The sequence below is a fragment of the Necator americanus genome, chromosome IV, assembly GCF_031761385.1.
Source record: "Necator americanus strain Aroian chromosome IV, whole genome shotgun sequence".
NCBI lineage: Eukaryota > Metazoa > Nematoda > Chromadorea > Rhabditida > Ancylostomatidae > Necator > Necator americanus.
In genome coordinates this window covers 18,364,474-18,425,421 of record NC_087374.1, presented here as the reverse complement: position 1 = coordinate 18,425,421, position 60,948 = coordinate 18,364,474, and the positions used below count along the sequence as shown (strand labels likewise).

General features: G+C 41.5%; 4 protein-coding genes across 7 annotated transcripts; 1 reads left to right on the top strand and 3 right to left on the bottom strand.

Moving 5' to 3' along the window:
- Window positions 1-5,010: 5,010 nt before the first annotated feature.
- On the top strand, window positions 5,011-19,610 carry RB195_001795 (uncharacterized protein; the record flags this gene model as incomplete). Of its 2 annotated transcripts, XM_064198742.1 has the most annotated exons (17): window positions 5,011-5,157; window positions 5,533-5,547; window positions 11,730-11,828; window positions 11,944-12,054; window positions 13,106-13,225; window positions 13,299-13,367; window positions 13,421-13,507; window positions 13,570-13,659; window positions 13,768-13,845; window positions 13,908-14,005; window positions 17,314-17,416; window positions 17,633-17,731; window positions 17,796-18,032; window positions 18,781-18,936; window positions 19,099-19,245; window positions 19,303-19,428; window positions 19,488-19,610. In XM_064198742.1, 17 exons carry the CDS (start codon window positions 5,011-5,013, stop codon window positions 19,608-19,610), a joined length of 1,905 nt encoding a protein of 634 aa, XP_064054622.1. The 2 variants fall into 2 exon arrangements, with proteins under 2 accessions (XP_064054622.1, XP_064054623.1); XM_064198741.1 differs by lacking the exons at window positions 5,011-5,157; window positions 5,533-5,547 and having other exon boundaries at window positions 11,733-11,828.
- Window positions 19,611-23,145: 3,535 nt separating this feature from the next.
- On the bottom strand, window positions 23,146-23,608 carry RB195_001794 (uncharacterized protein; the record flags this gene model as incomplete). Its single annotated transcript, XM_064198740.1, has 3 exons — window positions 23,146-23,211; window positions 23,270-23,404; window positions 23,465-23,608. The coding sequence occupies 3 exons, from the start codon at window positions 23,606-23,608 to the stop codon at window positions 23,146-23,148; spliced, it is 345 nt and encodes a 114-aa protein (XP_064054621.1).
- Window positions 23,609-24,373: 765 nt separating this feature from the next.
- Window positions 24,374-28,093, bottom strand: RB195_001793 (uncharacterized protein; the record flags this gene model as incomplete). 2 transcript variants are annotated; one of them, XM_064198739.1, is made up of 4 exons in its annotated part: window positions 24,374-24,477; window positions 25,474-25,601; window positions 27,557-27,610; window positions 28,047-28,093. In XM_064198739.1, 4 exons carry the CDS (start codon window positions 28,091-28,093, stop codon window positions 24,374-24,376), a joined length of 333 nt encoding a protein of 110 aa, XP_064054619.1. The 2 variants fall into 2 exon arrangements, with proteins under 2 accessions (XP_064054619.1, XP_064054620.1); XM_064198738.1 differs by lacking the exon at window positions 24,374-24,477 and having other exon boundaries at window positions 25,364-25,601.
- Window positions 28,094-35,082: 6,989 nt separating this feature from the next.
- Window positions 35,083-56,616, bottom strand: RB195_001792 (uncharacterized protein; the record flags this gene model as incomplete). Of its 2 annotated transcripts, XM_064198737.1 has the most annotated exons (19): window positions 35,083-35,158; window positions 35,268-35,347; window positions 35,677-35,737; window positions 35,796-36,019; window positions 36,798-36,871; window positions 36,932-36,974; window positions 37,071-37,187; window positions 37,678-37,821; window positions 38,304-38,363; window positions 39,092-39,217; window positions 40,439-40,546; window positions 40,653-40,772; window positions 41,470-41,599; window positions 43,592-43,765; window positions 43,869-43,946; window positions 44,010-44,135; window positions 49,188-49,336; window positions 49,794-49,907; window positions 51,294-51,329. In XM_064198737.1, 19 exons carry the CDS (start codon window positions 51,327-51,329, stop codon window positions 35,083-35,085), a joined length of 2,040 nt encoding a protein of 679 aa, XP_064054618.1. The 2 variants fall into 2 exon arrangements, with proteins under 2 accessions (XP_064054618.1, XP_064054617.1); XM_064198736.1 differs by lacking the exons at window positions 35,083-35,158; window positions 35,268-35,347; window positions 35,677-35,737; ... (10 more) ...; window positions 44,010-44,135; window positions 51,294-51,329 and adding exons at window positions 43,242-43,485; window positions 51,881-52,105; window positions 52,401-52,500; window positions 55,223-55,381; window positions 56,561-56,616.
- Between the last annotated feature and the right edge of the window lie 4,332 nt (window positions 56,617-60,948).

Sequence of the window (60,948 nt, the reverse complement as noted above, 5' to 3'; positions counted from 1 at the left end):
AGGAGACCAAGAAATGTGTTAAATCACCAAAAAAGCGTTTCAATGGGGTTGGTAACACCAATATTATTATTAAAAATATCAATTATTGATTATTGATATCAATTATTGATATCAATTATTGGATGACAGGTCTTTTGCTAAAATTTGTACTCGGAAACAAATTGTCTTGAAAAGAAGATAAAAGACTTGAGAGATAACGTTTAAAAATGTCTGCATGCTTTTCTGGAAAATTCTCATTTTCTTCTGCAGCATTTCAGAAGAGCGAAGGCATTGCGATGTAATATCAAGGTCTCAAAAATTTTCCAAACTTCTCTTCTGTCTTCTTCCTTCTCTTACTTCCTAAGAGAAGCAAAATTTCTTACTACTATTACTATGAACACAATTTGCATAACCTTTTGCGCAAGGTCATCTCCACTTGCACATCCACTAGCCGTTGTCCTCATTTTTTTGCGACTAATATCGTCGACGATGCTGTGGCGACACGACGTCGCTCTCTTCTTCTCTCATCTCGGCGATCTTTCGCTTATCATAACTGCAGTGTTTGCGTACGATTTTGTACCGACGCACTCGTACCTCCACCACCGGCAAGCGGCGGTCGTCTGCGAGTCGGGTGCTGCTGTTTTCGGACACTCAGTAGCCTGTGCTTCAGCGCTTCGCAAGTCCTGGACACAGCTGAACGAACCCTCTTCTACCTGTTCGTTTATGGTGCATTCGGCTGATATGACTGTCATCTTGCCCGACGAATCAAACTCTAGGAGAATTTCCGTGAACAGGGTGTTTGGTGAGGGCCTCTTCTCTATTCAACAAGATTTTCCCATTGTCCCGTCCTTACAGCGATGAACACCCACAAATTGCGTTGCGATTAAATGCACTAGGAAATTCAGCACCAGGGAATACCAGTTCTCCTTTGAAAGAGGAGTGGTTGGTTATTCGATGTCAACAAGCCAAAGCGACGAGTACTTGGTCGAGTGTGTTTTCTTGAGCACTTTTTTCATTACATGAGAAATTTTCTGCTGTTTTTGCGACGTGTCTGGTTAGTGGGAACCTCTTATTGCATCAGCAACTAACCAACAAAGGACTTAAATTCGCTCATCTGGACATCCCGCCCACCTGCGTCTCCCTGTGTCTCCCCTTGTCCGTCTAACCTGCAAAAGGTTGCGTTCATGTTCCGCTACTAGCCGTTATGTTTTCCAGTAGTGCTTCTGCTTTCTCTCTTGAATTCCCTGTGTGCTACCGTATTTTTCTTTCTCTATTTCTCAAACCAACCGGTAACGTCGATAGCATAATTAGTTGCGACTAGTAACTGGAAACGTGGCCCTTTGTACATTTATTTATTTACAAGACTCAAAAGACTGCCAAGAAAAAAAGAAAAAAGTGTATAGGCAGCACAAAGAGAGATGGAAAAATGACTGTGATAATTTTGTTCCAAGATAATGAGAGCGTTTCTAGCGTTTGTCGCTGCAGGTCGAGGCTGAGGAGCCTCTAAATTCTATGTTGGTCAACTTCTTCATGTACTCGTTGTTTTTGTTGTTGTTGTCTGGCTTAGTAGGGTCTTGAAGTAGTTAGGCGGAGTTTGAAGTATTTGGAAGTTGCCATGCTCATGGAAATCGGATATTTTATTTTCATTTTAACATTAACTTTTAGAAAAAGGTATTCGTCGGAACAGACTTCTTCACAAGGAATTACGACGTTTAGTGCCTTTTTGAAGGGATAAAATGGAGCGTTCCTCATTCTATTCCGCCCGGAGCGATCCATCATGGGAACTATTCACTTTGTCGCTCGTTTTCATCACTCGCTTTCTGGAAGTATTCATGGGCGAGTGGAAAAATGCACTTTACAAACATGCGGGAAAAAAATACGCCTCAAAGCGTGGAAAAAGTCATTCGCTTGCAAGTTTAGGCTTCACACATTGCACTTTTGGAGATCCGCCTCCTCGTCTATTTTATACGCACGCAATCGTTTCCAAGTGTCTCGAAGCAAGGAATCTCCACAAGCCGTTCCGCATGCGGTCCGCTCCTTGAACTGCGCTTTTTATGGCTGCCTTGCTCTCTTATGTTATGCCTTAACGACGTTTTCAGTCTTCTTCTCCCTTTGTGGAAAACGCGACTAACTTTTCCAGCGCTTTTTTCCAAGAAACAAAACAAGTGTAAGTCTGCAATAAATCAATTATTTTGTGCTATCTGCTTTTTGTGTTTCCGCCGCGTCCACGTGTTATCTCTGCCGAGTCGCTGCAACAATGCAGCAAGCCTTGTACTGCTGAAAGTTTTTCTCTTTCTCTCTCAACTCTCGTTTCTTTTATTGCTTGGAGTAGGTCCTGGATTTGATGTTCTCCACTCTTCCAAAAACTCAAAATTTTCAATCTCTAAAATTCATGTGTATCGGCGTTAGCGGTTAATGCTCCCTAGCATCTGTAGGATATTTTTTCGGCAACTCCTACCCCACATCCTACTAAGTTTGTACTTTACCGTCATCTGAAAGAAACTGATTGCTATGGAATTGTAACCTTAGATTTTTTCTACGAAGGACGAACTACACAGTATAGCTTAGAATAACATGCATGTTACTTTTTAAATTCATTTCTTTCCTGTCTCCGTTGTCCACTTTCCATTTCTTAGGGTTACCGTCGCCCTAACATCGTAAATCAACCAGTCATTCCGAATATTTCAATTAATTTTCCGTTATGCTCGTGTCACAGAGAAGTGGGTCGTGAAAAGTTTTTCTGGAACAGAGACAAACTGATAATTTTCACGAGTGCATAGCTATGTATTCAATGAGGAGCGTTTTATTTGTTTGTTGAGGCAAGGGAGTTATCGATTGCATTTAAGATCTCTTATAGAAGGAGTTTGTGGTTACTTCATGCTCCTACACATTTTTGATGATAATCACTGAGAAAGAATTTTTTCGGGACCCTCTAATTCCCTTGGAAGGCGTAGTTTTTGCAACATTTTGCACTTTTCAGCGTTGAAACGAGGTGAAAGAGTTTGGGCTCTTGCTTCCAGGGTTTTTTTTTAATGAGATTAGAAAAATATCTGGTGGTGCCAGAAGTGATATAAAAACAATTTCAGACCGAAAAGTGTGATTCCTGGATGTTTTGGGGGATTTCCTGGCAGTTGTTCCATTTCATTTCTTTTACTTCGTTTTCTCTTTCTTCTGTCATCCATACCCCCAGTTCCGATTTCATCAACGAATATTCATTAGATACCGTAGCTTAGGTCAGTTTCACACCCATTGAACGTTAATTTCTCGTAGCTTATCTGGCTCAGGGGTCAGCGCAACACTCTATTCGCACCTCGTTGGCCCTGTCACTCAAATTCGTCAAGCACTGGCCCCCATGGGCTTCAGCGTGTCCTTTGCAGAATGGCGGCCGCCCTGTATTCTTCGCTGATCTCTTATGAGAAGAGCTCGAAGGAAATGTTGAGCGAAGTCAGAGCGTGTGTGTGTGAAAGGGCTGGAACCGAACTCTCAACGCTGTTCGTCACTTACACATACGCTGTTGTGGTTTTTGAACCGTTTTTGCGCAATGCCGGCCACAATAGATTACCGTAATCACGCTGATCATGGTGCCGTCTTGTAACAGTAAACCAAAAAGTCAACACGGCAGTTTTTGAGGGCCGTTTCTCCTATCATGCGTCCTGAAAGTGTCGTTAATCGTCTTATGGTCGTTTTTTTCGTTGTGTGACACGACTCATACGAGCCATAACGCGATGATAGCATCAGCGGTAACGGGCGGAGTCGAACGGAACACTGAGTGCTCGATCCTCACTGGCATGTTATTCCAACGAAAAGAGCATTAAGTTCGCAAGAGTTCCTGGGATGTAATGAATGCGTTGATTCGTCAATTCGCAACTTTCTGGAACTTGTCGAAGAATTCTATTCGGTTAGATTCCGCTGCTGAGGGCATGCTCTTCTCGCTCTGCAGTTTCTTCCGAGAATCACGAAGAAATAGTTTCGTCCTATGATTCCTATATTTTTTCGACTGCAATGCGTTTGCTTTTCCTGATTCCGAAGCGAAAAAAGTGCTTCAATGGGTTTGACGCACTACTCACCAGGAAATAGGTGTGGTGTTCAACGATTTCAGAAGAGGTTGTTGACAAAGGCGTCAGGTTACCCTTTGCGACGCCAATAATTCACAAATATGAAGTCTTTGGACTCTTTCTCGTATGGATTAATATTAATGGTTCAAAAGGAGCATATCATGGGTAATAGGGATTTTAGAGTTGAGTATAAATAGGTGAATGTTGCAGAAAAATCAGGAAACCTCTTTTTTTTTTGCTCTCGCGAACCTGTGGTCGTGTCGTGTCCAACCGAGAACAAAGGCATGCAAATGGAGGAGGAATGATTGTTATAAAACGTTCACTTATTGATTATTTATGATTTTGGGAAAACAACATCAGTGATCTTTCTTGGTGTTTGGATTAAACTAAGAGAAGAAGGAGAACTGCTCCTTTTATGACTCAACGGAGAGTGTCTAGTGCATCGAATAAGAACACACTAAAGAACTACAATTATTGCAATTCCTCCAAAAAAAAAATGTATTTGAAAATACTCAAATATTCCCACTAAATGAGTAAAATTCGGGGAAGGAACAGCAAATTGTTGGGACTGCTTGGTCGGATCTCCCCCGAGGACAGCCTGCTCTGCACAGTGTCTCGCGACAAATTTTGCGCGCGCAATTTCAAATACGCGACAAAATCGATCACCTCCGCCCACCTGGAGACGCGGCAAATTAATGAGATTCCAAAAATGCCACTCATTCCGTCCCTCTGAAGTGAGCCGACAACAACGAGCTGCTCGGGCGATCAACGTCTCTACGGGGAAGCGTCAGGGCCGCAGGTACCGCCTGCGGGTCGTTTCCCTGCGTCCAAGACACTCAGCAGGTGGCCGCCCCGTAATTACCATATTTTCCACTACGTTCTTCGCTACGCAGCGTGCGCGCACCGTGGTGGTCCATGCCCGCCCCGTGCTGCGAGACCCCTCCAAGCTCCGGCTCCGCCCCTCTACCCGCTACGCATGTGCCCCACCCCATGCGCTCGTAACAACCAGCAATTACTGTTTGCTCTTCTGGCTATTGATCCTGGTTATTCGGGTGAAGACGCTGGTTGTCCTCGAGATGCTCGGCTCAACGTTGCTCCCAATTCTAATTCGCCTCCTTTTCCAGTGATAATTTTCACTCCTTAACAGATATACGGCCGTTTTTGTAAGCTATACCTTTATTATAAAATATATAAGAAACATCACAATAATTGTGTATTTTCACATTTTTAAGAAGCTGATCTAAGAGCTGATTTCTTCCTTTTTTTCGAAGATTTAGGAGGAAAGTAATCTTCCCCATATTTTGTGACCATGTTTCCTGAACTTTCCATTAATAATTTGGCTGGTTTCCATTTCCGTGAATTATTGGCTGTGTGATCAAGGAAGACGCTGACTTTTTGTTGGGTTTGTGCTGCAAATCTTCTATTATTTTTTGCTTTGCAGTTATTATCGGCTAACTTTCACTGAGCTGGTTTCACGGTCCTCCTCCGTTGACTGAAGGTGAAACTAAGTAAGGTGAGTTTTTCCATGGCAACCTTAATTTTATTCCCCTCTCTTTATTCCAATCATTAGCAATTATTATTTTATTATTATTAGCAAATTTTTAGTGCCATAGTTGTTATGCTGTGCAGCTAAACTTCTAATATCTCATATTTATAATTGTCACAGTGTCCACGGGACATGCTCACAGAGTTTCGTGAAGAGTTTGTGACACCATCGTGTCTTAGTTATCGCTAACAGCGCCAGATAATCACCAATCGTCATATGATGAGCACGATAATCACCAAACTATCATTCTTCGATATCGTGTTTCGATTATGACCGTTAAACAAGTTTTTCGACTCTCTTTTTATTTTGAAATGGTGATCTCCTATTTATTGGGTTTTTGCTCGAACGGGTTCCCTGATCCAGCTGAGTAGCTCTATTCATAAGTCTTTATTACATCGGCTAGTTGATTTAAATGACCCCCTTAGGTTCAGAGTTGAAATTGGCAAGATGCCAAAAATTCTGCCTGTAGTTGATAGTTGTATGCCTTCGCTTTCTAAAAATTTGTGTCACCCCCAGTTTTTTTCCCTGCAAAAAGGGGGAGAAAGTGATCTTTTGATTTCATTCTGTATGGTGAGCTGCCAGGAAACTGCTTCGTTCTTTTTTTGGTTTGAACTTCTTTGATTTTCGTGCATCAGCGTGCTTTTTTCCTTGATTGTGAATCCTCAGTGTGAGTTTTTTGGCATTGGACAGAAAGATTTTTTCGTGGAAATCTTGGATACTAGGTATGTTGTGCTAAATTTGTGGGATTAGTGTCTCCGATTGCAAGGATCATCGGCTGAAGGGTCACTTAACCTCCGCACGAGAGTCCTTACAGCGCTGGTCAATGATTGTTTCATAATAAGGTTATTTAGTGTCTATCATAGCTTACAGCTTGTTTTTCCAAACTCATTCGAAATAATCATAAGTGTTTTTCTAAGTGCAAATCTACAACCTCTCCGAGCAAGTTGAGGGCTCTTTTTTCTGGAAATCAGGATAATCACAGTGGATTTGCACATTGTGGTAGAGTAATCATTGAGAACATCTATTCGTATCCGATAGAATCGTGCAAATAAAGTTGCACTAAACGACATTATCCCCGTCTTATCGGACGCTCAGCACAATTTAAAATTGAATTACTGGTGGACTTTCTTCGCTCAGCGAAGGTCTTCCCTTTACTCCACAAAGGTTCTTCTTCAGTGCCCTTTGTGGCGCAATAATGGGATTTACCGCTCACGAAGTGATGTTTTTGCAAGGCTTTTATGCGCTGAAAGCACTTCTTGTGCCGTTGGCAAAGTGCCATTGCTTGTCACCCACTACACTAGATAATTTACGGCTTACGGTATACCTGGGGCTGTGGGCACTTATGAGGGCTGCACGAGGTCATCGCAGACCTGAATTATGTTGCCTTGCAAGTGATGAACACTAAGTGATTAATTTCACGGTTAAAAGACCACAAATTTGGGCGCACTTAGTGGCGGGCCTTTGTCTACGATGGGATCAGCCCGCATTTGCGAGCCATAGCTCAGAAATTACTGCAATTATACCGTAACACTCACTCCGAATCGCCATCGATACTCCATTTATTTGACGTTCGGCGACCTTTAAATCGCTACGGAATCTGTGTGGTAGTGGTTGAGTTTATATGGCGCATTTATGACTCGGGGAAATGAACAGTCGGCGGGGCTGACGGATCCGACAAGGGAGGGAGAGGGCAACGGATACTCCAAAGTCAGAAATGGAGAGCATAGAAATTTTGTGAGATCCAGGAATAGCCGACGCTACCATCCCTAACTTTCCTTCTTGTAATACGTGTAAAATTTTCTTTTTTAAAAGTATGATAATAAAACAAGCAAAATAATAATAAATAAACCCCCGAAATATGTGAAGAGAAAAACTTCGAGTTTTGTATCACAAGACCAGAGCAAATTTGTAACACGCTTGGTTTACACTTAACTATTTCGATCTTCTTTGGAAAATGGGCAGTTTTTTGTTAATGTTGAATTCCTAAAGTTTTTTTCTGAGTGTTTCCTTTTCTTCCGTCTTTAGTATCTATACTACATCGGTTGGAGTATGGAGTGTACAAAAACTGCTTATTTCATTCTAACAATGGCGTGAAAGCGTCAGGACAGCCGCAGAGTGAGCTAAATTTCTTTTAGCCCTGCGCTAAGAGAGAAAAGGAAAAACAGGATACAAGTTGTGTTTAAAAAAATTTGAAATTTTCATGGGACAGCTGTTTTCCTGACAGTGCTAGGAGAATGAAAAAGTACCAAAACTTCCCCGATATTTGTCACTTCTAGTTCCTTTGTTCCGCCGTCGGCGTTTCCCTTTCTCGCTTCCGCCAATTAGCTTCAAAGCGTGACGCCGTAAATATCTATTACAACCGAAATTGTTGTAAATAATGCGCGTTCGGATGCTGCTGCTAGTATTTGATTCTTTCCGACGATAGGTATCTAATTCCACTTTTTCGTCAACATTTCATGTGTTGTTTCCTGTAAAGGACAACTGTTCCTTGTACTCTCACGGAGATTTCTCGCAGAGAACGAATGCTGATATTGCTGAACTGGAGCTGTGTGGTAGCTGTGTTTCTGCAAATTTATCGAGGCCAGAATGTCTGGAAACTGATTGAAATTCACATACACATGACCTCCGTAGGCTGTCGTCGACGAACGAACTGGTTCCGTGCGTAGTACTTTAATCCGGCTAATCACTAGGCGCGGAGCAATGTGAAAGTGTCGATTTTGTGGCGCAGAGCCCGCTGGGTTTCTCCTACTGATATTTACTACAAAGTCAAGTGATAGCAGTCATGAGACTGAGCTGTAGCTCGCGTTTGAATGCAGCTTCCACGGTTATTGTCCCCCCGCCCCGTGTTCCCACGATGGCATCCTTCGTTTTCCACAGCAGTTATTGGTGCCTTAGTTGTGGGATTTGCGGCTCCAAATGGTTGTTCGTTCCTTCTCCCAGGCAGCACTCGTTTTCAAATTTTTGTTCGAATAAAAAGAATGGGAGTTCCCTCTGATCACGAAATACGAATCGTATTTCGTGATAACCTGATCATAGACCAAGCTCTAGCCGAGTACATGTTTTTTTCGTGTGGAAATCTTTTTGTTTCTTTCGTGTAAATGTTTAATGCTCGCTCAATATGATGACCACTTTTTCAATTTCTTAAGTCTATTTGTTTTTTTCATGTAAATTTAAATCTCAGATCTGTTTCTTTTGCCGTGTAACCACAACTAGATCCTCTTTACCCAGTCCTAGACAATTCTCATCAAAAAATATTTTTTACAACCCTGACGTCCTTTATTTGGATAGCAATAGATTTTTTTTTACAAAGCTGAGTGAATTTAGTTGCTAATCAAAGGAATAAATGGAAAGGACGTTGTGTATTGCTGTTGTCCGGTTCTATCCGGACTGATCTCATCATATTCTTCTGCAAAACTTTCATAAACCTATTTTTAAAGCAAAGTTTGTTTATTCGTTCTTAATACTCATGTCTGTTCTTTTCAAATTTATAGATTCCTATTTCTTGCTTTTCGAATTCCTGGTTAATAATTTTTCCGATTTCTGAGCTATCATCGCTACATGTATGTAGCTATGGAGAAGTCTCATCGATGTAGTTCCCGAAAATTTACTCATAGCAACCGCACACAGTTCCGCACATTTTTAATCCTCTCCAATGTTTTCTCCGAAATTTCCTCCACTTCCAGGTCTTCAGGTGTGGTTTTTCTCCGTTGTTTTCGTCCTTTGCTCGGCATTCTCGACCGCATAAGTGTTCCCGTGCACCCAAAAGTTTCTCGTTTGGAAAAACTTCCTCGTCCTTTCCTCGGTAAAAATTACAATTGCAAATCGCAAAAACTTCGTTCAAGTTGGTTTTATCCTTGAAAATGAATCTCATCTAGAGGTTGAGTGCGATATGTCTGATGTCTTTTCCACGATGTTGTTTATCTAGTTTGTGGGTTATTGAGTTCTCCCTTTGAATGCGAGAAAAAAGAATTGTAAATGAAATTTTTTCCACAACATTTCGTCTTCTAGTAACGGCTGCTGGACGTCCTTTAACGTTAGCTTTAGTTCCCGAGGAAAGCGGCCCTAAAACGGCGATTATCTGTACGAGTTAGTTACCTTAGTCGATCGCATCAAACGAGTCCATTGACGACGCTATACTTGCCCACTGTGTCTCGTCGCGACGTATGCGCGGTTCTGGAGTAGAAAAGTGGGTAGAGGAGGGGGGATATTGTGGAAAAAAAGAGAATGATGTTCAGACCGTAGTAAAATCGAATATAATAAAGAAATTATTTAAGTTTCTTCTAAAGTTGTTGTTGCTAGCGAAAATAATGGAAAAATTCGTTGATTTTCCAACATGTAAGAAATAAAGATAGATAAAGATAATAATGATATAAATAAGGACATTACTGGATACATACATAATTCGATAACATATAATAATTTAAAAAATAAAGTGAATATTGCACATAAATATAAATCAGAAAATGAAGTTCCCACAGTTGCCATAATCCCTACATTAACGAACGCTACTAACCGAACATAAAAGCGTCGTTTCTTGGCTCAGCGAGTGAAATGTGGTAATCTGATTTTTTGTGTGGAAAAAAAGAGATGGTTGGGATTTGCTCATTCTTAAGTCAGCTTCTCGTTCACAAGTCTCCGTCAACCCCGCCAATCCTTGTACATTTACTGCTTCCAGTATTAATAGTTGAATTTTTGTTTTCCTTTAAATTGTGGTTAGTACGACATACCTCGAGTATTTTTCTTCTGGCATAAAATCGAAGAAATTCCAAGCGTCTCCACACTTCTTTTGACAAGAATTACTTGGTAATGTCGACTGGTGTGTATAGTGATGTTTGCACTAGAGCTTACCAGTTCGGGCTTCACTACCGTACGAACCGTGCTATTCAATGTGTCCTTTAATCTGATCCGTCTCGTGAGCATTGGGTCTGTTCGGCTTAAGGACATGTTTTTGTGCGGCCATCGATGTAAAAAGTTGTCCCAGATTCTCCTCAAAACACATCAAAGTGGGCGGAGCGCCACAGACTTCAAGATCGTAACTCAATCACACGAATCGCTGGCAGCAGAATGGCAACGCGCCATACTGGCACACTTTCACCGGCGGGATCCTGAATCAGGATCTTTTTGATTTCGAGCCGACCCACCACCTGTTTCGCTTAGTCATGCCTCTCCCTTCGGTACATCACTCCGCGCATAAGGCGGCGGGTCAACCCAGCCATGCCGCCTCCTCTGCCTGTCATTGCCCTTATACTGCCAATCTGTCGCTAATCGCTCTCGTATGTTGCCAACTTGTTGTCGTTTAGCTGCTACTTCGTGCTAGGACCTTTGTCGCCCGTTCAGGCGATAATTTCCCGCTCTGTATTCTCTTTTTTGAATTTTGAAGCAGTTCCCTCATGACTTCTCCTGCTTTTTCTGAATGTCCATCAATGACTCAGAGCGATGCGTTGTGCTTGCACGAGTGTTGCCATCTTTTTGGAAGTCCTTAAAAATTAACATCCATCTTTGGGAAGTCCTTCCTAAACGTAAAGCAATTTTATTGTACATTAACATCACCTGCACTTTTTTGAGTTTTCCACATGTTTACAGATGTTAATGTTGTTTTGTCGATTTCTCTGAGCTTCTTTTTTCTTCCGTTGTAAAATAGTCAGTTATTACTAGCATTAACATTTCAGAAAATGAGATAATCGGTTTTTTTTGTTAGGATTTCTTCCAGACGAACTTCCAAGAAATTCGAATCGTTCTTGGCTTTCGATTTTGCACTGACTCTTTCTGCATTCACAGACCTCGCCCATATTGCTTCTGTAGTCTTGGAGAGATGCGAGTTGTGAAGGGACAAATATTTTTATTTCCGACAAACTAACGGAGTAATAGCAGCGCCACGCATTTGCGGACTTATCTGAAGTGGAATGAATAATCTTCCCTTTTTCCGTGAAATCCTCTGAAACCTGAGCGAATGATCCGATTTCTAAAAGTGTTGTCAAGTCCACAAATGCGGAAATAGGTCACTTCTGATATTTTTCATGTAAAGGTTGCCTGTGAGTACTAGTTGAACACATTTTTTCTTCCAACTAGTTTCAGTTGTTCCCTATAAAATCCTCTTCTTGCTCCAGTTAAATAAAGTAGCCCTGCGGACGATCGCAGCACTATTTCAGGACATGTGGCTGCTTTTATTGCTGCCGGTGTTCGTGACGGCCGCATATCGAGAGACCGTCTATGTGGGACAAGTCTATCAAAGGCCGCTATCACAAAAGGTCCGCTTGTTTGTTTATTTGTTCAGTCGAGTGGCCGTGATAAGGCCCACCAGTTTTAAATCTCAATTTATGAGCCTGTTTTTACACTCTTGTAGTTTTACTTGTGCTGATTAAGACGGTCGCCACCGGTGCGACGGGCGGAAATCTTCCACGATGGCTCATAGTTAGGGACGGTACGCTTCAGGGGATCCCGCGAAGCGAAGATGTGGGCAGGCATACGGTTAAGGTAACCACAGGCTATTTTTCATATTTTATCCTTCAATTCTTTTTTTCTCGATAATCCATCTATCCATTGATATATGAAACCTTTCATTTTTCCAATTTTTTTATTTGTGCAGGAGCCAAATATAGGTTCTGATCTTTTTTTCGGCACTTAAGAAATCAAAAAAGTCCCATGAATGGTTTTGCGCTTCCGTTAGGTTCACTTGAGATACTCGAGAGTGTGCGAAATGTTGCAACGACGACAAAAAAGTTGTGAAGTTAAGAAAGTCTGGAGAAAGGTGTTTTTTCTGATGACTCAATATTCCTCTGCAATGTTTTCGGCTTTTATATCTATTTAATTTTTTCTTCAGTTGAATTTAGAAAAAAGGGAAATTTCACTAACATTCGTATTAACATTCACATTTATTATATTCTTTTAGTTAGTTTCCACTCGAAATTGCTCTCTATCCAGGAATCACTTGTTTCGAAGGAAAAAAGGATGTTGGGCATTTCTTGGAATTTCTCAATCGCATATCGAATGTGCAACATCTTTCAACAAAACTTTATTATATGTCGTATTTCTTTCGGAGAATTTTGTTTTCGAAGTGGGAACAAAAATGGTTTTTTTCCTTCAGAACATATCTGACCTGATTTCCCTGATTGACCTGATTTCTACAAAAATCAAAGAAAAATGACTACAGCATATTTCGTCCTTGCAATTTTTCTATTGTTGTTAAAACCTTTTCTTTTTCAAGTTCTGCTGGTTATAATTTTTTAAACCCATTCTGGTCCCTACCCCTTTTGGGCTCCTTTTCATCTTTTCTGCCATCTTGTTAGTATTAGTCTCATATTATGCCTTAAATTTCTCTTCAAGTAAACAGGAAAGGAAAGATTTTGGATGTTGTTGCGGAAAACTTTGCTTTGAAGGCGGTGTTTTCGAACAATATCCAATCCATTCACGTTAATTTCTTTCAAAATATTTTATTTTCATTAGCTTTAATATTTCTGTAGATTTCAGTCGGCTCTACACTACGTGCTATTCAAATTCGAACGATTTTTATGGATTTTTTTTGTAGATTTCCACATCAACAAGAACGCAGGCGCTCCTCGAACTGATCGTCAAAGAGGACACTCGTAATCCATGCGGAAGTGAGGACACTTACTGGGTGGAAGCGCTCTATGCAGAGGATGGACCGGTGGGAATTGATTGCCTATTGATTCTTTGAATTTTACAAATTTCTTGTGAAGGATGTTTAACTTCGAATTTAGGTCGAGGATCGCCTTGATGCTGCTTTAGACGTAGCTGATGCATTGAAAGTTAACCTCAACGAATTAAAGGTTGGCAGTGATTATCGATCTACTCTTCGATGTCATTATTGATCGATTTCTAGGTTCTCTCATACAACTATTCACGCACTATTCGCACAGTTGAACCGATTGGTGGGGATGAAGTCGCTGCATTTACCGTAATGAAGAAGGTATTAATTTTTGTTAGCGATCGATAAGTCGGTAACACGAGGATCAACGTGTTCTTCGTTAGGTGGCCTGCGGCGATGATCTGGAAACTGCAGCTAGTGAGATGGATTCATTTCTGACCGCCATAGAGAGTATTGAGTACGATTATGTGGTGGTAAGCCATCTTCATTCCCTCGCTGCTTTCATCCCTCTCTTCCTTCTTCCCATTTCCTTCTTCTCTTTTCGTTATCTCTCTCTTATCGTGAAGATTAGTCGTTTTCAGCTCACAAAAGGCCGATTTGTCCCTCGCTCAAACGACGAGGACGTCATCGCTGAGACCTCCACTCTAACCGCCAGAAAGGTATCAGCTCTGCAATTGCGTATTCATCCAACAGTACTGATTTTTCCTTTTCAAAAATGCAGACTTCGTCGACCACTGAGGTGACAACGTCGCGGACTACTCGGAAAGTGGACAACCCACCAGTAAAATTGAATTCACTGTCTGGTTTCACTTGTGTGCGGTTGGTTTTCATGTGAAGCGAATTCTTTCACTTTCTGAAGGGGCGTGGTTTATCCGTCTGAATGGGTCGGAGAGAGTTAGGCGAGAATTAACAGCGCTCTGAAGTATTTTCCAAGCAGTTCCGTATCCAACAATTTATCCAGCTGGACAAAGGCGCTCCTCGATTAAATGGGCCTGGAGTTGGATAGATTGGATACTTCGTTATCTACTAGAAATTTGCTTGTAGATGAATGCAACATGCAGCAGAAATATATTTTAGCATTGAAAAGGTTTATTCAACAAGCGACTAGATTCCACAACGGAAGATCAGTGCACCGATTTCGCGTCTGCAAATCAACCAAAACCATCATGAATAGCGTGGTTAGAGAAAAGGCAGCCTTTGGGTTAATCTTCATCGCATCCTTACTGCTGAGGACAAATTTGCTGGGTGGAGATTGTGGATAGGAGCTGCCTTCTCTCTTCCTGCGTCCACAGCGATTTACCAGCTCCTGCAGTGTAGCTATGACGTCGTCGACGAGTAGCCAGCGAACGGTGCGTGAAGGACCGCTAATCCGTGTGCGGATCGGCCTTGTTGATCCAACGCGAGTGCGTTGTCCGCTCTTTTGGGTCACTGCCAATAGAGCTACTTTATCGCTAGTGCAAAGATATGTGTATGTTTTCTTGGTGAGACCCAGCGACGACCACCAATTGTGTCTTGTTCCATCAATTGCCTACCAATCGTCGGTCGTCGGCTCATCAGCAATTCGCCAGCAGTGTCGCATTATGCGATTTCGTATTGTGCTGTAGCGGTCTGAAGAGATCTGTTGAATAATTCTGGCCGAGTGCCGGGGCAATGGTGGGGGCGACATGACATCACGACATGACACCGCCGCTGATCCGCAGCTGACATGCTGGGATCAGCCGTCGTCGACAGATGTTTTATGCAGAAAAACCGGAGGGAGGATGTTGGTGAAGGTTCAGAGAGCAGCAGTGCTCCGAGTAGAAAGAAAATAAGCGGAAATTTTGGAGGACGCATTTCAAGAGGGTGCGTAGTGGGCAGATCAGTAACTTACGGTAGTGAGGGTAAGACTTAAATTATGTATTTCAAATGAGAGGATGTTTTTTGCTCCAAATGAAGCAAAATAGAATCATATTCCAAGAAATAACTACACTAAAACGAGAAACTGGGACATATTCTTTGAAATAAAGGGCGTGGTGCTGAAGACAAGTCGCACTTAAGGCCGGTTTTTACGGAGATTTTTGCTCAAGTTTCAACTAGAACACCTTTATGAAGACGATCTTCTGTTTATGGGAGGAGTACAAACCGTAGTAAAGTGCAGTAGATACTTCTTTTTGTTCGATTTGGTCTTGACAAATCATCTCCTCTTGCGTTATTTTCAAATCAGCGCCGAAATTTGCGCTAAAATGAAGTTACTGAAAGTTGTCGAACTACGGTCTTCTCTTATTTTTGAGCCAGTTGCACAAATATTCACAAGTGACGTTATGCACTCAGATTTGGTTCTTTGATGTGAAAATTGCACTGCACTTTTCCTTCTTTGGCTGTGAATATTTTGTTCGTTGCTCTTCGTAGCCACTTATTCTAGGAAACGTTTGAAAGTGAGGAGTCGCTCCGTATTTCGCTCGTCGATAATAGTTAGACTTGCATATTGCCCTTAACAAATAATCAAATGAACATTTGTTTTGCATCAGAGCGACATCTCGGGTCTTTACGTTCATTTTTAGGGCAGTCATAGTTATGTTCAAAAACAAAACGTGAGACTTCGTTGTGGGACCTTTTTTGTGCAGTACTATTCAAACAGAAGCAAAATTTTCTTTCTGTTTCTCAAGGAGAGTACCAGTACCAGTAACGAAATATCCGCGTCCAGTTTCCATTAACTCAACGCTATGATCGCTCGCTACAGTACTCCTCAAATGGCTACACATCTTATTTCGATACAGAACGAGAGGGCAGCTGCACATGCAACGATCGCTGCCACAATTGCTGGCAATGAAATACGATTCCCCGGTGACCGCAGCCGTGGGGGATTTACACCCCCGTCAATTCATTCGTCCACGATCATGGCCACATATGTCGACACCCGGAACAGATTGATGCTATTGTTATGGGGTCATTTTATGCGATGAATTTGAGCCTGAGGTTGATTTGTTAGAAGATTTGGGAGAGCAGAACGGTGATAGAACAGAGGCGGGTGCAGAGGGAGATTTCTGTACTTCTAGCTGGACATATGAATGGACTCAAGGATAGGAGTTAGTCCTTCACAATTGTTAGCAGTCGGTACTTCGGCTGCAGTTTAACCACCAATTAATTTTTTTTAACTATAGAAAGAGCAGTGAATATATTTCATACTGTAGTGGTCCCAGCGATGATTTTCCGGCTGGATCTCTACTGTGATCCTGTAATTAGGTGCTCTAGCGCTAAAATTCATGCGAATTTACAGAATTCCTCTGATAGATGTTCTTTTTTTTTCGCGTGAATGTCATTCCTCTCTGCTCGATTGCAAGAAACCGGCAGTGCTAAGAACATCTTGCAATAGAGAAAACAGGAATCCTCAAAATATGTGAAATCAGAATGCACAGAAACGTAACATAGCGTATCTTCGCATCAGAAGCGATCGGATAATTGATTTCCTCACGTTCAATGAACGCGCTGCTCCCCTACCGCTTCGCTATTCGCCGATGGAACTGGGACACTTCAGAGGTTTCAGTGCACCACCTAAAACTCAACAGCTGTATCCAAGCGATGTCCAATCTGAAGTACAAGTTCACCCCTACTGGACTTTTGAACTCTGTAATCTAAAAGCTTAGAATTGGAGAATGCAACTGGAAATATTCAATATTAATCAAAGAAATATGATGCATATATATTATTAAGATATCTTGGCGGTTGATGCATTGAACATCCTTTGAAGAATCACTTCTAGAAAACTTCCACTATTTTAATTATTTTGAAGAGAAATAATTGCTAAACACACAGCTGAAGACTCTGTGGAGACCACACACAGTTACTGGAAAGTTATTGGCCTGCGTCCAAAATTGCTCCTGGTTTTTGATGGATTCACAGATGGAGCTCAGTATGGTTTAGATTCTGAAATAAGGGAGATTGGTGATCTCTCTTTAAAAGCAGGAGAAGAAGTCTCCTTCACGGTACCTGAGCAGAATCAGCAGTGGGCATAGTTGTCAACTATAATTTGGTTGCAGCCGCGCACAGTGTGGCTAGTTTGGGTGATTTATGGCCACAAGGGCTATAGATCCAATTTTGTGTTTATGCGCCGAAAAGTACGAGATAATTGTGATCGTGTATTTTTATAGCGGGGTTTACTGCGAAATGACAATCCCGGAGAGCACGTTTAAAGACGTCGAAGACGGTGACACATTCAAACTTCGTCTCTCCGTTCAACCACTGGGCAAGAAGGTAGGACAATCATAAATTGATTTATTGATCAGTTTGCGCAATAGTTTTTTGCGAGTCGAGCGCAAGCGTTGACCTTAGTCGAGAGATGATGTTTGTGTATTACGTCATAGACGACGGATAGCGATAAGATTACGGTGTTGGTGTTGCAGAATTTTGAATAGAATCAGAAGGAGCACGTTATCATGGGGCTTTTCCGAAGACCGATCATTTTTGCAGGAATCCTGGGTTTTCTATGACCACAAAAAGGTTAAAGGCGTCCCGATTGAAGAAGGGGAGTACGAGTTTCGACTGGAGGCTCGCGATAAGGCTGGACAGGTACTGCGGTGGTTTTGGGACCTGGCTGCGTTGACGGCAAGTTTTCACACGAACCTACTTACAGATGGCGTCAGCTCCGTTCAAGGTTACCGTAACTCCCTCGTTTCCCTTCAATCATATCGTATCCCTGGAGTTGGATACGCCATTTCTACGTCTGTCGAAGCCATCGTCATTGTCCGCATTCGTGCATCAACTCGCGCTCGCATTCCGATCGAAACCCGATGCAATCACCATCCGAAATATTACTGGAAATGCAACGAAAAGCCTTGTCACGTGGAGCAACAACACCATACCACATAAGGTGAGCACCTTCTACCCAGAGATGGTCATCCGTATATGACACTGGCATCTCATTGCAATGTTTCTGTCCATGAGAAAGAACATAAATCTGTGATGGAAAACTCATTAGATGAACACGCTCATATAAATGAAATTGGCCGAATCCAGTTTTAGAACACTAAGATTTCAAATGAGAGACAAGTGAAGGGAAACTGCCAAGAACTAAAAACTGTGATGAACTAATTAGTTGAATATTAGAGGGGAATGATCGCGAAAGAAAGAAAGGAGATGGAGAGATGACTTATCATGGAAAGGGTACGAATAGAAAATATGTGGGAAAGATGAGCGTAACTGGTGAATTTGACCGAATTAGAAAGGAATATGTGAAGGATTGTGTGGAAAGATAGGTGAACGAATGAACGAATGAGTGTATGGATGGCAAGAGCATAAAAGAATGAATCTACCAAATTAATTGTCGTTCGTATGAATTCGTGAAGTGTTTCCAGAGATCACTAGGATCTTTCTGTTTCAATTTTTCTTATTAATGTTTTTTTAAAATCACTTCCTACTCTTCTGTTCTTCTTTGTCCTTCTGATTCTTTTTCGCTCTATGGTTTTTATTTCGATTTCTATGTCCGTTCCATACTCCTATAAAGGGATCAGTCTTAAGAGTTTTGCCTAAGCCACACCTTCATTTCTGACAAATTGTAATTGAACAGTTCCTTCATTTCCAATTTTCCAACCTTCTCTTCAGACCTGAACTTTTTCCAGACCTGCGCTCATCCAGCTTTGGACAGCGTTCGCTATACAATGCTAACTCGACAACGTTCACAAACGAAGATCGAATTTGTGAAACAGGTCGGCTCGCAGTTCCACGTTCGAAAAGCCAGCATGGATCTCAGCGGCAGCTGCCTGGACAAAGAAGTGGTTGGTTCCAGTGTCAGCAATGGATTTTCCGACCACATTTTAGGGGAAAGAGTTGTTGTTGGGAGCTTTAGCACAGCCAGCTCGTTCCTTTTTCCCAATGAACCAACAAAACCAATTGAAGCTTAACAAGATTTCCTGTGTTTACTAAGTAACAACTTTCAGGAACCAGTATCAACGGCTCCAACCGTGGAAGCTGCGGATCAAGCGGCATTCCCTTGGACGGTATTCTTCGGAGTACTGATCCTGCTTTTAATCGTTGCGGTTCTTATCTTGGCAATATGCAGTGCGATGAGGAAGAACAAAAAGAAGGTATTGTTGAGCGGTATCGGTTGGTTCCCGGATCGCGAATCTTTTTGATTTTTTAAGGAAAAACCGTCCGATTACATGGGTAAAGGTATGCCGGTGGTGTTCCCAGAGGAAGTAGCCGAAGACGTCGAGATGGCACACGCTGCGACCCCGATGCTCACCAAAGAGGAAAGGCCGCCGCTTAAGGTTTGTCCGATGGGCATCGGTCTGATAGATAGATAGTTACTATCTCACTGTGCGTTCAGGTATCCCAACACGAAAATCCGCTCTACAAACCTCCGCCTCCGTTGGCTGCAGCATCTCCTCGAGTTGGAACCGCTGCCGCTGTGCCAAACCAGAGGATGCCACCGACTTATGTGCCGCCATAAATAGCGGAGAATGGCAGCAAAATGAATTTTGCACGGTGTTCTGGTGAGTTAACAGGAGATTTCTATGCAGACGTACATCCAGCTTGGAGTGTCTTACCTCCGAAGCAATATGGACTAGCAACGGCATCTAAAACAGCTGTGATTAGCCGTAGAGCAGTGTATTGATTTTTACCATCACTTTTATGATCTGAAATGTTGATTTTTACCATCACTTTTATGATCTAGTATTTTACTGAAATTCCTGAGATTACGTCTGTTAAATCAAACACATTCGTCTATTTTAGCTATTCGTGATGGGCCACGCCCTCTGATTCATACGAGTTCATCTCGACCAACTTCGTTGTTGTTAATGTTCGACTTCTCAGGATGCCAGCTTTCTGATGAACTCGAGACGCCCTCTTTCCCATCCCCGAAATTTCCAGTTACCTCTCTTACCTAGTGTACTGCTATGCACTTCACTTCACCTAGTTTTTCTTGAGGTCTACACTTCGTTGATCGAACTTATCGATCGATCATAGCTCAGCTGATAGTAGATATGATGCTGCTTTTTTCAATTCTTCTATCCAACCTTTTTTGAGCGGCATTCTGATCTACACTGCAGCTACTCACACTAATACACATCATACAGTATGCCTAGTCGTGGTTGGCACTCACACATGGGTATCGATTGATTTATTGACTGTTTTTTTGTTCTCTTGTTGGTGATTTTTCTGCTCCTAGCCAACGCTACATCGCTACATTCTACAAATGCCTATTTATTTGCGTACCTATTGCCCTACGTCAGTGATTTACAGCCGAGTTCGTCCAATGTTTTATTGATTGTTGTGTTGATTGATTTAGAATGATTGATTACTTTTGTACATAATGAAAATTGGTATTATTTGAACGATTACGGTAGATTGTTACACTACCATCTAATACCATTTTAAACAATGAAAGCACAGCTTAAGTCCGAAAAAATACGATGGTTCATACTTCGAAACGGCGCAGCGACTATTTTCCAGGCGGCGCGATGAGACTCTCGCTCAATTTTGCGCTCGGACTAGAAATGAGCCCCTAGCTCGCTGCAGCAATTACCTGCGAGCACTTGGAAACGCGCCGCTTCGAACTCAGCCCGATAAAACGTGTAACTCTGAACGAACTATGTATTTGTCTCCATGAAACGGAAGTCCCCTCCATTTTCAACACCACAAATGGCCGCAACAAACAATGCGATCCATATGTGCTAGAAGTATGAGCAGAAGATTATATGTGCAACACTGAACGAAGAGCTTGGCTATTTTCTCTGATGTCATTTTAAAAAGGTTAAAAAGTGAAGTTGAATGCCGTTATGACGTCACCGACTATGTTTTTTTTTTGTTCTTCACGGGGATTCTTGCACTATGGCTGCTGATAATCTTAAAAATGAGCTGACTTATAAAGGGATAAAGATAAAGCTTCTGGTGTTAATCAATCCGCTTCGGAGGCGCCCCCACCCTCACTTCAATTCAGAATCGTTTGAGATTTACGAACGTGTAAGTGGCCCACACAATGACTTGCGGTGGCTAGCCGATGTGTCAAGTCTGCCACCAATTTATCGACCCCGGAAGGATGAAAAGCTTGGTGAGTACTGGGGCGGATTCGAACCTCCCATCGATCGTGCAGGAAGCGGAACCTCTAGCCGCTACACAACACCGACCCCTCGCTGACTTATGTTACGCATTTAAGTGAAAAACGCAATGTATGTTGAAGGTTTAATCTATTCACTTAAGTGATTTGCCCGAAAATCTGTGCGTGATCCGTTTGTGTGAGTTGTCCACAGAAACTTAGAAGGCGGATACGATTTGTGCTAGTTGTCTTTTCACTTCGATGAGTAACACGAACACGACTTTCGAGTGATGCTTCGTTAGTTTTCCCATGTAGGATTTGTAGCACCTACCCTGAAATTCAATATGGCCAGGCGTGCGTGTCCGAAACCAACGGAGATCATTTGTAGCTGCTTCAACAGCTCAATTAAGAATGCGATTGATAACTATCGCATAAGGTACTAAAGTCTACCGGTTAACATGCGAGACACCCGGAAATTACGAGGCACAGATGTGCGCGTCTGGACATCTGCATGCGCATTTTTTTCGGTTCTGTTGGAGCTGATTTTCGTTTGACAAGGCGCTCGGTGCCAAATGTCCTCGTTCCTCCGTTTTGAGGATCATGCACTTTGACACAAAGCTGGTGCGTTTCCGAACGCAGGTGTTACGGTGACGTAACGGCAGCTGCACGAGGAGCTGCTGGACTGCTGGGAAACGCAAAACAACGGTTGGATCATAGAGTACGGAAGGGGATTTGGATCGATTACTGCGTTCGGGTGCTGATTGGCGTTTTTGCGGACGAAAGACGGTTGGGAAGCAATTTGTCAATTCCATAGTTTTGTTTTGGAGGGAAAAAATGTGGGATTTTTGAGATCTAAACAGCGCTCAAATTTTGGAGCTCTTCTTTTTTGGAACACCTCAAAGAGGAGTGTTAGGAATTGAAAAAAAGCCCTTTTTTGTAGCCATTATTGAAGTGATATTTTTTTTCGTAACGCCGATTTTAAAGAAATACTCACTTATTTTTGGCTAGCGGGCGTAAACAACAAAACAATTGTTGGCTGCTCAGTAACCATAACAAGTTTCGTCATCTCATGTCAGCGGATTGACAGATTTTTGGTTGAGTACCATCATTGCCACCAACCGATATCGAACCTGTGAGCACCTGCTCATAAACAGCGCGCACAGCCATTGCACTATGACCTTATCTGAAGGAACACATTTCTAAACAACTTGGTTCTTCGATTTTAGATTTTTCTTTACACATATAATACAAACACTTTTCCTTGTGGAACTTCTTTCTTTTCCCAGTTCTCTTCATCACTTCCAAAAATATCCCAGAAACTACAGAAGATTTCTTTCCCATTGTGGAAACGAGATGAACTGTATAGACATGAAGAATACCCGCAAACTCTTTCAAACTGAAGGCGCAGAGGCAGAAATGATAGAAGAATAGAGCGTCTAACGTTACAGATTAAACCCGCTAGAGCTGTGCCTACCTGACTTCAATTCAGAGTCGTTTGAGGTTTAAGAACGCATTTGCAACCAATCGAGTGTCCTTATACTCGTAGAAAAGTTTGTTTTCGATCTATCGACCCCAAAAGGATGAATGCCTTAGCTGGCTTTAGGGCATTTTCGAAACACCTACAGTGCAGACGCAGGGGAACCTCTTACGAACCGTGAAGCCTTTCACGAAGTGGAAAATTTCTCGAAAGTTCGAGAAGAGGTTGCAAAAGAGAACGAATTTGTGAGTCGCTGCCCATTAAAAGAGGTGAATGTCTGACTTACTCCTTTTCTACAATGCCGAGCTGCAACACTGGACAGCTGAGCGTAGCTGACACGTCCTTCGAAGTGGCACTTTATCTTGGAAATCGAAGTCCAAATTGCAACATTTATGCAGAGGAGTTAGTAAAATGTAATGTTAAATTTGTGAATAGGAGTCTGGTTAGCGTTTCTTTCTTTAAGCCGCACTTTTACTTAAATTCTGACAACTTTTTTCGTTCGGCTTCATTAAATGCCTTCACTATAGCTGATTCCGCCTAAAATCCGGCTCTATCTGGTTGAGGAAAATCTGCAAATGATTTGTCGTTAGCACACCAATTTTTTCTCTTCTATTTTCGTTTCCGACTGCGATGATTGGATGGCGAGAAGAGGCTGGTCTTCATCTTCCTGTTGCGCCTTCTCTATCGCCAACAATACCTGCTCCTTTGTCTTTTTCTCTAATTGAAATTGCTGTAAATTCAGAACTTTTGGTAAACGAAGTAAAGTCAGAGCGCGTCAGTGTAAACGTACGTATTGTGGCGGAGTCTGCGGTTTTTTCTGACCACTGTTCGCCTTGCTTACGTTCTGAGCGGGATTTTTTGGAACTGAGGAAAGACTACTTGCTCCGGTGCTGTCTGCTCCAGTGCCAGGTGCATTAGAATTGTTTGTGGACATTCCCTGCCACCCACCAAGGCACCGCGATGTTTTTGGATGATCTTTTGTTTTTGAAGATGTGTTGATTCTAACGTTCAGTCCTCAGTATTAATAACGGATCATTCTGATCTAGATGCGATGCCTCCTTCACTTAAACCAATAGAGAAAAGTCGGTTGTGCAGCTGCTTGCACATGAGACCTGCTCACTGCCGAAAGACCGCGATTGTCCTTAGGGAAGCAGATCAATCTGTTTTAAGAAAGTGTTGCTGCATGTTGTAGTTGTTATTGCTGTAAACTTTCTGAGAATCCGTCCTCATCTCCATTTCGCCACTAAATAATATACTTTTTCTAACGATTCTGATAACTTTAAAGACGCAGAGCACGAATCTGACGTGATGAGAGAACCCGCGGAAAAAGCTAGAGGTGGGGTTGTAGGTTATGGGATCCGAGGTGGTTCTGCGCATTTCTCATTAATCGTTGTAACAAAATGGCGTAGAATGCGATTTTGCGTGCAACGCGCCATCGTTGTACACGCGCCGCATCCAAGTGCGATCGGTCAAAGATCAGCCTTCGACCATGCCTTCCCACCAACCTATTCAAGTGAAACCGATTTTCTAGGACGCTAAGGGAGAGATGAGAGCGGAACCACCCCATGTCCTGCAGTCTATAACCCCATTTCTGGCTTTTCCCGGGGCTCTTTCATCACGCAGATTCCTGCTCTGCTGCCTTTAAAAAGTGGGGTTAGGGAAAGCAGCAGTGATAAATATTTGAAGAGAAATGTCAGCTTTAAACAATTACTTTTAGAATAGGATCATACATATCAATTTCGAGGTTAGACTTGTCCAACAGTGATTCCCGCTCCTTCTTATGTATCACTCGAACCTTTTGCCCTAAAGCGACAAAGCCCCTCCCCCCTAGCGACATCCCTTAGGCAGTGTCGTCAACCTCAAACGATTCCGAGTTGAAGTCAAACTGGCGCATCACGAGCGGATCAGTTAAGGTCGTGCGTTACATCCTTTCTCCTTTAAGAACTCATGCATGCGATGAACTCGTACGCGACGCTGATCTGATGCCAATTTTTCGGATGGGTATTGTCGGAGGTATTGATTGTAAACTACTTCTTGAGAGTCTTTTAAGACGCCTTTGCACTACATGAATGAGAGCATTTTGAGCCTAGGACTTCCCTTCCTTCACCTATTTGTAAAGGTATGTTAGCCTTAACCGAGAGATTATGGCAAAGTCACTGTATGTCTCCAGAATTATTGTTATCATATTGCAGTAACTTGGATAATATATTTATGTAATCTACCACAATTCAGCTGCAATACAGTTGCTGGAAATACTTCGTATAGAAGCGATTTCCGTAGATCTCGACAAAATCGATATTTACTAGATCGACCACTTCATGATTTTTTTCGCACCAAAGCAACGAATCTCCAAAAATTGTGAAGTTTTTGTTGGTCTATTCATACAAACCCAGAGAAAATGATTTTTTAGAGAATAAAACCATTGCAAGCGTATTAATGTCTCCAGATGGAATGAATCCCGTTAATTATGTTAAACATAGTTAATCTCGCTTAATCCCGTCACCTTTTCGGAGCTTTTCCTTGGAAAATAGTGGACACCAAATATGAGATATCTAACAACATCGCGAACTCCTCAACAAATTCATTATTACAACAAAAGACCAGTAAAAGAAGGAAATGCGAAAGGGACATGTGATTTAGAGAGCTAACAAGCTGTGTGCCCTCTCTTCTGGACACTACCGCTAGACGCTCAAGATTTATCACAATCTCCAAAACAATAGGTGGTAGAGAGGTACAGGTAATGACAAACACATGGCCTTCCGTCCGCCGAGGTCCCAAGCGCCAAAGGTGCCGTCGTACTTGGCTGGGATATTCCGTGCGCCGAGGCCGCCACCACGGCACGCTGTGGTCGTTTCACGTTAAGACCGTTGAAAAGACGCTCCATGGCTAATCCACGGTTGTTTAGATGCCAGAACGATTTTAGTGACCTGAAACACAATCAATAGCCATAGGAATTTGTTATTAAAATAGTGTACTTTTTTCAAAGAAAAAAAAACCGAAGAGAATACGGCAAGAAAGAAAATAACACCAAGATGGTGAATTCACGTATAGATAACGAATAAATTCATACATGTGAAAATAATACTTCAAAAATGCAAACAAATAAGTGCCTGTATTAGCTTGATGGATGAATCTTTGAAAAATTTTCAACATTATTTTTGGAGGTATTACATTGGTGCTAAAATAATGCGCGTTTTCAAACATTCATTTCGAAACGCTATATCTCGCTTCAAAATCAACTTTAAAAATCGAAATAAGAACAAATGCAGTCGGTGAGTCTTTGTCAACGAGACATAAGTTCACTTATTCCGACTGCATAAAAGTCCGAGCTTTTGGAGTCCACGATCTTCAGGAATTTGTTCTAGGCATCTTCTTAGTTTTGGAAGATCTCATTTCTTAGGTAGTTGCCCAGATGTTTGAGTAAGTGATACTCGGTTTGCGAAAGGTCTCGCGAACATGGTGAGTGAGGCAGTCTCGCAGCCTAACTCGTTCAACTTCAGCAGCGTAACCTTTGAAATGTGTGACCGGGCATTGTCACGTAGGAGAAGGGTCTGGCTAACATAGTGAGTGAGGCAGAGTCTCGTAGCCTAACTTGGTCATTAACGCCGGGCGAGGAAGTTGGCGTTTTTGCTGCATTCGGTCTAGTTCTTTGCAATACTTCTCTGCGGTGATGGTCTCGCCAGGTTTTATGAAGATGTAGCGGATTACACCTGTAGCACACCACCACACAGTCACCATGGTCTTTTTTGGGTGCATTTTCGGTTTTGGGATGTGCTTGGGGCTTCATTCTTGTAGATCTCCAGAGCAGTACGCTTCTTGTTCTCGTAAAGCACCGATTTCTCTTCGTACGTAACAATACAATCGAGAAATGGATAGTTCTTGTTGAGTAACAAAAGCGATGAGCAGATCTCAATACAGCGATTTCTGTGGAACTCGCCCAGTTCATATGTCACCCATTTGTTCAACTTTTTCACCTTTCCGATTTTTTCGAAACGCCGGGCGACTGTTGAATGGTCAACGCCTACTTCTTGGGCAACCTTCTAGTGTTGTTTTAAGTGGATCACCTTCGATGATTGTCTTCAGGAGGTGGTCGTCAACTTCAGAAGGCTCACATCGACACAAAGAAACTTTAGAACGAATGCTTTACAGTGGATTTGGTGGTGCTTTCCTCACCCCAAACAGCGTTGGTATTCCGAGCTGTCTCCGCAGCAAACCTGAGCAGCTTGAACTCGTGAAAGAAGATTTGGTGAAAACCTGGCCTGGACATATTATCTTTTACCTTATTCTTCTTCCTTGGTACTGACCAAATGCTGATCCTCGTTCAAAATCACTCCAGCTCTAATATCCACAACGAAATGCGCTTCAGAACGCTATCCGGCTTCTAATGTTAAAGATGAGTGTAACCGGAAAACATTTGTCGTGAAGATAAAGCGACGAAAAACGCGCATTATTTTTGCGCCAACTTAATAATTCCCTTCTTACCAAAAATCAAGACAAGAATTTCATTCTCCTAGAAATTTTTATATTGTTAAAATTGAAGTGACTTATTTCTAGAGTCTTGTATACAGAAATAAACACAAAGTATACTAATTATGTAAGTATAAGGTATTGTAAATTATTTGTGTTTCTAGAAAAAAATTTAAATACTGTGAAACATTTTTTATATGGTTCAAATCAAATGCAGCCATGTGGTTTGGCGCGACGCATCAAATGCAGCCTGCCGTGAGCAACTAGAAGTTTCTGCGTTCTCCTCAAAGTCAACAAAACTCCAACTTGTTTGGCTACGTAAGCAACGTTGTTTTGTTGATGATAACTTGTAAGCGAATGGAAAAACATTTGAGATGTGGGGAAGCTGGAACAATATGAAAAAAAAACAACTCACCTTGGAAACATTGCGTGTGCGTCGTGCAAGTCAAGATTTGGTCTTCCTTCTACCCTAAAAAAGGGACGCTTTCTGAATTTAGCAAGAACAAGAGTTCCAAAATTAATCATTTATATTTCAAACCAATCATTAGCTTTTCTCAGTGAGAATGTTAGCTGAATGATGTGTGAGGTGTGCTGCAAAAAAAGTTTCAATAGTAGCGTGTGCGTGTTCAGAAGTGGATCACGAAAAGCAGGGAATGAGAGCGCTACTAAAAACCTCAGCCATTGTAGCACTTTTTTTACTGTGATTGCTCAGAATACTTCGCGAAACTTTTCACTTCCCCTAACTCTCTAATGGTTCGGAATCGGACGAATTTTTGAGTGCTATCAAAGGATGAAGATTCCCTCAAATTTCTGGTTACATTTGATTCATTCTTCTTACAATTCTTTCGAAAAATTAAGAAGTTGATGTAGTCCAATGATGAGCCACAAGTGTAACTACGGCCCACCTCGAAACAGCGACGAGAACAACGGCCACAACGAATGGCGTCCACATTCGAAAGCGCGGGATCGCTTGGATGTTGGGCTATTTTCTGCGATATAAGCTATGAATTAACTGAGTCATTATTTCAAGAGAAAAAAATTGGTACCCAAACAAAACATCTCTTAACGATCGTTGTACAATAACAAACGACGAAAGATAATGATGTTTACTGGGCTAACTGGAGCTGAATTGAGAATGAAGAAAAAGAAAACAGAGGATAATGAGTCACCGAGGGGGATTCTACTACGCTGAAGTCGATTTTTTCCGGACGGTACAAGTGCGAATAACCTATTGAAATCAGGTTGATGTCAAGGAGGAGGAATGAGTGCATTTCTAGTACCCATTGGAATTTCGCATTTCGTAGATAAATTAATACATAACACTAACCCTAACACACATTCAATGTTCTTTTTTCCGTACGAAAAACAAATAAGGAACTATCAAGTGGAACAAGGTACTCCTACATCTTATTTTAGTATTGTGAATGGAAATACTTCCAGATCATATTTGTTTACATGTTATTACGTTCTTATCACACATTATTTATTTATTATCTGAATATTTGGCACTGAATTTGAACAATATTTTAGAGTTATGAATGTAAATACTCACATATAATATTTATTTACGTAATATTACATTTTTGCCACACATAATTTATTCGCTGTTTATTATTGTTTATTAAACATTGTGTTCAAGCAATATTTTAATATTGAAAATATGAGAAACAACTTTTAAAAAATCCCTGAAAAGTAGCAACTTCCCGTGTTCTGTTGTAGACTTTTCTCCTTCCATGAGCCTCGCCTGAATACTTCTCCACGAATATCAATATTGTCAAAAAAGCTGGAATGTCTACATCCTCTCTTGTTCTTAAAAACAGTGGGGAATCTAAATCTTTTCTTTTTTTTTCGTAAAGTTAAATTTATTTGATAATGATAGGTTGATGATCTAATGTTTTCGACAACTTTAAAAATTACTGGTTAAAAATTACTAGGTGCTCGATTTTCTGTCTTTGACAAGATTAAAAAATACTGAAATTAAATGATAGACAAGATTTGATACATTTTTTGTTGTTCTTTTAAAGTGGTCGAAACGACAGATACATAATAATATATATTAAATAAATAAATAAATAAATAAATAAATAAATAAATAAATAAATAAATATATATATATATATATATATAAGACATTATACCACGAAGCTGGGGTGGTGCGGGTTTCAGGTGGGTTATGCCTCTGCCATAGATCATAGATTAGAGAGGGGTCATAGATTATGGGAAAGAGGATGACCCCATCCATTTCTTCCTAATCGCAGTAAAAAAAACGAACCGGAAGATGCGGCTTCGAGGAGCGCCATTTTCTGCAACGAGTTCGATTGGAGCGCGCCAGCCTTGTGCACGCGGCGCATCTTCCAGGCCGTTTTTACGGCAATTAGGAAGAAATGGACGGAATCATAAATGTGAATTTGATCTTAATCTTACTTATTTATTTACTTATTTTACAACATTTAGTTTCCAGGTAAGTTACTAAATGGTTGTAGTTTCGCTGAGAAATGGACTAATTTAAAAACAAAAATGTTCTTTGTTAGCTTCTGATATCTCTACTATTTTTCAAAAACAAACATTATTAAGAAAAAATCATGCCATCCTACTAAGCTGAGAATAGAAAGTAGAGTTGGAAACAAAGAAAAACGAGGTCTGTTTGTAAAGAGAAAACGATGAATACAAAGTATATAGGGGGTGATTAAGAAGGTAAGTAGAACACGATTCCGGGTTCTTCAGGATGAGAATCTATCGTTTTTGCCGCTACATGCAACGTTATCCAGTTACCCACAACGTCACTGGCGTCAAGCTAAGAGCGATCGACGGCGCTGCAGAAATAAGCCTAGTTTTAGATGCGATTGTCATCAATGTTTCCCCGTCTATGTGTGTACGTTAGGTTGTTTCGCTTTGAATTGCTTCTTAGATACACATCCTCACATTTTTCTGCCCATTCACTAAATGCCCCTTAATTTCCCAATTCTTTCTCGTTAGGTTTCAAACGAAATGAAACGAGGAAAAAGTATTATACATCATAATCCCGTAGAACTAAGCAGAGAACGAGATGCTGATCTGGGAATGTCTAGACAGAAGGAATTCGCTTAGAAACACAACAACGTCCCCAACTATTTTATTCCTTAGGAATTAGGTTTCGTGAGTGGGAGTTGTCCCGAGGGAATTCCGGAACTTCAAGCTGAGCTACTCGCTAAACACTGTAAATGTGCACATATTCAGAATTCGACGGACCTTAGACAAAACACGGCAAAATATCTGGAGATCAGCTGCCGGAATTACTTGCAAACGCGGGAGAAAATACGGATTTCAGTGACGCAACAGAGGCCGAATTGCAGAACTGAAAGCGCAGCCGAGGTGATTGGTGATAGTTCAATGAGCAGTGATTTTCACAAATCAACGGCACAACGCAATAGAGGCAGGCAAATTCGAATGTCTGGTGAGTGACCCGCCTCTGCGTACGTTTCCGCTTTTGGCCGGTATGAAGACGGACACAGAGAGCCTTCTGGAAGTCGAATAAAACAGAGAATCATGCACACGGAATACTGACGATGGCATATCACCACACATCCATATGAACCTACCAGATTAATCAACTACAAATCGGTCAAGTACCCCTAGGCACTTCTGCGAAACATGGACGTAATCCCATAGACAATGCTGTCTTTCAATTGCATAAATTAAAGTCTGAGGGTTAATTTCGGAAGAGAAACGTTGAAAGTTCAACAGAAGGATAGGATTGTGGGAAATGGAGGAGAATATTCCATGGGACCATCTATTTGTATACGTTGGTTGTACTATGCACAACACAGCTGTAGTGACTACAGGGTGACATGTCTTCGATTTTGGACCGCTAGTAAAGCGGAAAGCCTATTTATAATCAAGCCTACTTGTTTCCTAGAAGAGAGGAACCGTATTTTTTCCTTCTTTTGTGTTTTCGTCCGCTTTGGCAATAATTAATAAGAAGTCGGCTCAGCATGAAACACTCAAATGACTGACATTCATTTGATCCGGATGTCACATCAAATTGTAACATTTCAACTCTGAAAGGGACGTCAGTTGACGAACGCACGTGAAATACATGCGACATTAAACCCTTTACCCGTACTTTTCCATAGTTGAGGATATCACTGCAAAATGGGCTCTCAACTCCTGATTAACTGTTGAAATGCACCTAGGTAAGAGACTATGGCAGTATTTCTCATCTAAACGAGTGTAGCACGGGGACGGTACTGTAGTCAGAAACATTGTTTTTTCGTTGAGGTATGAATTGCGCACTGCTGCTGCCACAGATTTCAACTCAAGGGGCTGCAAGAGGATACACTTCAGCTTGGTAATTTCCCCCACTTTTCCTGTAAAAGGCTTAGATATCTAGGTCAGTTGACAGTGAATCTTGACTCGGTATAGTAATATTTCTGAATATTTCTGCTTTTAGCACGGTTTCCTCGACAAAAATAATTACAAGAAGCACAGGTCAAAGGAAATTTGCGGTCTGCGGCGTTGCGGTAGCAGATGGAAACATATGTGCCTGCAAATCGACTGCGGATATTTCACGCATGTATCCAACATGAAGTTCCCGCTTGTTTATGATTTCTAACCTTCTAATTGAACCGTCTTTTAATTTTATGCCACAAATACGCGAAAGTAAAGATTTTGTCTTCACGATGCCATATCTCAGAAAGAATTCAAGATAGAAATTCGAAGAAAGTTTGAAAGGAAGATAGACAATCGATTAGTGTGTAGAGTTCGCAGAAGCGACGCGTTACGCAATCGCATGACTACCAACGGGTGATTATCGATCGAACGCTGTAACGTTGCAGGTTTTGGCAGATAATCTGACTGTTAGGAATGGGCTGCGTGAAATCATAAGTCTTGCGAACCCTAGATTGTGGGCGATACAGTGAAACGCACGATGCACGTAAGACACCATATGTAAGCTTCCCGCAAGTTATGCAGGAAGTTCTCATATGGTGTCTGACGTGCGTTTCACTGGAACTTCCTCGTTACCGCCTCAGATGAATAAGCCAATAATAGCGCTGAGATCATCAAGTCACCAGGTCAGCCGATCTCGCTAATGACGCACGAAACATCGCCTTCTCTTCCATGAATGGTGCAATGAATTGACAAACACTGCGAGATTGTCAGATAGAAAATGATTATCTGCTCCCGTCAACAACACCACGGTGAACCCCGCCTGACTACGACGTTTCTTCATGTGAATAGAAATGTGGAATTGCTTGTACATCATTTCAGCATGATGGAAAACACAGTATAGTTTACGCGAAAACACCGTTTTGAGAATTGAAGTTCAGGGAATGACTCCCGACCTTGCGCAATTCCTGTGATTTGTTTTCAAACACAATCCAGATAATCTGGTGATACACCATGTGAACGAAAGCTGGAACGTAGCATGGATATCATACCGATATTGACTACGATCGAGCGACGAATTTACGATGCATTTACATAATAAAGAAAGGGAAATGTGCGGATCTAAAGTTGAACACAGTCGAGTCAGAACGCTTCGGTGCGATCGCGTATGCTTCCGCGCTCGCAGTGGGACCCTTGCTGCACTTACAGCCCAATTCGAGCTGCGACAGGAACTGTTTACGCAATTGCGACACAGATCAGGTTATTTCGCTCGGTCCAACCGCACAATGGTGTCAATTATTATCGTAGAAATTTCCTAAACATCAAGTCTCTAACAACCATCAAAATTTTCCTTGCTGTACTGCACAATTTTGACCCGACTGTATGTATGTGGCTATTCTTCTTTCCTTGTCACCTTGTTTTTGTTCCCTTCGGTTTCCTATTTAGAACTCGTTTTTGGCGTCTGCCCCATGATGTGTTCTTTTCTGCTGAGTTTTTTTTTACTCTCGTCTTCTTATGAAGTGAGCTTATCTGCTCAAATGTCGAAGCTAAGGTGATAGTTGGAAGAGAGTACCGGCACGGCTTTCATCCGGTGGACGAATCAACCTTTTCTTAGCTCCTAGACCTTTATTTGCTTTGCTACGAAAGAATAGTAAAACAAATGGAAGGAACAATGGCTATGCTAAAATCAACCTTAGAAGGTAGTTGCAGTTGGATCAAAACACTAAGTCATTAAGTTCTATACAGTTCCGCAGGCGACCAAGGCTGCTAAGAGAGGGGCAGCGATTGGGATCGAGGGGCGTCTCCTGCCAACATCACTCCACCTCGCTGAGCATCAGGTCGTTTTGACCCAACTATGGGAATTTCCAGTTCACCAGTCTGAAGCCCAGCGCCGTTGCAGAAGCAATCGAAACCAGCGAGACCGATAGAGATGGGACCACGTCGCTGGTTCCCCAGTCATGGGGTTAAAAATTGTCCCAGAAGTGCGAAAGTTCGACTTTCCTTGAGTCTTGGCATAGAGATTGCAACTTGTTGATAGTCAAATTTAAGCAACAGCCAAGATTGTTAACAAACTTTGTTACGGCTAACGTTTCGCAGATTGCACCACGGAGCGTTAGCCGTAAGCGCCTCAGTAGTTGCATCAGTGCTATCACGGCAACGCGGCTACTGAGGCTCCGACGAAGGCGACAACACCGAAACGTTAGCCGTAATAAAGTTTGTTAAACATTGTCCCATCTCGATCGCAAGCATTAGCTCTATCGCAGTGGAAATATTCGCTCTGGGACTTCGAAAAAGAGAATGGGACATACCGGGTTACCTCTGTCTCTTTTCTTTTTCAGCAGAGAAGATCGGAACGAAGAGATGCAATAGTTGCTATTTGGGACAAATAGCAACTATATTGTAAATTTTTACCGAGGAAGAAAACAAGATTATCATTACAGGCACCACTAGACAAACCAATTAAAAGAAGCTGGAAGACAAGGAGGTAGGTGCCTGCCAATATGTGGATTATACCCACCAATATCAGCGCCAATACGTCGCGAGGCGTTGACAGAAAACCCATGGCAGCGGCTACTAATGATGAACAGGAAGGTGAAAAAATTGTTGAAGCGTATCAAATGAGCAGTGTCGAGCCTTGACTTCATTATTTCCACTGTTTCCTCTCATTTTCTAATAACAATAGTTGCTATTTGGGTTGCAGTAGTTGCATTAGTGATTAGGGAAATATTAAGGAATAAAAAAAAATTAAACTCTCAAATGCGGTTCAGAGAGAGAGGATGATGAGCAGAGGAGAGGTGAGAGAGAGAGAGAAAGAGCTGTGTGCAGTGCTCTTTTCCAAGTATACCAAGTATCCAAATATATATGTAATCTACTTTCTAGAGCGTAGCATAGTACATATAGTTCAAATAAGAGGAGGACACTAACATTATGATATTCACGGATGTGACCCAGACTTTTCTGTCTTTTTTGTCTTACATTTAAGTTTGAGAAAACATTAGCACTAAAATGAAGTAAACAGCAGCAGTAAAAACTCTAAGAAAAACATAGCTAGTAGCAAAAACCATGAGAATTTTAGGCTTAAGTCGCTTAGCCTTTGTTCTCAGTGCTACTCTTTGAAAAATCTAATCTAACAGATGGTAGAATAAGATGACTTTCATTTATCAGTAACAGGACGTTCAATCGGTTTGAAAAAGGCAAGCCGTGACTGTTATAGGGTTATGACCAGAAAGGAATAAGAAGAGGAGTGGCGACTAGGAACGGCTCCGCCTACAGCATCAGAACAATTGTGGTGAACGAGTAAATCTCACTTCAATACTTCCAGGAACAAGATCAAAAGAGTTTAGAAAACTTATGAGGAAAGACAAAAGTGCAAATATAGTAACACATTACACAAGGTAAAAAAAAAAACAATATGTGTACAGAATATCTTGCTTCAGAGCAAGGCAGATCAAGGCCACTACTATCTCTGGGAGATCATTAGCGTTTGCTGTGCTCGAGAGCAACAATGATGATCACTCGTTTGCCACAAGCCCTCCATTCTTTGGACAGCTTCACGATCATAACGGTCCAATACGGCTAAGCCGATACGTTAAGTGGCATCGCTTCTGGAAGTCGTTTTTGAGGTTTCCGTGAGCTATCGATGCGAATGAATCTGAAGTTTTAAAGAAATGGATGGACTAATTGTAAAGGATAGATTGTATTAGGGATTGTAGTGTGCACTAATAGCGTCACTAGGATACTGATTTTGTATTCATACCTACCTGAAATACAATGTAAACGCTATAGCAACCACCAGTATCAGGACGCAAGCAAACAAGACGAAGATCAAAGCGTTGAGGAACTAGAAATAGGTGTTTTAGGTATTTTTCTCGGCGTCTCTTCTACCTCTGTCATTTTACAACCACCGGCACAAGGAAACAAACGTGAACTCAAGCAGGGAACATTTTCGAAGGGTAAAATTCGCAAGTTTTCGAATGCTGCAGTAATCTTGCTCCGTAATCTTCGCCAACTATGCGAAATCTTACGTAGCTGTGTAGGCGACTTCGTTCGGAATGGGATCTTTCCTAATCTCTACAGTCCAATTGGAAGGTCCCAATTCGAGCGCAGCAGCTTACGAAATTCCACCAAGCTTCAAATGGTTTTATTCCGACTGTACAGTCTCTTCCTAACCTTATCTGGATTGTTGTCTCTCTGATATTTCCTTCTCTGCCTCGGAGTCGTGATGGTCAGTCTAAGATTTGGAATAATCAATATCTAAGTTTTAAACAAAAAAAAACAAGATAATTTACTGTGTTGTTGAATTCGTTGAGGACACTGTTGACGTAACATATCGTCCGGTCAAGGAGCGCGATCGATAGGCTATTTGCGAAGAAGATAATGGTTGATCTGGAACAGGAGAGGAAGGCGACATCTCATTGGAATTTCGGTCGTTAACATCGATGATAGAGTCTGGACGAAGAGTTTCCTCATACGATCGAGTCGTGATCGCCTTCTTTGTAGAATCACTCCGTTTCTTAAAAAAAATACTGTTCAATTTGTAACGTCGTGTAAACAATGGTCAAATAAAATATAAATAAACAAAATATGGGGAAGCCACCATCGAACTATACGCCTGTTTTGAATATCAACGACTTCAACTTTACATCATCTCAAGGTGAGTGTGTGTTCAAAGCACGGTTCAAGGACGCTGTTCGTCTTCATAGTTAGCGAATTCTTGTGAACGCCTTTATTTGATAACACATGTTCTCAGTGCATGTCGAAAGTCTAGAAAAGGTTCTCATCTTCTTCCTTTCTCTCTCGCTTGTTTTACTTCCTTCGACTTCTCTTAGCACAAGCTGCTATTTTCAGAAATGAAAGCAAATGCTAAGGGGAAAGATTACTGGGAGATCGTTAGGTTGAAAAAAGATGTTTGAGCGATATTTCTAGAGACTAAACGTGACGAAACAATTATGTTGCTGCTAATTATGTTCGCGGAATTTCAAAGCTTTTACCCCTAGATTTTCGAAAGAAACAGTGAGCACATAATGCATTTGCTAATTTTGGAGGTTTTATTATGAACGGTACACTGCAGCATTTTTCCATTACAAACCCTAGTGAGTAAGGGAAGTTCAATCACTCAGAAGTCACTAGAGAGCCTTATAAATGAGTAAGGTAAGTCCGAATCAAATAATCAAGCGACATTATTCCCCGAATATACGTCATAACTGACTACTACTAGCGGTAGTTCAGCTTCAAATTAAGCGAACTACAAATGCACTGCGTCAATAAAATTAGCTACCGTAGAAACCTACCCCATTTCGTTCAATATTCGTAACGAACTCAATCCACTGAGTCGTATCTATCGTTTCTTCATGGCAGAGCGAATCTATATGACAAACTTTGCGATAAACCGTTTATATGCGTACAAATTTAAAAACGTTCGGACCATTTGTTGGTAACGTGGATAAAACCGTAACTGTGCCAAACGACTGTATGTAGCACATAATCGACTCCATATCTTCCACCGGAAACAGAAAATTAAAAAAAGATATGCACACAGAAATGTATACAATTCAAATGATTACTTTGTCTCTATTTCTCTTCTCTCTTAACCACAACTGAAGTGGACTGGGTGAGTTGCAATCGCAGGTGAAATGTGTGTAGTTGCCACCCAAAGAAACTTTCTTTACTTGGTCGAGTACCTTTAAATGAGAAAAAAAAAGAAACTATGCATTATCGAATTTATGCAGAAAACACTTTTACGCTTACACTACGCTTTGTTCTGGACTACTTAGGTTTTGATTTCATTTCTGACTTGTGAAGGAGATTTTCCAATGAAATAATAAATATTTTCCGATTTTAAATTTGGCAAAAACAACTTCGCAAACTCTGCGAGTTTCCACTTGATATCAAATCGTTGGTACTTCACTGACAGCGTTGCACATTTGGATCCGCATAGCAACGAAACGTGTGTAGAAAATACGTGCCAGTGACCAATTTTTGCAGAGTCGTTTAAACAAGTACTGTACCAAACCCTTTTCTCTTGATAATTAACGGAAGCCGTAACCGCACAAGTTTCCCGACAACGACTTTGCTTACATGAGAGAGAAACCATTGTAAATCTTGACTCACCCGAAACTCTTTTAACACAAACAAATTCAAGATTAATTTGAAATGACAGAAAGGGTACACCTTGAGATTCTCGGCAGATAACTGTAACAGCGGGTTACCAGCAAGCAGCAACTGTGAAAGGTGTCCCATCTGCGACGGCACTTTCGTGATTGAAGTTGAGGAAAGTTGAAGGTGCGTTAGTGATTTCAGAGATGAAAGAGTGTTCTAAACAAAACATAATGTACTGTAAGACTATACGACTAACCACACAACAAGATTTGTGACTAGATTAGGAAATGTGGGATTAAGCTCTCCATTTTGGTTTCAGCCAAACCGTTTTCTATCATGAGGCTTATAAAAATTAGATTCTAGTAACTAAATTCTCCTCACTCTCTAATTTCCGATCCTTTCTAACAGCATACGGTAAAATTTAATACTCAGGAATGACCATCTTCTCATCACTATAACTGTCAAACCGATTGCTGACATTTAGACAAAAACACTGTGATTACAAGTGAAGTGAAAGTTTTTTTGCGGGTAAAGTCACTGTTTTGTTTCTATTTTACTTGTACTCAGACCATTTGTAGCAGACCACATGCACTCTCAATTTCTGAGAAAATGTGGCATCGAGGCAAATCGTTCGTGGCGCATATTGATTTGGAATACATACAATATTTGGAGGGAAGACGAGACAAAAATTAACGTACGACTTCATCATCAGTGATCGGCGTATTCAACAGCCGTAACGTAGAAAGCATTCGCAAATTCTGTAAAAGATAACTGATGCGAATTGAACTCTTTTCGAAAGTAAGAAGCAAAAACGTGACCAAGACCTAATACATTTGTATTGCTAATACCAATTGTATTTTTGGAACTTAATACGATGCGATTTTTCCAATCACAACAAAAGAGTTACTCTGTGAAGAACCTACTTTTTAAAGGCATCACCCCACGAATCTGAGGTGGAGCAGATTTTAGGTGGAGTATTCGTATACGGGATGGGAGACTACGGAGAGGGAGGTGATTCCGTCCATTTCTTGCTAATTGCCTTAAAATACGGCCCGGAAGATGCGGCGCCGCACAAGACTGGCGCGCTCCAATCGAAACCCCTTGTACAAAATGGCGCGCCAAAACGAATGAAGCCGTATCTTCCGGACCGTTTTTTACGGAAATTAGGAAGAAATGGACGGAATCACCCCCCTCTCCGTAGTCTCCTGTATACGAATACTCCACCTGAAATCTGCACCACCTCAGATTCGTGGGGTGATGCCTTTAATGTAGTGAGAAAAGTGATTTAACTCAAACACATACAACCGAACCTAAGATATGAATCGCCTATGAACGATCTGGCGCAATTGTGTGGGCAGCTGCTCCTGAATTGACCTGACAGGCCCCTAGTTGTCTTTGCAGTACAGTTGCGGCTAGCGAGGGTCCCACCTTGGGCGGCCTACGCAATTGCAGCACATCGCTTCAGATCGATTTGGCGCGAGAGTACCTGAAGTTTTCCAACATCCCATTGGTTCCAGTCGGCTGTGTCGATGCGTAGCTCAGTAATGGACTCGGGGAGTGCAGACAGGTGGTCGAATCGCAGTTTTTCACATATCGCGATATTTTGTGCATTCTAAACAGTAATGTTTCAAAAATTGTTCAAATGATAGAGAAAAAGCGAAAAGAGCCGAACACTAGCAGTGAATCCCACACGGACTGATATTCCTGTTCGTATTGTTGACTTAAAACTCCTTTCAAATTCAGCTTCGCTTTTGGAACTTCTAGGGCTATTTCAGCACAACACCCAAGATAGTTAACAGAGATGTGCCTTGACTAAACCCTAATCTTCACCATCTCGGTAGTCGCTTGTTTCCTTCGAAGAACGGTGGCTGCTCAATGATATTTTCATCGTCTGAATGATTACTGAACTAGGACACCCTTAATGCATACAGTACTATCAAAACTAGACTGCTGTGTCGCATTCTGTTGTGCCTCCGGCAGATCCAACAAGATGAAGAATTGTAGAATGAATTGATGAAGAAAATTACCAAATCTGATGTGAGCTACTTGCAGTACACCGTGGATTCTGTTGTGCAGGGTCTGAAGGACTGTATAAATGTTGCTGTGGTGTCCGCCCCGAATATCTCATGTACTTTGTACTTTGTTTTGTACCCAAACAGTTAATGCTGAAAGTCTATACAATAAGAAATGGATAAAATGCTTGTTTTCCATGAATAGAGGCTTTTAGTACCTCCCTAGGGTCCGCGACGCTTACGAGTTTGATTGCTACTTGCCCACCGTGGCCATGCTTGTACTAAATGCAGTCTAGCATTTGGGTATATGCTCTTTACGTTCTCCACGTTCGAGCTATTAGGTTCACAAGTTATATTGTTATAAAATAAAAATGAAGTTTATTGTCATAAAATCATCACAATTTTGCAAAAGCTTGATCCAAAGAGGTCAAACGCCTAGAGAGAGCAAGAAATCTTCGTCCACATCTCCACGATTCGTCACGATGAGCTGTCGGGTATTGTCGAGTGAGGGGCCCAAGTACACTCGCGCAGAGAAACAGACAGAAGCGCATCCGGAGATATCGAAAAGCGACGAATGGACGGTTCCGCGCGAGCACTTGCCGTAGGTAGAAGAGGTACGTGCAGGGACACTAGGAGCGGATGCGGACAATCGCATCAGGCGAAAATACCAGTCTGTCGACTAAGTCAGGTAAGTTAGCAAGCGTACGCTAGTAATTTCCGACCACCCTGCGCTACCAGCGTTCCATTGCATAACAAATGCGGAAGAAACTCGTCACTCTGATTCTGCAAATTATTCTTCTTCTGACATTCAGTTAACTTACTCTTAGTCTCTCCATGTTGCTGGATCGGTAGCACTGACATTGTTGCGGGCATTCACTTCTACAAGAACACTTCACCTCTTCGCAGCAGGAACAAGATTCTGGACAGAACTGAAAACTCAACGTTTTAAATAGAATGTCGTTGATTGCAGCTCACTTTCTGCTAAGACAAATATCAAGAATACAGCAGAAAAAAGGAAATGATAAATGAACCCACACGTTCGTACTTGCAGATGAGTTGATTTAGCTGGTCCGCGATTGTTAGATTCAGTCGCTGATTTTCATCCAATAATAAGGAACAAGAGAGCCTTGGTAAATCAAGAACAACGGGTGATGTCTGAAGCTATGATATCTAGAAAAAGACATAGGGAACATATAGATGTATTCCTTTAGCCACAAAATAGCAAATGAAATATCCAACCTATTTTGATCGCGTCCCCAAGCATCGCATGTTTTCATGATTTTCAATGATTTTAACTAGACTTAAAAACGCGTTCGAATCCTAGAGGATGCCATAAACAAGAGTGTACAAATATATAGTAATTTGTAAGTACAATGTAAGTGTACAAATATATATTTATAAGTATGTTTGTCTTGTCTTGTACATGCCTGGAGTCCAACTATCCCTTCTTTCTAACTCCCCCAGAATACGCGTTCAAAAGACCTCGAACGATTCTGAATTGAAGTAGAACGCGTTGCAGCGTCGCAGGCGAATTCACTAACGCCACGACACTTCTTCCTTCAGTTCGCGTGAGACGAACACTGTACGCATTGCGATTCTGGTTGTTGCGGATATACTAGTCTCAGAATTCAGGACCACATAATGTGGGGAGACATACACAGAATTTCGTCGCGGACTACATATGAGACCAAAACCAGGAATTCAACATTCGTTATTCATTCGCACAACCAGAGCAAAACACGCGATCGCTTGATGTATACCAGTATACAGTTCAGGTACTATCCATTCCATGATCGCTCACCAGCCATTATTACTTTTTGTATCTAATTCGAGTATAGATAAAACAACCAACTTTGGATTTGGCATGCAAAAGCCAGCGGAGTCCGCAATGACACTTCAGTGGGTTGCCCTCCAAGAATAGACGAAGCCGAGTTCTAGGGCCGGCCATTGTTGTTTCTTTCAGCTCGGTCAGTTGATTCCCTCTTTAAAATACGTAGTGATGATGAGATGAAACTTTAAGCATTGAGTACAGGAAAACCGCAGCAAATTGTAGCAAAAGGACATGAAACGCAGTGAGATTGCGTAGAGGCTGAGCTCGAAGCGCGGTGAATCGTAGCTACTAGGACCGTGGTGGGACCCTTACCACCAGCATCCTTCGCTGCAGTGCCCCTTCGGCCCCACCTCGATCATAACAGCTGTCTCACCACACAGCCTCGTTCGAGTGATTTTTTTTTATGAGGCTCTTAGCCCTTAAGCTCAGAATTGTGCTGTTTCATTATTTTGCTTCACGAGCTTCTTACAAACAACTTTCGCTCCTAAGTTCGGGTAAAATGTAGTTCGGGCACCTTGACGTACCCAAATCGAATCTGCTTTCCTACTGTATTTCGTGCGATTATTGGAGGCGATTCGTGGAGGGAACTTTCACTATGCCAGTACTGTACCTGCACTCAAAGCGCGAAGAAGGTATTGGAGCACAACAGGCACAAAGACGTTCATAGAACGTCAACCATTCTCGTCGTTAAATCATTCCATTTGCTTAGTGGGTGCCTTTAACTTGCTGGCTCTTCTCATGAGTCAACTCAGATTGCTGATTATCACTTGGCCGGAACTTGCATCTAAGTAGAAGGAGAAGTCGGCGGATGGCCCGCTGATCGTGGATTGCCGTGGAAGGAGCGACTTTGCCCCAACTGGTGAAGTCCAGTTAAAGTCGCGAAGCAGACGAATGTAGACTTCATAAAGGCTAACCTAACGGGCCTTTTTAGGGCACCAACTTAGGCCTAAAATACAAGACAGAAATGTGTGGATAAAGTTGTTGCATGTATGCTTAATGATCGTGAATTGCTATGGAAGTCGTTTGCGGTTCTTTTTTTTTTGGAAGTAACACATGATATGACTTAGCTATTTATTTCTCGTAAGCTTGTTCGGAGTAAAACGTTAGTTGGGGATGACCACTCAGTGGCGCTCTTGTTTCTGGAAGTAAATAACTAAATCAGTCGGGGCCCTAAGACCTACATTAGTTTTAGAGGATCTATGACATGTAAACTAAAGTTACTAAGAGAAAAAACTAAGACAGATCGTTGAGAAGTAGGGGTGCCACTGAGTGGCCCCACAACTACATTTTTCCCCTTCTTCGGAAGATTTGGTGAAGTTAAAACAGTAGTAGTTCCAGCTCTGTCTTCCTTTTTCTTAGTAGCTTCAACCTATATGTTGTGAGACTCTAAGACTGTAGCTTAGGTCTTAGGGCCCCGACTGACTCAGCTGCTCAATTGTAATCCATGACCTACTTTTTCGCGCTCTGAGTGCAGGTGCAGTACTGGCACAGTCGAAGTTCCCGCCACGATTCTCTTCAAATAGTCACTCCAGATACAGTTCGATTTGGGTGCGTCAGAGTGGCCCCCAACTACATTTTACCTCCTCAGTTGTGCCTTGGAAAATGAACTGTCAGGTCTAGTTGTTCAGATCTATGTGCTAAGAACATATAGCTTGTTCAGAATTGCTCCTAATTCTACGGATTGAAGAAGTATAGTTGGGCTCAAAACGACATGATACACGATATATGATACATGATTGCAGTTGTGTGCGTAAAGAGGTCCGATCGAAGCGGCGCGGTGAAGCGGTTGAGATCTAGGTGGGACCATCGCTATCTCCAGCGGTAAGTGCTGTTAGCGAGGGTCCCCTTTCGGTAGTAACTCCTATGCCTGGACAACTGCGATATGGTTTCGATTGAGACAGAGGTGGAGAGTGGGGACTGAGAGGATGTGTGAACTGTTGTGGAAGCATTACAGTAACGCAGTCGGGCAAGTATGTACGACTATACGCACACATTTGTGGCACTTGGAATGCTACTGCGCATGAACGCAGGAAGACCCTAGGTGGAGGCTATTTAACAATATCATCGCTTAGTTATTGTCAGAAACTGAGTAATTATTATGGAAATAAAAAAATGACGACTTTCAAATAATGATCCAACGTACTTCAAATCTAGAAGAGCCAACTTCTCCATAAGCGATAGGGCACCATCTTGAACGAAACTAATACGGTTGTTGGAAAGATCAGCTTGTTTCAAGCCAGCTGGAAGCATATTCACGGAGCCACTTCCGGAAATGAACTCTAGCATATTTCCTGACAGATCGATTCGGCGAAGATTTCTGAGAAATCGATAACTGTCGAGTTGCCAGTTCAATACCGTTATTTTTTAAGGCTGCAATTCGTGTGTGTTTGCGTTTGTGTTGCCACAAAAAAATCACTCACCTGACGCTTGGAGGCGCATAATGGAGGGTTGTTATAAAATTATGGCGAAGCGACAAGTCCGATAGTTCTTCCGGTAGTCTAGAAAGTTAGAGTGCTGATATTATTTTATCCAATGAAGTCAGTCTGAGCTAGCGGGAGTACCTGCGAAAATCGACGTTCGTGAGTTTATTGTGATCCATTGTCAGTACATTTAACTTCGTTAACGAAATCAGCGTGTTGGCGAGAAAGTTGATCGAATTATTGCTCAAATCCAAGTGAATCAAATTACTGTAAGAGAGCGAATGTGGTTTGCTGTTTTAGTGTACTCTTGACGTGACTCATGTAATGCATGCACTATTTGTGGTTTTTGGGGCGATTTGGTGAGAGTGAAAAAGAATTGGGAGTCCTCCCGATCAACATTTTTTGGAAGGGGGAACACTTTCTCTCAGCACATGCATGGGAATTCGAGGACGTTTCAGTTGTTTGTATGTGAGGGATGCATGTATAGTCGAGTAAAAACCACATGAAGTTCAGTGCAGTTGCGTGAGCGGATGCTCTGGAAGCCGCGCGGAGGAGCACAGCGGTGTTAGAATCACTTTGTCTCTTGGTAGTAGGGACTCTTGGTAGCACCACTTACCGCTGCTGTTTGCAATGGTCCCACTCCGACCGCAACTCCACTGCGCTGCTTCAAAAGCAGCACGCTACGCAACTTCCCCGTGCTTCACATCACTTTGATTCATTCTACTACATGTGTGATTTTTTTTAACTGAAAAAGATTTTGTGAAAGTGAAAGAGGGATGTTCTATTTGTTTAAACATGGAACCCTATTAGAAATCTTTCATCTAGTTAGTAAAAAAAACTTTGCTTGTGAAAATGGTACTTTCTGCTACATAACGAAAGAGGTAAGATAGGAAGTGAAGGCAAAATTTGCAAAATTTTGCTACTTTAGTAAATGCTTTTAGAAGCTAATGAGTGTTATTTTTCGATAAGGGCTTGATTGTATTCAATGGCACTGTCACGGCTGGATGCTACCCACTTACTACTGTATTTCTTTCCACTTAATCTAAAAACATGCAGCTATTAAGCTTCTCTAGAGGCTTCGTGGTGCGTTCTCAGGCCCTGAGATGCAGGTGGATTCAGACGATGGACCCCTTGTCTCTGTTGTGGCCGGACTGACTCGTGACATTCTTCTATCCCGCACGTCCAAAAGACTGCAATCAGCTGAATGAGAAGTGCAGGGTGGGGAGTCGGTTTGGAGTCACCTCCAACAAATAACCCCAATATGTCTAATCTGGGAGGATGCAACGTCCTCCCACAATGCGAAACCTGCTCGTGGGTTCTGAAATTTTAAATATGCCACAACAATTAGAAAGAGGGTTCTGACTCCGGAGGAAAGCCTAGTACGGTAGCGCCAGGAAGGGTGGGGTTTTAGGAGTCATCTAACCTACCAAAACGGAAAAGGACTTGGACGGCGATCTGTACTTATAACGCACGTACGCTTGCATCGGAAGCGGTCATCGAAGATCTGATGATGCAAGCCAGGAAGATCAACTACGACGTCATCGAAATGTTCGAGATGAGACGATGTCACCCCCTCAGTGTATGGAACTGGGGAAGAACCGCTCTTACACGCGACAGCAGCGGAATTGATGTAGTTGGTGTCCTCGTCAGCACGAGTATGGCAAAGAGCATCGACTCTTTCAAGTAACTTACGACTTACGCTCCAACATCAAGCTACAAAGAAGAAAGAGTCAAGTCTTTCTATATGGACCCAGGGAAATTCTGAAGAGAAGATAATACCTTCTACAAGGTCGTTGTTGTGGTTGTTGGTGACTTCAACGCCAAAAAAAGAAACCCCGAGAAGAACGCCTGAGAAACATCAGGACCCTAGAACTTGGGGGCCTACGGCATCAATAGAATGAACAGAGGGGAAGGATCTCCGAATTCATCATGACGACTAAGGCTGCTCATGGGAACTCGCAATTCCAGAAGCTCTCCTCTCTACGCTGGATGTGGAGTCACCCAAAGGTACAACATAGACACACGATGAGATTGATCACATAATCGTCAGCAAAAAGTTCTGCCTGACGGAGGTCGCTGTTGTACCAAAGTTCTATGCGGGATCGGACTATCGCCTCCACCGAGGAAGATTTTCCTTCGCACGAAGAGAAGAGAAAGCCGCCAAGTTCAGAGAGCGAAGTCCCAGAACTATCATTAACTAGGATCTCTTCGCTACGCTAGCTGGCTTTTGGGAAGATTCCGCAATGGACAACATCGACTAAGAATACGATCGGCTCGTTGAACACCTTCATGACTGCATGAGGAAGGGTTGAAGTTTTTACACCACCGAGAGACGCTTTTCTCCGGAAACTCTAGAGCTGATATTTCACTAGCCGAGATCAAGGAAAACCTTGAAGAGAGAAGAGCCGTGTGGCTGAAGCTGCAAAGGTTGGAAAAAAACATTCGCTGTACCCGTCGAGAGTTCGGCAATCGCAAGAAGAAGATGACTGCTCTCTGGAACTCAAGGGAAGAGCCATTGCATAGAAAAAGGGAATGGAGAAAACCGTCAACCACGTCTACTCTGATTTCTCAGAGTCATGTCAGCTTGCCTCCTCACCAATTGAAGTAAGAAAGAAATGCTATTCTAGAGGTTTTCCCATGTGGAGAACGACATGCTATCATGTCGATAGGAAATCGCACGACTTTCGGCCCCACAGAATAAGACAAGAACTTCTGAAAAACATTTCGTCAGTACTTGACAAGACTCTGGCGAGACTTTTCACACGTTACCTTGCACTACGAAAGGTGCCTAAACCGTGGAAGTCCAACGACCCCGTGTATAAGAAAGGAGATCCACATGACATAAGCAACTATCGCCCAATTTGCTTATTATCCGTCATTTACGAACTCTTTACAAGAGTGATCCTTAGCAGGATTGAAGAACTGTTAGATGAAGGAAAGCCATGCGAGCCACGATTGACCATATTCACGCTCTTTCAAAGTATCGCGAGAGTACAAGATGATTATCGACATAAGGAAGTTCTTTGACTCAGTTGAGACGGAAGCGGTCATGGAAGCGTGGGACAACTAAAGCGTTCCTATTTGGTACATAAGGGTACTTCAAGAGTTGTGCAGTAACTTCACGACCAGAATTTTGCCATTCTACAAAAATATCATCTTCGACGTGAAGAGGAGGTCCGACAGGGTGAGACAATTTCAATTACAATTATTATGATCCCTCTCGAGATCGCGACGCGAAAGTTGGAAGAGGACGACATGGAGTGAAGGTTGATAGTCAACAGCTACACCGTCTGCGCTCTGCTAATGACATCGTTCTGATAACATCTAGCATCAACAAGGCGGAAAGAATGCTGGTCCAATTCGACCGGACGCATGGATGCACTGGTTTTCAGCTGAATCTGCAAAAGACGATCATGAGAAACAGATGGGTCTTTGAGACTCCATTCACACTCAACTGAAGGAACATATCCGAATGCACCATCTGCGTTTATCGCGGTCGAGAAATGAACATGAAGAACCAATTCACCTCCGAGCTGGACATGAGGAAACGACCAGCTTTTGGAGTATATAAGAGCATTTAGGATGTCAAGAACATGACCAAGAACAGCCCAATCTTCTTTAACATCTCTGTACTTCTTACTTTCACTTGTGCTTCAGAAGCCTCTGCACTTGAAAAGCAAGTAGAAAGAAAAAGCATTGTGTGTCATTGAACGCACAATTGAAACAGTGATGCTAAGAGTATCCCGCCTCACATAAGTAAGGAACGGGATTCGAAGTCCTCTCCTACGACGGGGATAGAAGATTAGAGGGAGTAGGCAACAACAAACTCCTATGCTGAAACGAAACACTAGTCTGCGAGCTTTTATATGCTGGGATTTCATCTGAGATTAATTGCTCCACAAATACTAAACACTCATTCCCCATAAAAGTGGCTGGTATGTTTCCGCGTGATTACAGCAATTTAAGAATGGTTGGCAGGAAACTAATTCACCACTCCGCTTGGAAGAAATGTTACTTATTGTGCCAATCTTAGATGAGTAACATACAATGATTGTGCGATTTACTCTATTTTACAGGAGAGAAGGAAATGAAAGCGCTCTCGTAACAAGAAAAATGAAGAAAAAACTAATCAGGATTCCGCGAAAAGAGCTAAGGATAAAGGATAGAGTGTCTGGCGTTAATCAGTCGGGGCCACCCGATGAGTCAAGTCGGTGTTTTTATCCTCCCGGACAACACTAGTTCCAATTTGTCTACCTCACAAGGATGAAAGGTTTGGTTTGCTTTAAGCGGATTCGAACTTCTGGTCGATCGAGCAGACAACGGAACCTCTTTCCGACTGCACTACACTCGCCCTGATGAGATCAGGAGCTTGCAGCAAAATCTCCAATCCCTGATAAAAAGAGGAATTGTTAGGGTTCTCTTTCTAATCGGACGTTCTCCATATTCATGAGAATTCTGCACTGTTATTTCTCGTCACTTTGCCTTCTCTCGATGGTCACAAAACATTCAAATGACAAACGAGCGTGCATCCATGAAATTATTGGGGGAAGCCTGCATTCACAGACATGTGCAAAGTTCCATGGAAATCTGCACCTGTTTACATATGACATGTCTGGTCTATTTTGAGTTAGGTATGATGTTCAGACAACCGTCAAAACACCTTAAAAATAATGCAGCATTTTCATAGACAATAAGCTTCATTGATATGTCACATAACAGGGTCATCCATGATGGCCTGAAGCACTGTTGGGAGGGAATACTCGCTGAGCTCGCCTCTACACTGATTTTCGATGCTTTAATGGGGCTGTGTATAGGTCATAGAAGGTGATATAATAAGCATACGTTACGTGTGGGATAACTCGCGATGCGTCTTTATAGATATGTTGCTTTTCTGTTTCTTGGTTGATTTATATTCGTAAGCGAATATAGTTAAAGAAATCCCCTTGGGAAGTCGTTCACTGCTAACGAGATAGTTTCTTCTAAAACGTAAAGAAAAGGTACAAGTTGCCTGAAACCAATCCACCAGGGATGCGCAACGCGTTCGACTTCAATTCAGAATCGTTCGAGGTTTCTGAATGTGTGCGTGTGTAGCTTAGAGAGTGACTTGTCTGGGGGGGCCGATGTATCAAGTCCTGCCACCAATTTATTGACCACGGAGAGACGAAGTGCTTTGGAGCGGTTTCGAACTATCGACCATACAGTAAATACCGTAGATACCCGCCCATGAGTTTTTTGTTTTTCTCCTCGAGAATATGATTATTACATGACTATCACCACTTTAGCGCACAATAAACGCATTACTGTAATTCGAACACTGACCTCAGCGACTTCAGCGAGTACGGTTCGATGCGCAGTTCATTCCCTGACATATCCAGTGTCATCAAGTTTGGCGTATGTGCGAACAAATCGTTTGGAATCGTGGGTAATCGGGCGTTTTTGATGATAAGTGAGTAGAGTTTGTGCAATCCCTAAATAGCTTAGAAGTTACTTGCTTCAAGAATTTCACTGGAAGAATTTTTCTGGTTCCTCCTCTTTCTTCCAAAGTTTGTCCTTGTCCTCTGATTGGAGGCCTGATGTAGAGTGTTGTTGTTGTAGATGGTTTGAATGTCCGCTGGATGCAATCAAGACGCTTCATGGAAAACGCACGCGCGATAATACGGCTATAGCACGCGAATTGGCCCTTGTAGCGATGAAAAAGGCAAAGTCAATAGCTTCGCGTCGTTGTTAAGAAATCTTTGCAAACTCAAAGTACAGAGCATGGAATAGAAACTAACCGAGAATAATGCTCCGGGTAGGCTGGACAGAATGCAGCGGTCAATCTCGAGTCTGTCTAGGTTTTGCAAACCCTTAACGCATTGAGAGGTGTTACGGGTTTAAACGAATCTTACGTATACAAAAGGAATACGAATATGAGCACGAACTCACCCTGAATAAACCAGCTGCTGGAGTACTTTTTTTCTTGGAGAAATGTGGGCATCGAATAGTAAGAGTTCGAACAATTTCGGGTCTTTTCAACGAGTCGAGATTTGTGGTGTTCAGCTGAAATGTTTTACGAACACATTTTATTTTGGGAGAACGTTTTAGGTGATTCAAACAGTTTTTTTTACCTTTCGTTAACAGCGTTTACGTTGTTTTTTTAAGTAATCATTTTCTTCTCTTGGTAATTTCAACTCAAAAGTTTGGCTGAAAATGACGCTTAGATGGCACCCATGATTCCTTCAGTTTGGAATGATCTGGATTGGTAAATGTGGTGAGGCAGTAAAGACAGATTTTTTTAGTCTCGCCAAACCCAGCGATATGCTGAGCTCGCTTAATGCCTTTACAGGAGTGATAAATATCAATCTCAATCGGAATTCGATTTGAAAAAAAGTGAAGTGCTCCGACAATTTTGGACGAATGTTCTCTCTATCGGTACTGATATCTAGATGAACTACCACAAAAAGTTGGAGTCGTATTTGTCATTCAGTTTTCCTCGATGAGGATAGCAGGACCTCAAGCATCTTTGCATTTTGCACGCAAGCGCTTTTGCAAGCATTTTACCTTTTGTCAATTAAAGCTAAGACTTCATTGAATTTACAGAGTTCTGGTGTTTCTGCCCCGTTAGTATGTGAAATGACACTGTAGCTGTATGCAGGAAATTTTAATAAGAAAAAAGAATTTGGAAGCTTTCTTTGTCAAATCTTACACAACCTCAGCACAGGATCGCACGTAGACTCCGCATTTTTCGTTCCAAATTTTCGTTCCGACATATGATAAAACTTAGTGTTTAACTTTCATCAGTTTTTTTTCTATAATTCACCAATGAGTTCACACTTCACTTCAACTCAGAATCTTAACGGTTTATGAACAGGTATGGGAGTAACGCAATGGTCAGGCGATATTTCGAACCAGCACTGCCGTCCTAAGCCAAGCTGACAGTTCTGGTACCAGTTAATAGAATGAGGTAATAGAGAGATGAAGAGCTTAGTTAAGTTAGTAAGAGAAAAACTTAGTTGACGCTGCGCGATTTCGTACTAACAACCGCTCCAGACGCAGCGGAAAACTACTGCTTCTATGCTGCACCATTCCTGTATCATATCAGCTCTTCGCGGCATCCCTTGTAGTCCCCTCTGTTTTGCTTGTGTTGTTTATATTCGCTACAGCACGTATTGTTTTGTCCCATTGGCGTTAGTGCTTTGTCCAGCGAAAATCCGCAGTCACTGCTTGGGAAACGCATCTATCTCAATAATTGATGTGCCACTTTTCTCTTTCTCCTTTTTCGAAAGGGCTGCAGCAGATTCGAATGGGCAACAATTGAAAATCATGAAAGTGTAAAAGCTTTCAAACCTACGAACATGTAAATGCAAACAGTAAGGCGGCTGTGATTTTGTGTTCATCCGACTGGCCACAACGCACACAGAAACCCAACTAAAAAATGAGATGCACCTTCTTGGTCTGACATTTGTCTTCTCCACTCTTCATCCTGCTCCAATCGAAAGCAGCCGTGCTACACGGACAAGTACTTTTGCCTACGGTTTCTATCCTTTCCTATCTCGCCGAACTTCTGACTCTCACTCTGTTTTCGTCACTTAGTTTCCAATGCGGTAGTTTACTAGTTTTTGTTGTAATTTTACTTCACTTTGAATTCTCGAGACGAATCAATGCTAGAGACCTTCGTTCAGACCTCTCCGACACAGTGGCTCATGGAATTGCTGTACACGGATTCAAACCAGGAGGCCGGGCCTCCTCACCTTTTGAACATAGCCTTGGTCAGAATAATTATGTTGGAAAATACGCTGGAAATCCACTAATTCGATTGAATTTATGTTTACATTTGAGCAATATAGTATTGATTCAAAAGTGATAAGAGCGCCGCCAGTTTCAGTTCTATGTATAGACATTAAGTTTGTGTCATGGTGAGATTTTCCGAGGTTTTTTGTGTCTCGTTGTTGACGGCGAAGAATAGTTGGACCGCAACTATTGAGATCTTATGTTCAAATTCACAATAAATGCACTATTATTGTCATACAGACATCAATCTCCCGTCTTCTTTTCTCTTCATTCATCCACGACTTGATTCCATTCTCAATTTCGTTGCTGAATCCGTGGCATTTCTCACTAAATCGGAACAGCACTGTCCAATCAAATCCAGGCCGCCCCCGCTGTGTGTGAATTTCACTGGACAATGTTCTCGAAGCTGATCCATGACTGATGGCAAAGGAGCAGATGGCCGCTATCAAGGCTCGCGCCCCTCGCAACTGAAATTGTACTCTCAGTTAGGTTTTTGTGTGCTTTGTGATGAGCTACAACACTCATTTGATGGGTTCGAAGGGAATTTTTTACCCTGTAGATTGCTCTAATCCTTTTGACATATTACTACCAAATTTCTACATATTTCTACCGGTCTTTTAAAGGAAATTACTCCCATTTTGAAAGCCTTGGAGTTTTTGGCGTACAATTACTTGAATAAGTGCTAGTGTTTGTATTGGAATGAAAAAGAGCGGTTGTGGTTGACAAAAATCCACGAACCACCCGACCTGCGCCCCTGCCCACTCCTCCTTTCCCGTCATCGTATTTACAAGCGAAAAGGGCGGATATTCTTCGGATCAAAATGCCTACTGCCGTTTTGATTGAAGAAGTTGGAATGCCGCTGCTAAGAATATATGGATTCAAAAAAAACTAAATATAAACAAATCGATTTAATGTAAAATTACACGTATAATCTAGAGTCTCGAAGATTCTAGAACTAGAATCTAGAAAAAACACCCAATCATATGTTTATGAGTCGAGACATAAGTGTAATCTTAAAGCGAGATCGGGTCGCAAAAATGCGGCTATTCGGGGCATGCCCTCTGGGGAATGTGCTGGCGAAGCTGTCTCAAAGCTCGACTACAAACTTCGTCCACCACTGTCAGCTACTGAAATAATTAACTCTACAGCAAATTTGGGATGTAGATATTGCGTTGTTGGAAAACAGAAGAAATGAAGAGTGAAATGGCTCGAGTTTGGATTACCCATGAAAAGTTTCAGTTGCATTTTTTCTTACTGTGGTAACTAATTTTGTGATATTTTGCTCAAACATTTGTTTCGTGCCAGTGATAAATAGTTACCATTAAAGGATACTCTCCATAAGCGGTTTCAGTTAATCTGCATACATAGTTAAGTGAAAGGTTTGGTCTTGAGAGCTAGCGGTTCAGATGAAATTCCAGAAGTTTTCCTCAACTTTCTGGCCGATGAGTAAGATCGTCACGTTACTAACATTTGTGATTTATCTCGACCTGATACCGTATCATAATGTCTGTAACTATTGTTTCACAGCCAGACGGCATTGGTTTTTCACTTCTAGATCTGCTGTAAAATTGAATCGCAAGGAAGACAATCCAAGGAGTTTTTTTTTTGATTTGCCTCTGATTGATTGCACTGGTGATAGCCTTATCTACTCAAAGGTGATCGCAGATTTAATCGACAAGGAAGAAATATCAATCTCGTGGCTGAGGCGAATGAAATGTGGAGGTACAGAAAAATAACCAAACTATTTTGCTCACTGGCTCTGAAGAAAGACCGGAGCAGGATGTGCACCACAGGCAGATTGATTATCCGGTCCTGCTACTAGTGTTGCGCAAATTTGCCTGACTATCGAAACATTCGTAGGATTCAGCTCACGTGATACGACAGTAGCGCTAACGGGCACTTAGAGCCAGAGAGCAGATCTGGCCTGGCGCACGGTATCCTGCCCTAATGTTACATATTCACCAAAACCACGGCACTTCATCACCCAAAAATATTTCTTGTGCAAAGAAAAATCCTTGTTAACGATGACCTTATTCCGAAACTGCTCTCACAAATTTTTCGGGTTGCCAGACATTCGAATTCCCCGCAACCAGAGTAGTAATGATCCAAGTCGATAGTTCAGTGTTGTCTCATCCACGTATAATATCTTTTTGAGCCATCTTTTTATGGAAAAAGAGTACTAAAGAATGATGGTTCAATATATTAATATTCTGCATTTAAAGGGACAGGTTTAGCTAAAGCTGTACATCATTTTGTTGCCAAGCATGACCTCTTCGAGCCATCACACTATGAAAGTACGAGCTGCGTAATCCCATTTGCAAAACTGATCTGCTCAGAACCACCTTGTAGAATTGAATACGATACCAGTCGGATTTATTCAGCGTGCACTACAGAACAGCGACACGTTACACAGAATTTGTTGCAGAAAATTTGGAAGAATAAACAATACTTTGCAGAAGTTGAAAACGGGGTTTAGGTCAGGAGGGTTCAGGCGGTTGCTGTCAAGATTAAATCCATTAGAATTAGGAAATACAATTCATTTGGGTGGAAGTTTTTATTTATCTTGAGGAGGTTTTCGATTCGTTCCTGCGCAGAATTTCGTCAATGTTAACGCCATACTTTCGATGTATTATTATTTTTGCATTTCGAAAAAAAAAATAGGAACCGAGTTAACGGGATGCAATCAAAAACTTAAGATAGAGAGATAAGGTGTTTTTGCAAAAAAAAAATTCCTAAAGTTTGTCTCGAATAAGAGTTCTATTCTATAGAATTCACACAAAAGCCTACACTTTCTCGTCCTGTGTGTTCTTTCGAAGCTGCAGAGAAAACTTCTTCGCTATTCCATCAGTAGCTGACTTCTATCAGCTACTTCCAAGAGAAAAATTTTCAAGTCAAATTCAAGGCAAGAAAAGCTTCTTGTCTCATTTCTAATGGCAACAACGACGACCGAGCCCTTATTGTTCCACGCCACGCCGTTATGTCACCCATCTCCCTGCAACGCGAAGATATGTCATGTCTGGAAAGTGTCGCACGATATCGACATTTTCCCCCAAATCCGCAACTCTCTTCACAGCATCGCATCGAAGCGAGATTTTGCATAGTTATGGTCGATTTGTGCAGCATAGCGTGCCGATTCGCACGAATTTCTCGTCGGTCGCGTGAACACCGATGACTTTCCAGGGACAAACGTCGACACGCCCTCATAGCAATAATTATCTGTGGAAAAGTGGTGGTTAGGGGGCAATTTAAGCGTTTCCTAAAGAAAGATGAATGGTCATTCGTACCGGCATGAAATCTGTCGGCTAAATCCATGACAAATGTGTGTATAGAAGGCGTTGGCTCCGTGTTCGGAAGAACATTACTGATCTTGTGGTATTTTCTCAGCGTCCAGTGAGCAAGCAAACAGTCCGATCAAAAACCCACAACTTTCTTTCTGTGTTCCGTTGTCGGGTGACTGTATTACACGGACCTATCGTGGATACGCAAATACTCAATAACTCTTTGAAGTGACTCTATTCAACCTCGTGTGATCATGTCTGGATAACGGGAAAATTTTGTGTGGCCGGAATCAGTCTAGACACAACCTATCCGCCCAAGCCGCGTTAAACCAGGATTTTTTTTCGTAACCAAACTTTAGAGCACTGTTCACACTAGCTTTCATTTCAACTGAGATCATTTTTTTTTTCTCGGAAATCACAAGAAGACGAAGAAATTGCCCGGTTCTTGATCGAGAATAAATCAGTCTGAAATATAAGATGTATCATGGGTATACGCATCGTATGAACTACATTAATCCTCGCAAAATAAAGTAGGGATTTATGGAGTGGAGAAGTTCTAGAGATTTCGTAGCACAATAAATTCTAAACGAAGAAAGAGAAAGAGATGGATTCCCGGAAGATACTTTGGAGAATTTCTTGTCGATGACTTTGTGACAAGTCCAGTAATAGAGCTAAATGAAGGTGTGAGGTTGAGGATGTCAACAAATAACAAGACTGATCGAATGCAATCAGACTGAAAGGTTACAGGGCGGCCGCAGTCTACACTGTGACTCGCCTCGAGAACTTTTTTAAAAGAAGTTTGCTCTTCTGACACTCTTTTACTTCTTTTTAATCGTTTTTACCATCACAACCATTTCCTACAGTTTCTTTGTTTGTTAGAGAGATAGCTATTATTATTATAGCTATTATAAGTCCCTTATTTGGTAGCAGACGTTCTCGAGCCTCAGCTAGCGCGGAGAATAGAGAAGATTGTCATAACTTTGATCAAACTGATCATAACGTGTTGCTCGAAAGTGTGTCAGACAACAGAAGAAGTATGACGTCCAATCATCTTTGTTTATTAACGATTTTTTCTATTTTATTCATGCTCTTGATATATATTTATTACTAGGTTCTTCACTCATTTATTTTATTTGGTATATTTTCTTTGCTTTGTGAACGTTGTCCATAGAGAGAGTAAAGATCTCACATCAAAGATAGATGGTGGTGAGTTTTGCTTTATGTTCTGCGTGAGTTGTCTGCTTTTCTAAGTTTGAGCGTCTCTTAAAGCTGGAATTTCCGTACATGTATCATTGTCAATGTCAAAAAGAAAGATGTTAGCACTTTCATTTCCTTTTGCCTGGTAGGAAAAAACAGCGGCCTGCCTTACATAGATTATGTTTATTCTAGCCAAGTTTTTCTTGGCTAGAAAAAAAGATTATGCGCATCTGGTGTTCATTTCTTTCCAGCGACGTGGATTTATGAATCAGCACCAATTAGCTTCTCAATTTATGCAGTATTCCATCTGTGAGAAGCTTGCAACTCTTTTGAAAAGAATAAATATTTTTTATGATAGCGTACGTAATCTCGCTCTTATGGGACTAAGCAGAGGCAAGCATGGAACTGGAAATTTTCAAGCGAATATGAAGGTTAATCTAGACTCACCTCGTCCCACTTGCAGATAAGATGCATTGACTGCGAACGCCCGTCAGGGTCCTCATAACACTGGCACCGTGGCGGACATGTGGAATAGCAATGTATCGCCGAAATCAGCAGAAAAATAATAGTGGCAAGAAATGTATGCTTCGTCATTAGGTGTTCTCCAGCAGCATATTCTATGCTGCAAATAACGAAATAGCGAGTTGCTTATAGTAAATTCGAAGCCACATGCAGCACCGGTGGCTCACTTCACATGAGACATGGTGGTTCACTGGATACACACATATTTGAGTAGAAACGTAAGCGAGCGAGTACGTGACCACGGAGACAGGAAGCTATTTTATAAAGATACGAATTCAAAGTGAATGTCATGAACTTCAAATATTCAAATTGAAACTGAAACTGCTCCATCTGTCACTCATCGCATGAATTATGCTCAAAACTCGCGTCCTGTCCAGAATGCATGAAAATCCAGAAAAAAGTCATTGAATGGGAGGCAATGATAGTGCCCATGGTTCGTCTGGCGGTTTTTCTCTAGCCTTTTCTTTTCTTTTTTGAACCTACATGATGTGGAAGGTCCATTTCTAGCACCAGACAGAGTTTATTGCATTTAACTTCGCAAATTCTGCTATTTTTTCGAAGCAGAGCGAGGGAAAAAGCCATCAGTTCTCATATTACAGTTTATTGGATCTATAGTATAAGAACGAACTATGTATAGCGTGGAATTTCCACTGCACATGTTGGAAAGACAGCATGCTCTGAGAAGGACGATGTTCGAAACATGGCAATTTTGGGCGATTACCAACAAATTTGGTAAAAACGACCACGTCTTTCAGAAAACGCCATGGAGAAATATTAGACTTTTTACCTTTCGCAGTCAGCTTGGTTCTATGCTCGTTACGAATTCTGTTGATAGGTCTCGTCAGTAACTGGAAGGCAAAGAAATACACCGCTTGCCAGAAAAAGTCCTTTGGGCAAGCGGTGTTAATTTCAGAAACATCGTTCAGGCAGAATTAGAATGTTCAACGAGACGAACAACAACTCTAACAACATAATACTCATGTAACGATTGTAAATGAATGAATAGGAAAATCAATGTTTCTGCCCAACCTCACAAAACATATGTTGATGCGGCTAAACGAGGACATGAAAAGTGGACAATTACTGTGGTTAGGAGACAGGCTCTTTTTCTGAACATAGTCATTGCAATCTATATTTGAGGAATCTGTACACTTTGCGGACGTGTTTTTTAATGCCAATTTTTGAAGCATATCAGGTCAACAAAGTCTCCATTTATTTGGATTCTATCTGTATTGAATATTGAATCTCTATATTTGAAGTCTCTAAAGGTATGCGAACGAGAAAATGAGGCAATTAATCCGAGAAATCCCAGACTTTTTCAAGATTACTGTAAGTTTATTACATACACAACATGCTTTACGATTCATTTTTTTTTCAAAATTTTATTCTGTTGTAAATTTTCTCAATGGGTCCTATGTACAGTTAGCCATACTATGCTAACTGTTGCAGAAAAAACGAGGAAATAAGACAAAGAAGAGAAAGAAAAAGATTATGACCCCATTAGGAAGGAACTATTAAATTTTTCATCATCGCTTGAATTCTTCGAAAAGAATGGAAAGAAAAGCATTGCTATGAAAAGAAAATTTCATTTCTGCGGCAAAAATTTGCAGGAATTGTCACTACTTTATATTATTACTAAACAGTGAAGGGAGCGAAGCGAGAACCACAAGAAGGCCGGCATTAGCCGGACGTTCAGACTGGAACAATAATACGAGATTGAGATAAATAAAACTTAAATTGAATGAACAGCTGACTTGATGGACAACAACAAATGGATGAATTGAAGGAAATGAGGGAAACTTAGACACACTTCATCAACTAATGCTGAGGAATGAGTCGAAAGTGTTGCTTTCTCAAGCTCCAAATTCGCATTACTATAAAAATAAAAAATCGACATAATAGTTCATAGGTCAATAGGTTATTTGAAAGAGAATCTTTGGCTCTACAATTAGGCACTGTGTTGGTTTATTAATTTCAACGGTTTTGTATTATCGTAGCCTTAAAATGGACCACACGGTGGGAAAACCGAACGCTTTTGACACCCTTCGTACAAGCAGAAGTTGATTTGGAAATCGATTCATTGCTGACCGTATCTGTGCTCATCATTCTCTAATGCATAAGAAGATCTTGTTTTCAATAGAAATAATTAGCAGTGAAATGTTATTGTTATTCGAGAGTATTTTGTTATTCTATAGTTTATTATTTGAACATTTTTTGACGATCAAGTTGGTAAATTCCAAATGAAATAGAGACGAAATGATCCACTTGTTAGCATCTAACACTTTCCAAGAAATTTCTCTGGGAAGTCCTCATCTATTTTCAGTGAAGAAAAACATCTAGTAGCAGACATTTGGTAAATGAAAGAGTGAAAATTATCCCCGACAAATACAATATATGGAGGGACATGTTGAGTAGGGATCAGTAGGTCGAGAATGAATCGCTATTCAAACTAACTTGGCTATGTCACCAGCGTGCCATCGATGCCATCAGCGTCACTTACCACAAGAGCACGTGGGGCGGGGTTTTCCTCGGGGAGGAGGGTTCAAGTCCTCAAAATTTTCAATTCATTTCGAGGCTCCTCCTTCGATGTTTCTAATACAACACATAAATGGGAAGATGAACTTAATCATCCTCCGAAGTCTCGGTTAAAGACATCACTCAACGAATCTGGGGTGGTGCGGGTTTCAGATGGGTTATGCCTTACGGAGTCGTAGATTATGGAGAGGGGGGTGATTCCATCCATTTTTTCCTAATTGCCGTAAAAACGGCCACGAAGATACGGCTTCGAGCGTTCCGGTGCACTATTCTCTACAAGGAATTCGACTGGAGCGCGCCAGCCTTGTGCATGCACCGCAACTTCCGGGGCCGTTTTTTATGGCAATTAGGGAGAAATGGACGGAGTCACCCTCCTCTCCATAATACACCACCCCAGATAGGGGAACTATATAGGAACTCTCCGCCTGAAATCCGCACCACCCCAGATTCGTGGGATGATGTCTTTGAATTACCGTACTAGCGAATAAAAGCTGGTTAATTTTTTCCCGAGCAAACGATTTTCCCAGGTTCTTATGCCCGTCTAAATGAAGACCCTTCCTCGTTGTTTCTAGAGAAATTGTTGTAATTAATTTTTCCGAATAAAATAATAATAATAACAATAATTTTAATGATAATAATAATTTTATTTTGTTTCTCATCAGGTTGATCTAGAAAATGATTAAAAAGCGTGCACGGCATCTCTCGGATCTCAGATGATGTGGTCGGCTTTGCTTTTGAATTATGTTTCTGCGTTAAAAACTTTATTGTATTCTAACTTTTTGAAGACCTCTTAGGAGCTCAAAAATGAAAAATGTTATTTCTACAAAACATCTTTTCTGCTCTAAAAGCTTTTTACTCATGCTTTCGAAATGGAATACTTACATACAGGTCAGTACGGTACCTTAGCGATAGTAGATCACCCGATCACGGATGATTTTGGACTTCTTTATGTTTGATGTGAATAACTTACAAGGAAATAACTGAATTATTGGTTTTCTTGAGACTAACACTTTTAGATTTTTCTTGAGTAAGATCCAACTTACCGATACTTATTTTTGCTGGTTTTTTTCGTTTTTATGTTATTTAGTGCGCAGGTCACTTTTTTTGAATAATTCAAGTAAAGAAATGAACGAATAAACTTGTAAATAAGTATGACTTATTACATGTATTTTCATGTATGTATTTTCTGCATATGAACGTGAATCATGGCAAACACATGTAACAAGGCAGGAATAATACAAAACAGAAGGAAAAAAAGCGAGCATGGATAAGACAGCGTTTGAAGATTTTCATCACAAGTTTCAACTTTTAGTTGCTTTAAATTATCGCACTTTTTGACGCGTCTGGCTCTGCAGAGGGGGGGGGGGGGCACATTACGGCATCACACCTGCATTATAACTCAAAATCTTATAGATTAACTGGAAACTGGAAGCTATCAAAATCTGTGAAATTGACAAAATGAATTTTTCTCGTACATCAACCAGACATTTTGACGTTAGCCAGAAAACGGATAAAGTCCTGCTAATCTCCGATTTTTACGTACTCACCTCAGCAGTATATGTAAACACAAAGAAAATCGATAAAAGTCGTCTTCCTCAAACCAAAGCAATCTTTATCTTTTTTTGCTGTTTTAGGATTTTCAACTAACCTACTGCTGGTGGAGAAAAACTGGCGTCAATTGTGTGCTTCGAATCGTTGTTCACATAAAATTTGATGAAGTTTCCATCAGATATTATGTGAATGATGATCTCAATGTACAGAAGGAGTGAATCGGAAGA